This window comes from Pseudophryne corroboree, chromosome 7, assembly GCF_028390025.1.
Source record: "Pseudophryne corroboree isolate aPseCor3 chromosome 7, aPseCor3.hap2, whole genome shotgun sequence".
Lineage (NCBI taxonomy): Eukaryota > Metazoa > Chordata > Amphibia > Anura > Myobatrachidae > Pseudophryne > Pseudophryne corroboree.
Window position 1 is genome coordinate 128,128,717 of NC_086450.1, and position 72,089 is coordinate 128,200,805.

General features: G+C 47.7%; 2 pseudogenes; both read left to right on the plus strand.

Moving 5' to 3' along the window:
• Nucleotides 1–29,803: 29,803 nt before the first annotated feature.
• LOC134947030 (5S ribosomal RNA) lies at nucleotides 29,804–29,922 on the plus strand (annotated as a pseudogene).
• A 2,609-nt stretch (nucleotides 29,923–32,531) lies between these two features.
• Nucleotides 32,532–32,650, plus strand: LOC134947368 (5S ribosomal RNA; annotated as a pseudogene).
• The last annotated feature ends 39,439 nt before the right edge of the window (nucleotides 32,651–72,089 follow it).

A 72,089-nucleotide genomic window follows, 5' to 3' on the forward strand; every position in this document is an offset into this window, starting at 1 on the left:
GGTTACCTGAGACTATTATTTAGAAGCCATAACCAGCCTGCTACAGTTGTGCACCAGTTACCTGCTTACCTGCTACCTGTATTGCTAACGCTGGTTACCTGAGACTGTCGTTTAATAGCCATAACCAGCCTGCTTTAATCGTGCACAAGTTCCTGCTTACCTGCTACCTGTATTGCTGACGCTGGTTACCTGAGACTGTTGTTTAGTAGCCATAACCAGCCTGCTTTAATTGTGCACAAGTTACCTGCTTACCTGCTACTTGTATTGCTAACGCTGGTTACCTGAGACTGTCGTTTAATAGCCATAACCAGCCTGCTTTAATCGTGCACAAGTACCTGCTTACCTGCTACCTGTATTGCTGACGCTGGTTACCTGAGACTGTTGTTTAGTAGCCATAACCAGCCTGCTTTAATTGTGCACAAGTTACCTGCTTACCTGCTACTTGTATTGCTAACGTTGGTTACCTGAGACTCGTTTAATAGCCATAACCAGCCTGCTTTAATCGTGCACAAGTTCCTGCTTACCTGCTACCTGTATTGCTGACGCTGGTTACCTGAGACTGTTGTTTAGTAGCCATAACCAGCCTGCTTTAATTGTGCACAAGTTCCTGCTTACCTGCTACCTGTATTGCTAACGCTGGTTACCTGAGACTGTCGTTTAATAGCCATAACCAGCCTGCTTTAATCGTGCACAAGTTCCTGCTTACCTGCTACCTGTATTGCTGACGCTGGTTACCTGAGACTGTTGTTTAGTAGCCATAACCAGCCTGCTTTAATTGTGCACAAGTTACCTGCTTACCTGCTACTTGTATTGCTAACGCTGGTTACCTGAGACTGTCGTTTAATAGCCATAACCAGCCTGCTTTAATCGTGCACAAGTACCTGCTTACCTGCTACCTGTATTGCTGACGCTGGTTACCTGAGACTGTTGTTTAGTAGCCATAACCAGCCTGCTTTAATTGTGCACAAGTTACCTGCTTACCTGCTACTTGTATTGCTAACGTTGGTTACCTGAGACTGTCGTTTAATAGCCATAACCAGCCTGCTTTAATCGTGCACAAGTTCCTGCTTACCTGCTACCTGTATTGCTGACGCTGGTTACCTGAGACTGTTGTTTAGTAGCCATAACCAGCCTGCTTTAATTGTGCACAAGTTCCTGCTTACCTGCTACCTGTATTGCTAACGCTGGTTACCTGAGACTGTCGTTTAATAGCCATAACCAGCCTGCTTTAATCGTGCACAAGTTCCTGCTTACCTGCTACCTGTATTGCTGACGCTGGTTACCTGAGACTGTTGTTTAGTAGCCATAACCAGCCTGCTTTAATTGTGCACAAGTTACCTGCTTACCTGCTAGTTGTATTGCTAACGCTGGTTACCTGAGACTGTCGTTTAATAGCCATAACCAGCCTGCTTTAATCGTGCACAAGTTCCTGCTTACCTGCTACCTGTATTGCTGACGCTGGTTACCTGAGACTGTCGTTTAATAGCCATAACCAGCCTGCTTTAATCGTGCACAAGTTCCTGCTTACCTGCTACCTGTATTGCTGACGCTGGTTACCTGAGACTGTCGTTTAATAGCCATAACCAGCCTGCTTTAATCGTACACAAGTTCCTGCTTACCTGCTACCTGTATTGCTGACGCTGGTTACCTGAGACTATTATTTAGAAGCCATAACCAGCCTGCTTCAATTGTGCACCAGTTACTTGCTTACCTGCTACCTGTATTGCTAACGCTGGTTACCTGAGACTGTTATTTAGAAGCCATAACCAGCCTGCTTCAATTGTGCGCCAGTTTCCTGTTTAACTGCCACTTGTAAATTTTGTTAGGATAATAAAATGGAGTTGGATACTATATTATGTTTGTGTTGTCATTGTGTCTGAGAGGTAAAGCAGGTCTGCCGCTCTGATCACCCGAACCTGATTCACACTAGCACCCCACAATTTAGTTCAAGTTTTCGGCACCGTAAATGTCATGTGTTTGTTTGTGGGTGGACATTACATAAAATATGGGTTGGGTGTGAGGGGGGTCATTAAATATATGAGTGGGGATCAATAAATATATTATATAAGGGATGATGGGTGAGGTTGAGATGGGGATCATTAAATATATTTATTCTAGGGGCAAGGTGATGAGGTGCTGGGAGGTGGAGGACACACCCACCTTCCCGGGCTAAGCCAGGGCGCAGTCGTCACATGAGGAAGAGGGCCACGCTGTCTTAAGTGCCCTTGGCCCCCTGAAGGCTTAATCCAGCCATGCCCACCTGCAGTGCACATGATTTTGCCCATTAGAAGAAAATTGGTTAAAGGACTGCAGAACTGGACAATTGTCCGTCTTGAGGAAGTCTCCGGTTGCCTAGGAGACGAAACGCGTTGACGCCCACTCCATATCGGTCTCTGTTTGGTCTCATTCGTCCGTGGAACGGACCGACCGCTACAAACAGCCACAGCATTTATCCTCACGCTGTACACCGGGTGCTCTAGCTGACTGCCAGCCGCAGATCACAATCCGAAAGGCAGCAGTCCAGAGCTCGAAGTCGGCGGTGCCCTGCAGTACTTCACGTCAGTTTCTTACCATCACAAAAGCCTGCGAGTACCAGCTAATTACCGCATACGGCTGTCTGCAGCGGCTTCAATCTCATCCGTTTCTCCATTTGATTTCACCGGGTGTCTGCCTATGTCCTCCGCAGTGGGGTCAATTACCCGTGGTGTGGAAGTAATCACAGTAACTGCCTGACAAGGCCATCAATCAGTGAAGCTGTTTTGCGAATGGAACGGTAACTCTATTCTATCAATTATCCATATGTGCATTTTACTACAAAACGAACCCTGTATCCAAACAATCCAGGAATCAGCACATTGGTAATTATCTATTACAACTAATATATATTATTTACAGAGAGACTGCATTATCATATTTGCGGGACTTTTTATTATTATCCAGTTTTTTGACACTGGGACGCCAGTGCTTAATAATCCAATTTCTACCAAACAGAGCCAACAAGTTATTTTTAGAATATATAACATATTGTTTATATTGTCTATATAGAGAGCAATATTGCTACAAAGTTTATGTATGTATGTGTCTTATGCTGCTAATTTTTAAGATCAAATACAAAAGTGGATATTTATAATTGAAGTTGTACTGAGTCAATCATTATACATGACAGACTGCACACTGATATTACATAGTGTTTTTTGGCGCAGAGTAAACTTTTTCTTTGTTTGTTTCATTAGAAGAAAATGTTGTTTTGCCATCAACCTTGAATTAGGCCCAATCTTATGTAATCAGCCACAGAACCTGTATAATTGACATTACATCACTCTGGACACATACAGCCTAATCTGCCAGATTTATCAAACCGTCTAAAGAATACAAGTTAAATGTTGCCCATAACAACAATCAAATTCTACCTACTGAATGAGTTATCATCGAAGTCCACACAATGATTCGTCACACTTGTCTTACTGTCATTTCTAACCACTCAGTTTCCGTCTCCTGATTCCTTGATAAATGTCTACCAAGTATCCTTTGACATCTACTCCTCTACAAAGCAATTTCAGCCAAACCTTATTTTCCAGTGGACACTCTCTTGACCTTGACATTAGGTTGAGGGGATTTTGTGGACACAAAATTATGTAATGATAAACATGAGAGTTAAGGACATGAAATTTGTCTTGCAAGTGCTGAAAAGAAAAACATATAGCTGCCAGGCTCAAAGATGTCCAAATGGCTTGGATTCCTTACATTTCCATATTAACCACTTTACGGACAATACATTTGTGACCGGACAGTCCCGTACGAGAGCCCTCTCCGCTTCTAGTCCCGTCCCCAGTCACAGAATGGAATTTTAGGTCACACAGGACCTGGCCACATAGGAGATTCCCACTTACCGTCAGTGACCGCCTGTTACTGACTCCACCCACTGCGCAGTGGGTGGGTTCTATGCTGCCACCACCAGAATCCTAACCTGCCGTGGCGTCTGGAGCCACAGTTCTGCTCTGTATGCCTTACCACACCTGTGTGGTATTTGACGAATCCCCACTAGTCGCTTGACTAGGCCTCTACCCGGTAGCTGACTGGAGGCGGAGCTTTGAGGCGCTGGGTACACCCTGGACAGCCGGCGAACGGAGCTAGGTTTCGCTTAGCCCTGCAGGTCACAAGATGAAGTGGTCATAATGAGGCAGATGTTTATTTGCCAACAATAGTTCTGAAAAGAATACAGCAATACAGTAGATGTTTACAGCAGAGTGAAAATGGTATAATACACTTTTCATGGGGCAGCTGCCCTCCTTTTATCCTACTCCAATACACAATACTACAGTTGATAAGTCCGCCCTGTGGTTTACAACCAATCAATGTTTACCCATGGGCTGTGCATGCCTTGGTCACATGCACAGCTAGCATTGTCCTCTATGGACAGTTGGGAGTGGTCACTATCTCTTGACCGTCCCATCCTGGAGGATCTGGATCCGCCCCGGTGATGATCAGTCTGCGCTGGGGGAAGTTTTCCTGCCTAAACTTACTTCCATGAATCTGCCTGGGACCCAGCTCAGCATCTGCAGCCTGAATTCGGGCTCCGGAGTTGGGCAGCCTAGATCCCCGGTCAGGGTTTCCTGCTCACCAGAGATGATCTCTATGGACCTCCAGAAAACCACTCAGCTTGTTGCAAAACTGAGATTCTCCTCTCTCTCCCCATGGTACTTTTAAGTTTGAGGCTGAAGGAGAAGGCATTCCGTTTTGGGGGAAAAGGTCTGGATGAATCCAACAGCCCGCACAGCCATGGATTCCCCCATCCTGGGACACACAACCAAGTAAGTGCATTTTCCTTTAAAATACATTTAAATACACTGTACATGTCGCTTTAAATATACACTGAGCCTGTGCCCTGCACAGGCTCCACATACCTAGGCACTGCAGTGCCTCATCATACAATATATATTGTTTTACTACATTTAAATACATTTCTTTCTACTTCCCTCAGCCCTGCAGCCCAGGAAACTCATCCTGGCAGCACCGGCAACTTAACTGCTTAATGGCTGCACTGGGAGCCAGCTATTCCGGTTTCCCAGCATGCGGGCAGTCCGCCTCCATACCCCTTGCCGCATAGGAAGCCAGCTAGCCTGGTCTCCTGTGAGCGGCAGACTCTGAGTCCCACCCGGGAGCCGGCTAGCCCAGTCCCCTGTGAGCGGCGCTTAACTCTGTGGCCTCGCCACAGCATCCGGAGGTGATCCAGGCTGCGGCGCACCCCTCTCCTAAAGCCCAGCAGCTCGGGACACTGCCCCGGCTGCTGCGGCTTCCTGACCCCGGGCAGCGCTGATGTTGGGGCGCTGGGAGTGGAGCTCCCGGTCCCAGCCACCGACCCTCAGAGCCCTTCTTGCCGCCGGCGCAGCACACAGGAGCCGGTGGTTCCGGACTCCCAGCCACCACGCCTTGCGGCCAGCAACGTCCTTCACTTCCATAGTGATGAGGTGCCGGAAGCAGAGCTCCCGGCCCCCAGCGGCGGCACAATGAGCGCTGCAGCAGGAGCTGATCTCCCAGCTGCAGTGGCTCCCCCTTCTACCCCGGCGCACACACATAGCTCAGTGCGCCGGGGGCTGTACTCTCTGCCGCCGTCGCCGGAGAGGTCCGGGACCACAGCGCAACACACAGGTACATTTTTAACCCTTTGGCACCTAGCACCCGTTGTCCGCTGTAATGGCGCTGGGCACTGAGGTTAACCCCTTCAGTGCCACGGCCACCATTGTCCATGTGGCTACAAGGGTCTCCGGCCACAACATTTTTCTAAAAAAGTTCAGAATTTGTCAGGTGTTTTTTTATGAGTGAAATAGTTGAAGAACGTGTATTTAAACTTATCTAACATGATTTTATAAAAAAATTAAAATAAAATAAACTTAATTATTTGTAAAATGTCTTTGAAAAAGGTGATTTTGTTTATATGAGTGGGGATAGTAGCTCTGTGAAAATGGGGCAGTGCTGCTGGGGCGCATGGGCAAAGAGGGCATCATCTATTGAAATAACCATAAAGTTTTCGCAATTTAACAACCAATCTGCAACACAGCAGAAGAAAGACACCTGTTAAAAGGCTTGGATATTAGTAAGATCCAAGCCACCTTTTTTGTTTGGATCAGACAACAACAGGAAATCTTTGGTTTTTTAGATTGCCAAATGAATTTAATAAAGGCTTAGAAGCGTGCTACAATACCTGCTTTAGAAGTAGCTAGTGGTAGCTTTTGAATGCAATAGGAAGAGTTTGAGAAACATTATACTCTGAAGGTGCATACACATGGTGCAATTTTCTATGCAACATAGTGCATATCGCACCGTGTGTATAAGCTTGTGATGCCGATGCGCAGTACCGGAGAATCTGCATCGCAAGAAAATATAGTGGGTGCAGGCGGGGCAGATACGGACTACATGCCTCCGTGCATAATATAGGGGGTAATTCAGATCTGATCGTAGATTTGCTAAATTTAGCACATCTACGATCAGTTTCTCTGACATGCGGGGGGACGCCCAGCACAGGGCTAGTCCGCCCCACATGTCTAGCTCTGTCCCCCCCATCCCCTCCTTACAGGTGCAAAAAGCATTGCATGGCGGCGATGCTTTTGCACCCGCTGAGTAGCTCCCTGTCTGCGCAGATACTGCGCGCTGGCAAGTGGCTACCCGCCACGTCCCGAGTCGCAGCAGCTGCATGTAACGCAATTGTCCGGACACGCCTGCGTTGTCCGGACCGTGCCCCGCTAACGGCGTTCTAACGCTGTTGGCACACCCTCTCCCGCCTCTGCCTGTCAATCAGGCAGAGGCGACTGCAGCCCCGAGATGCTGGTAGCATCTCACTGGGCTCCCGGGGTGCGCATGTGCAAGGGCTTCAGCCTGAGATCACTGCTGCTGCTGTGATCCAGTCTGAATTAGGCCCATAGTCAGTATCAGCCATGACACCCCGTTGCACCGTGTGTATGCACCTTGAAGTAGTGCTGTATTCCCAAGCAATGAAAGGGGCAGGTGTAACCAAATGTCTAATTGGGTTAAGTATCTTTATGATGATAAGTGAGAAGTTAAAGTTCTAAAGCCTCTGGAATGTAAATACCAAGGTATTTTATGGACTGATAAGCGATATGGAATTAAGATAGAAGAGGCAGTGAAAGGAATGGTTGACAAGATGATAATGCAGATGTTCTCACGGCACCCAAATGGTCCAGGTTTTAAGTATATCCATGGCTCAGCACAGATGGTTAAATCAAATTGACCGATGTACTAATTAAGTCACCTGTGGCCAAGCATGGCTATACTTAAAAACTGGACTGTTGGGGCGCCTTGAGGACTGCGTTTAAGAACCTCTGTGATAATGGAAACCTGCAGAATCATGAATGTTGAGTAAATACAATGCAGCATCATCCCTATCCATCGTATCCAAATCCTCAATTAAGGCAGCCGACCACTTCACTATAGCTTTTGCAATCCATGCACTAGTAATAGTGGGACGGAATATGGCCCCTGAAGCAGTGTACATTGATTTCAGAGTATTATCAATTTTCCTATCTGCCGGCACCTTTAAGGCGGTAGATCCCAGTACAGGTAAAACCACCTTTTTTGAGAGTCTGGACACAGATGCGTCAACAATCGGCGGGTTTTCCCACCTTTTCCTATCCTCAGGGAAAGGAAAAGCTACCAGAATCCTCTTAGGGATCTGAAACATCTTTTCAGGGTTCACCCATGCTTTTTCAAATATAGCATTCAGCTCTTTTGACGCAGGGAAGGTTAGCGAGGCTTTCTTATTTTCAGTGAAAAAAGCCTCCTCAACCTGCTCAGGTGTGGTATCATTTACATTTAACACATCCCTGATAGCCTCTATCAACAATTGCACCCCCCTTGCAAGAGATGCGGACCCCCGCAACACATCCCCATCACCATCTTTAGTTTCAGAATCGGTATCCGTGTCGTCTTGTGTTACCTACACAAGCGCACGTTTGTGGGGGTATATAGCGGGGTGACCCAAGGTACCAGACAAAGGCCATATAGCCATAGAGGTCTGCAATACCTGGGTTGCAGATTCATTACTGGCAACCCTGTCAGAAATCTGAGAAATCCAAGTCTTGATAGAGGAAAACCACTCTGGTTCTCTTGCTGGAATCTGTGCCAAACCAGTGCTAACCTAATTACATGGAATGGGATCATCCTGGGAGGATAAATCCTCTGAAGCATATGACACTGTATCCCTGGACATTGCTACAGGTGACCACCAAACACTCCACACACACACAGGTGGGGGTAAGACAGAGTTTTCCCCCCAAGAATGGCAAGAGAGAGACAGAGATTGGAGCCCACACCAGCGCTTTTTAGTAAAGAGATACCCTTTATCAGCGCTCACTTGTGCTCCTTAATAGGACACACAGTCAATATAACAGCCTCCCCTCCCTTCTACAACCCCCTGGTACCGTTATACAGTAAGCTGGAGTTGCTGTGGAGGGACCAGTATCTTCCTTTCAGCTTTGCATGCAGGAAAATGGCGCTGGAACGCTGCAGGGTCCGCTCTGAGAAGCTCCGCCTCCTTAATGGCGCTGTCTTCCCGCTCTTCTGATGTTTAAACTGGCCTGAGGTGTTTTGCTGGCTGAGATCCCTAGACCCCGACAGGCTTGCTGACCAGTGTGTGGGGTAAGTGCTGGCCCAGGGCGCCCATCACAGCGCCGCACTATGTTCCTCTGGTACCGTCCAGGAGCACGGATAATATCGCGCTCCATCCCCATTTGCCGCCATCTTTACACCGGCCCCCCGCTTGCTAGGGGGGTCGGTGACTAACTAACCACTCACTTCAGCTCTGTAAGGGGTCGGCGGCATGCTGCTGGGGCGAGCGGTTCCCCTGTGGCGGAGACCAATCAGACACCTCTGGAGCTCAGTGTCCAGTCAGCGGAGTCAGTGGCTCAGACCCCACAGGGCAGACACTGCTCCCCCCTTAGTCCCACGCTGCAGGCAGGCTGTTGCCAACAACCTCCTGTAAAATAAAAAACTCTAAAATAAAACTTTACCAGGAAAGCTCCCCTAGCTGTGACCGGCTCCTCCGGCACATTTTCTAAACTGGTAGGAGGGGCATAGATGGAGGAGCCAGCCCACACTCTTAAACTCTTAAAGTGCCAATGGCTCCTGGTGGACCCATCTATACCCCATGGTACTAATGTGGACCCCAGCATCCTCTAGGACGTAAGAGAAATAAAAGAAATTCAAGTAATACACAGGTCAAATACTCAGATTGGTGCAGGATGGTCAGCGAGGGCAGTACATTACATACTCTCCTCTATTAAGAACTCCTGTACAATCAGCCAGGGTGGTGAAGTCCTTAAAGCATAGGATCTCAAACTCGGTCCTCAGGAGCCCACACAGTGCATGTTTTGCAGGTAATCCAGCAGGGGAACAGGTGTATTAATTACACACATTTTAAAAGGCCCACAGGTGCAGCTTATTATTTCACTTGTGATTCTGTGATGAGACCTGCAAAACATGCACTGTGTGGGCTCCTGAGGACCGAGTTTGAGAACCTGTGCCTTAAAGTCTTTGCCATCGTAAATACAGATGTGAGCCGGGAAGAAAAAATAGGATTTTAATACCTACCGGTAAATCCTTTTCTCTTAGTCCGTAGAGGATGCTGGGGATGCTTCAAGAACCATGGGGTATAGACGGGATCCGCAGGAGACATGGGCACTTTAATACTTTAAAAGGGGTGTGAACTGGCTCCTCCCTCTATGCCCCTCCTCCAGACTTCAGTTATAGGAACAGTGCCCAGGGAGACGGACATTTTGAGGAAAAGGATTTATTTAATTTTTAAAACTAAGGTGAGATACATACCAGCTCACACCTCAAACACGCCGTACAAAATGGCATTCAACAACAACGCATGCAACGGTATGACCAACATCAGCCACAGACTGACTGAACTTAACTCAACATGAGAGTAACCATAACCAAACTGCAGATACAGCCCGCACTGGGACGGGCGCCCAGCATCCTCTACGGACTAAGAGAAAAGGATTTACCGGTAGGTATTAAAATCCTATTTTCTCAACGTCCTAGAGGATGCTGGGGATGCTTCAAGAACCATGGGGTTTATACCAAAGCTCTAGAACGGGCGGGAGAGTTTGGATGACTCTGCAGCACCGATTGACCAAACAAGAGGTCCTCCTCAGCCAGGGTATCAAACTTGTAAAACTTTGCAAAGGTGTTTGATCCCGACCAAGTAGCAGCTCGGCAAAGCTGTAATGCCGAGACCCCTCGGGCAGCCGCCCAGGATGAGCCCACCTTTCTGGTAGAATGGGCCTTCACTGATTTCGGTAACGGCAATCCCGCCGTAGAATGAGCTTGCTGAATCGTATTACAGATCCAGCGTGCAATAGTCTGTTTGGAAGCAGGAGCCCCAATCTTGTTGGGAACCCACAGGACAAACAGAGCCTCTGTTTTCCTAAATTGAGCCATTCTGGCGACATAGATTTTCAATGCTCTGACCACATCGAGAGACTTTGATTCCGCCAAGGTGTCAGTAGCCACTGGCACCACAATAGGCTGGTTTACGTGAAACGATGAAACTACTTTTGGCAGAAATTGCTGACGAGTTCTCAAATACGTTCTATCAGCATGGAAGATTAAATAGGGGCTTTTGTGAGACAAAGCCGCCAATTCAGATACCCGCCTTGCGGATGCCAAGGCCAACAACATGACTTCTTTCCAAGTAAGGAATTTCAACTCAACCTTACGCAAAGGTTCAAACGAATGAGATTGCAGGAACTGCAACATCACATTAAGATCCCATGGTGCCACTGGGGGCACAAAGGGAGGTTGGATGCGTAGCACGCCTTTCACGAAGGTCTGAACTTCTGGAGGAAGGCCAATTCTTTCTGAAAGAAAATTGATAAGGCTGAAATTTGTACTTTAATTGAGCCCAACTTTAGGCCCGCATCCACACCTGCTTGCAAAAAATGGAGCAAACACCCCAGCTGAAATTCTTCCGTAGGAGCCTTCTTGTATTCACACCAAGACACATATTTTCTTCAAATACGGTGGTAATGCTTCGCCGTTACTGTTTTTCTAGCCTGAAGTAGCGTGGGAATGACTTCACTGGGAATACCCTTTCGGGCTAGGAATTGGCGTTCAACCGCCATGCCGTCAAATGCAGCCGCGGTAAGTCTTGATACACGCACGGTCCTTGCTGTAACAGGTCCTCTTGTAGAGGAAGAGGCCAGGGATCTTCTATGAGTAATTCTTGAAGATCGGGATACCAGGCCCTCCTTGGCCAGTCTGGAACAATGAGTATCGCCTGAACCCTTGTTCTTCTTATGATCCTTATCACCTTTGGAATGAGTGGAAGTGGAGGGAACACATAGACTGACTGAAACACCTACAGTGTCACCAGGGCGTCCACCGCTATTGCTTGAGGGTCCCTTGACCTGGAACAATATCTCTGAAGTTTTTTGTTGAGGCGAGATGCCATCATGTCTATTTGAGGAATTCCCCAACGACTTGTCACTTCTGCAAAGACCTCTTGAAGACCCCACTCTCCTGGATGGAGATCGTGTCTGCTGAGGAAGTCTGCTTCCCATTTGTCCACTTCTGGAATGAAGACTGCTGACAGAGCGCTTGCATGTTTCTCCGCCCAGCGAAAAACTTTAGTGGCCTCCACCATCGCCACTCTGCTCTTTGTTCTGCCCTGGTGGTTTATGTACGCCACTGCTATGTTGTCTGACTGAATCAAGACAGGTAGACCGCGAAGAAAATGTTCCACTTGCCGATGGCCATTGTAAATGGCCCTTAATTCCAGAATGTTTATGTGCAGACAAGCTTCCTGGCTTGACCATTTTCCCTGGAAATTTTTCCCCTGTGTGACTGCTCCCCAGCCTCGGAGACTTGCATCTGTGGTCACCAGGATCCAATCCTGAATCCCGAACCTGCGTCCCTCTAGGAGGTGAGAACTGTGCAGCCACCACAGGAGAGAGATTCTGGTCCTGGAAGATAGGATTATTCTCCGGTGCATGTACAGGTGAGACCCGGACCACTTGTCCAACAGGTCCCACTGAAACACTCTGGCGTGGAAGCTGCCAAACTGAATGGCCTCGTAGGCTGCCACCATCTTCCCCAGCAACCGAGTGCATTGAAGAATCGACACTTTTGGCGGTTTCAGAATCTGTTTTACCATGTTCTGTATTTCCAGAGCCTTTTCCACTGGAAGAAAAACTCTCTGTAATTCTGTATCCAGAATCATACCCAAGAACGACAGCCGTGTTGTCGGAACCAACTGTGGTTTTGGCAAGTTTAGGAGCCAACCATGTTGTTGCTGAATAGTCAGGGAGAGCGTAACATTTTTCAGTAATTGCTCCTTGGATCTCGCCTTTATCAGGAGATCGTCCAAGTACTGGATAATTGTGAGTCCCTGCTTGCGCAGGAGAACCATCATTTCCGCCATAACCTTGGTGAAAATCCTCGGAGCCGTGGACAGACCAAACGGCAACGTCTGAAATTGGTAATGACAATCCTGAACAGCAAACCTCAGATAAGCCTGATGTGGAGGAAATATGGGGATGTGTAAGTAGGCATCCTTTATGTTAACCGACACCATAAAATCCCCCTCCTCCAGACTGGAGATCACTGCTCGTAGAGATTCCATCTTGAATTTAAATTTTTTTAGATAGAAATTGAGGGATTTTAGGTTCAGAATCGGTCTGACTGAGCCATCCGGCTTCGGGACCACGAACAGGCTCGAATAAAAGCCTTCCCCCTGTTGTGACGGGGGTACCGTGACAATGGCTTGGTTTTTGACACAGCTTTAGTATTGCAGCGCATACTACCTCCCTTTCTGTAAGAGAAGCTGGCAAGGCCGATTTGAAAAATCGGTGAGGGGGCACATCTTGAAACTCCAATTTGTACCCTTGGGCTACTATTTCTAATACCCACGGATACAGGGACGAGCGAACCCAGACCTGACTGAAGAGTTGGAGACGTGTCCCCACCGGTGCGGACTCCCGCAGAGGAGCCCCAGCGTCATGCGGTGGATTTGGCAGAAGCCGGGGAGGACTTCTGCTCTTGGGAACTTGCCACAGCCTGTGACCTTTTTCCCCTTCCTCTTGTAGCAAGGAAGGAAGACCCTCGTCCTTTTTTGTATTTATTGGGCCGAAAGGACTGCATCTGATAGTGGGGCGTTTTCTTTTGTTGTGCAGGAACATAAGGTAGGAACGATGACTTACCCGCGGTAGCCGTAGATACCAGGTCAGTGAGGCCGTCACCAAACAAGACACTACTGTTTAACGGCAGAGACTCCATAGTCTTCTTAGAGTCAGCATCAGCATTCCATTGATGAATCCACAATGCTCTTCTAGCTGAGACTGCCATGGCATTGGCCCTTGATCCCAAAAGGCCAATATCCCTCGCAGCTTCCTTTAGATAGGCTGCAGCATCCCTGATATGACCCAGTGTCAAAAGCACGCTATCCCTGTCCAGGGAATCTATATCAGATGACAAGTTATCTGCCCACTTTTCAATAGCGCTACTCACCCATGCCGATGCAACGGCAGGCCTGAGCAGCGTACCAGTAGTGACATAAATGGACTTTAGTGTATTTTCCTGCTTACGATCCGCAGGATCCTTTAGGGCTGCCGTGTCAGGAGACGGAAGCGCCACCTTTTTGGACAGACGCGATAGAGCTTTGTCCACCGTGGGGGTTGACTCACACTTTTCCCTGTCCCCAGAGGGGAACGCATATGCCACCGGAATTCTCTTGGGAACCTGTAACTTCTTGTCAGGATTTTCCCAAGCTTTTTCAAAAAGAGCGTTCAGTTCATGAGAGGGAGGAAACGTCACCTCAGGTTTCTTACCCTTAAACATGCAGACCCTAGTATCAGGAACAGCAGGGTCTTCCGTGATATGTAATACGTCTTTTATCGCCACAATCATGTACTGAATGCTCTTAGCCAGTGTAGGATTCAATCTGGCATCACTATAGTCGACACTGGAATCAGAGTCCGTGTCGGTATCTGTATCCGCTATCCGGGTAAATGAACGCTTCAGTGACCCCAAGGGGGTCTGAACCTGCGACAATGCATTCTCCATGGATTTTCTCCATGTCTAGTTCTGAGACTCAGATTTATTTAATCTCTTATTCAACCTAGCCACATTTGCATTGAAAACACTCAACATATTTACCCAATCAGCCGTCGGCGGTGCCGACACGGTCACTCCCACAGCCTTTTCTATCCCCACTCCAGCCTCCTCCTGGGAAGAGCACTCAGCCTCAGACATGTCGACACATGCGTACTGACACCCACAACCACACTGGGGCTACAGGGGACAGACCCACAGCAAAACCTGTTAGAGAAACACAGAGGGAGATTTGCCAGCTCACAACCCAGCGCCTATCCCGGTACTGAAACGATAAAAGTAATGCCTCAGACCTGTTAGCGCTTTTATACTAATAAAACAGCACCAAAATACTGTGCCCCCCACACCGTTTTGCACCCTGTTACTTGTACAGCAGTGTAGGCGGTCAGGACCAGCATCTCTGCAGCTCTGTGAAGAGAAAATGGTGCTGATTAGAGCTGTGAGGGCTAAGCCATGCCCCCTTAATGGCGCGCTTCAGCCCAGCTATTTTTTAAATATTTATACTGGCGGGGTCCGGTTTTAGTGCCAAGGCACTGTAAGCCTCTTTTGCCAGTTTGTTTATTGAGGTTTCATGCTGCCCAGGGCGCCCCCCCTACGCCCTGCACCCTGCAGTGCCGCTGTGTGTGTGGGAGCATGGCGCGCAGCGCGGCCGCTGCGCGGTACCTCAAAGACACTGAAGTCTTCTGATCTTCTTTTACTCACCCGTCTTCTGACTTCTGGCTCTGCAAGGGGGGTGACGGCGCGGCTCCGGGAACGAGCAGCTAGGCGTACCTTGCGATCAGACCCTCTGGAGCTAATGGTGTCCAGTAGCCTAAGAAGCAGAGCCTTGAAACTCACAGAAGTAGGTCTGCTTCTCTCCCCTCAGTCCCACGATGCAGGGAGCCTGTTGCCAGCAGGTCTCCCTGAAAATAATAAACCTAACAAAGAGTCTTTTTCTGAGAGGCTCTGGATAGCTCCTCAGTGTGCATCCAGTCTCACTGTGCACAGAATCTAACTGGAGTCTGGAGGAGGGGCATAGAGGGAGGAGCCAGTTCACACCCCTTTTAAAGTCTTAAAGTGCCCATGTCTCCTGCGGATCCCGTCTATACCCCATGGTTCTTGAAGCATCCCCAGCATCCTCTAGGACGTATGAGAAAAAACAAGTTTACAGTAAGCTAGTTTAGTGCAACAGTCTCTGGCAATTTCCGCAGAATGGTCCTATGAGATTAGGGAGGGTAATCTTTTTACTTGATCCTACCAACCTGGTGCGATGGAGACCACAAAGTCATTTTATGATAGAAATTGCGGAAGATGTCAGCTCTGGAGTCCAAGCCATCCCGGAATGCGCCAAGGCAGTGAGCACATTCTATTTCAAAACTGAGCTCATCAGCAACTCCCAATACTTCAGGACGGTGGTATTCATGTGACCGACGGTCGGGAGACTGACGGTCACATGACCTCCTCCAGCATCCCGACCCCCACTATCCCGATGGTCGGCATGCCGACCAACAGGGACTATTTCCACTCGTGGGTGTCCACGACACCCATAGAGTGGGAATAGAACCCGTGGTGACCGTAGGTTGCCACCGAGCCCGCAAGGGGCTTGCTGCACTCGCCCCTCCCCGCCGGGATCCCGGCGTCTGTATGCTGCCGGGATTCCGGCGTCGGTAAGCTGACCGGCGGACAGGAGACCGCCGGTCAGCCATGCTACACCCCTTCAGGAAGGTCTTTCCGAGAGGAGAGCAGAGCTGGTCCTTTAATGGGTTCTGGAAGGCCAATCAGATCAAGATTGTTTTGACACGACAAACAGTATTTTCCAGATCATCTATTTTATTTCTCATTTGGAAGTTAGATTTTTGAAACTATGAAACCAGATCTTTGATCTCAGAGATAGCCTGTAAATTTTAATCGAAGCAATGTTCATTGGGGGTCACCTGTTTAGAAAATGCTTAAATGTTACCTTAAGATCTTGAATAGATGCCTGCGCTTGCATAGGGGGCTCCATGGTCTCAAGGATAGCCCACACATAAGAGAATGTACTCGTAAACAAAGGCTCCATTGTCATAACATGGGCACACGTGACAGGTAGTTATGTTGGAGAGGGGGCGGTAGTCATTGTAGCAACAGCTGCTGGAGAAGGAGGCAAACCTTGGACAGATTTGCTGTGACTTTGTTCTATCGGAGGAGCCAGAGTGGATATATTTTCACATCCCATAAGGTGTAGATGGAAATTGGATAGTATGAAGGAGAAGTCCACAACCTTAGTGAAATGAACAGCACACAGAAATTCTTGGAGTTTAGTGTCATGTGTAAGAATGGCCACTAGGTGGTGGTCTATAAGGGTCACAAAATGGAGGTTAGGACATTTGATTGAAGAAAGGATGTTATGGAGAAAGAAACATATGAGTGAACACTGTGTGGGATTCTTCTGTAGAAGGATGTCACAGTAAACTAAAATTCAATAATTCCCACACAGAGGTTCCAGGTTGTAGTGACACACAACTGATCAGTAGGTAGGGAATATTATAACTGCATATAGTCAAGAGTGGTAAGAAAAGTACTCCAACTGAAAAAATAAGATATAAAGGTGGTGGTATTAGGGAGAGTTCCAGGAATTAGCACTCACTCGACAGAACACCGCTGCATACAGAAAACTCAGCTAAGGTGATACAACAGACATTAAGGCAACAATAAACCTGTAGAGTAGAGTCTCCAAGAAGGCGCCCTTAGTATGTAGACCAAAGAACCAGGCACACTGCAAGAAAACCAGCAAAGGTGAGTTCGTGTGAGCTGTAAACGGGGTTCCGACCAGCGGTAACCCAGTGTGAACTGGGAGCTCACGTTGCGCTGAGGGAGCATCTCGCAGTTGCGGGACCCAGGCACCCACTACAGGTGTAATCTGGTCAATTCTCATATGTGATCTATATGTTAAGCTGTAAGTGTGGGAAACTGTATATAAGGCCGCACCACTTACACTTTCCACATTAGATATACTGTATGGAACATAGAAGAAATATACTGAGTGGAAATAAAACCCATCCCCTCTCCAAACATGGGGGTAATTCAGAGTTGATCGCAGCAGCAAATTTGTTAGCAGTTGAGCAAAACCATGGGCGTCATTCCGAGTTGATCGCTCGCTAGCAGTTTTTAGCAGCCGTGCAAACGCTATGCCGCCGCCCACTGGGAGTGTATTTTAGCTTAGCAAAAATGCGAACGGTTGTATCGCAGAGCGCCTGCAAAAAATTTTTGTGTAGTTTCAGAGTAGCTCAAAACCTACTCAGCGCTTGCGATCACTTCAGACTATTCAGTTCCGGATTTGACGTCACACACCCGCCCATCATTCGCCCAGCCACGCCTGCATTTTCCCTGGCACGCCTGCGTTTTCCAAACACTCCCTGAAAACAGTCAGTTGCCACCCAGAAACGCCCACTTCATGTCAATCACTCTGCGGCAACCAGTGCGACTGAAATGCATCGCTAGACCCTGTGCAAAACTGCATAGTTCGTTGTGCCCGTACATCGTTTTTTAGCCTGATCGCTGCGCTGTGAACAAATGCAGCTAGCGATCAACTCGGAATGACCCCCATGTGCACTGCAGGTGTGTCAGATATAACATTTGCAGAGAGAATTAGATTTGGGTGTTTCTGTGCAGGGTAAATACTGGCTGCTTTATTTTTACACTGCAATTTAGATTTCAGTTTGAACACACCCCACCCAAATCTTACTCTCTCTGTACATGTTATATCTGCCCCCCCCTGCAGTGCACATGGTTTTGCCCAACTGCTAACAAATTTGCTGTTTAGGGAGCAGGACCACACATGACAGCTCTGCGGATCTCAGATGGTATGGAGTGAAAAACAAAAAAGGAGATTTATGGTAGACTTAGCATGGTTAAATCTTTCTGCAAGGTACATTGGTTCCACAGGGAAACATCGCGTGTAGAGATGGATCTTGATCCAGGCACCAACAGGCTAAAGCTTTAGACTAGGCATGTCCAAACTGCGTCCCTCCAGCTGTTGTGAAACTACATATCCCAGGATGCCCTGACACAGTTTTGCTGTCAGAGAATGCTAAATCTGTGTCAGAGCATGCTGGGATGTGTAGTTTCTCAACAGCTGGAGGGCCGCAGTTTGGACATCCCTGCTTTAGACTGTCCCAAGATGCATTGGGGGCTTCTCTATAACCCTGCCACTAAGGCACTGTGAGCTCAGTTTCATTAACTATGGCTAATGCCATACAAACACATAGATGCTAGGTGCGTCAGGGTGGGTGCCCTGTGGAACCAATGTACCTCGCAGAAAGATTTAAGCATGGTAAATCTACCATAAATCTCCTTTTCTGCAGCGGGGTACATTGGTTTCAACAGGGAAACATCGGGGATGTCCTAAGCAGTTCCTCATGGGAGGGAACACGCTGTAGCGGGTACGAGAACCCGGCATCCAAAGGAAGCATCCTGGGAGGCGGAAGTATCGAAGGCATAGAACCTAATGAACGTGTTCACTGAGGACCATGTAGCCGCCTTGCACAATTGTTCAGCGATGTGCCTCGGTGGGCCGCCCAAGAAGGTCCAACAAACCGAGTAGAAAGGGCTTTGATAGCAGCAGGAGCTGGAAGTCCAGCCTGTGCATAGGCTTGTGCAATCACCATTCTAATCCATCTAGCCAAGGTTTTCTTATTCGCAGGCCAGCCACATTTGTGAAAACCAAAAAGTACAAAAAAGGTATCTGACCTCCTGATAGAGGCAGTCCTCTCCACATAAATACGGAGAGCCCTTACCACATCCAAAGACCGCTCTTTGGAGGACAAATCAGTAGAGATAAAGGCCGGAACCACAATGTCTTGGTTAAGGTGGAAAGATGACACCACCTTAGGCAAATAACCAGGACGAGTTCTAAGAACCGTTCGGTCACTGTGAAATATCAGAAAGGGTGGACGACAGGACAGAGCGCCTAGGTCTGACACCCTCCGAGCAGAGGCCATAGCCAGTAGGAAAAAGACCCTGAGCGTGAGCCATTTAAGGTCCACTGACTCAAGAGGTTCAAATAGAGACTCTTGCAGGGCATTCAGGACAACATACAGATCCCATGGAGCCACAGGAGGGACATAGGGAGGCTGTATCTGTAAAACACCCTAAATGAAAGTATGAACGTCAGGAATAGACGCAATTTTTCTCTGAAACCACACAGACAAGGCAGGAATATGAACCTTGAGGGAGGCCAGGCGAAGGCCTAAGTCCAGGCCTTGTTGCAGAAAAGCCAGAAGCCCGGAAGTTCTGAATTTGTATGCATCGTAATTCTTAGCAGCACACCAGGTGAAGTAAGAATTCCAGACCCTGTAATAAATCCGCACAGATGCTGGTTTGCGGACCTTCAGCATAGTTTGGATAACCGCCTCGGAGAATCCTTTGGCCTTCAGGAGTGATGCTTCAAGAGCCACGCCATCAAAGCAAGTCTGGCCACGTTCCAGGTAGACACAAGGGCCTTAACAAGGAGGTCAGGGCGCTGAGGAAGTAGAAGAGGATGCTCTACCGATACAGCCTGCAGGTCTGAGAACCAATGCCGTTTGGGCCACTCTGGAGCGACTAGAAGTAGTATTCTTCCTTCTTGTTTGAACTTCCGTAGCACCCTGGGCAGGAGAGACACTGGAGGGAACACGTAGGGCAGCCGAAAGTTCCATGGAATTGCTAGTACGTCCACGAACGCTGCTTGAGGCTATTTGGTCCTTGATCCGAAGACCGGAACTTTGTGATTGTGTCGAGTCGCCATCAGGTCTACATCTGGTAGGCCCCACTTGTCCACTAGGAGTTGAAAGAATTCCTGATGAAGACTCCACTCTCCGGCGTGCACGTCCTGACAACTGAGGAAATCCGCTTCCCAGTTGAGGACTCCCGGAATGAACACTGACGATATTGCTGGCAGATGGCGTTCCGCTCAACGAAGGATTTTTGACACTTACATCATTGCCATGCAGCTTCAAGTGCCTCCTTGATGGTTTATGTAAGCCACTGTGGTGACGTTGTCTGACCATACTTGAACAGGCCTGTTCTGTAGCAGAGGCAGGGCGAGAGACAAAGCATTGAACACTGCCCGCAATTCCAGAATGTTTATCAGGAGGAGTGATTCCTCCTTGGTCCACCGACCCTGGAAAGTGTTGCTCCAACACCGCGCCCCCAACCCCTCAGACTGGCATCCGTAGTCAGTAGGACCCAGTTGTGGATCCAAAAGGGACGGCCCCTGTTCAACTGCTGGTCCTGTAGTCACCAGGTCAGCGACAGACAAACCTCCAGAGTCAAGGAGATCATGTGAGACCTGATCCGATGAGGGAGGCCGTCCCACTTGGAAAAGGATTAACCTCTGCAGAGGGCAAGAATGAAATTGAGCATACTCTACCATATTGAAAGCCGACACCATTAGGCCTAGTACTTGCATCGACGAGTGTATCTGATCCTGTCCTGAAGCTTCAGGACCTTCTCTGGAGACAGAAACAGACGTTGACTGTCTGTGTCCAGCAGTGCCCCCAGATGCACCATGCTTTGAGCTGGGACCAGCGAGGACTTCTTACAGTTGATGAGCCACCCGTGGGCTTGTAGGAAGTTTACCGTCAGTTGCAGATGACTGAGGAGTACATCATGGGAGTTTGCCAGAATCAGCAAGTCGTCCAGATACGGCAGGATCCTGACTCCCTGGTGACGGAGATGAGCCGTCATCACGGCCAAAACCTTGGTGAAGATCCGAGGAGCCATGGCCAGTCCAAATGGCAAAGCCTGAAACTGATAGTGGAGGTCGCCAATATCAAACCGCAGATATTGCTGATGCGATATGGCAATAGGTATATGCAGGTAAGCATCTTGTATATCGAGGGATACCATATAGTCTCCGGGCTCCATGATCAGTACAATTAAGCGCAGTGTTTCCATATGGAACTTGGACACTCTCACAAACTTGTTCAGTGATTTGAGGTTGAGTATGGGCCGGAAAGATCCGTTGGGTTTCGGTACTAGAAACCGGGTCGAGTAGTATCCTCTGCCTCTCTGGGACAGAGTTACCGATACCACCACTCCTGTCTCCATGAGGGAACGCATAACCAATTGTAGAGCTTGCACCTTTAACGGATCCGAAGGGATAACCGTGGTGCAAAACTGCAGAGGGGGACGCCTCTTGAAAGAGACTGTGCACCCAAACGTCTGAAGTGGTCTTTAACCAGACCTGGATGAATTGCAGAAGTCGGCCTCCCACCCTGGGGTCCGCCAGGGGGAGCCCCACCCCGTCATGCGGCAGGCTTGTCGTGTTTAGAAGCAGGCTGACAGACTGCCCAAGATTGTTTTGCCTTGGGCTTGTGGTTTTCGAAGCACGAGATTGTCTCAGGTATAACTGACCTTTTGCTTTCCCTTGAGGTCGAAAGGAGCAAAAAGTGGTACCTTTTGCCTTCTGTGTCGAAGGAGTTGTATTAGGGAGAAAAGCAGTCTTAGCAGCCGCTAAGTCAGCCACAATTTTATTGAGGTCTTCCCCAAATAAGATGTCTCCCTTAAAAGGTAGTACCTCCAAGGTCTTTTTGGAGTCCAGGTCCACCTTCCATTACCTCAACCACAGAATATGGCGAGCCAGGATGGACGTAGTTGTTGCCTTGGCTGCCAATAGACCTGCCTCAGAGGATGCCTCCTGTATATAATGGGCGGTGGTGGTAATATGAGACAGGAATTGCCTGGCATTGTCAGATATATCTAGGGGCAACTCATCCTCTAATGCCTGAACCCATGCTTCAATACCTTTTGCAGCCCAGGAGGCTGTTATAGTGGGTCTATGTACAGCACCTGTAAGAGAGTAAATAGACTTCAGGCATCCCTCCACATGTTTGTCTTTTGGTTTCTTTAGTGAGGTGACAGTGGTGACAGCTAGAGTAGATGACACCACCAAACGGGTGACATGGGAATCCATCGGCTGTGAATTTTCCCACTTGTTACACATCTCTGCAGGGAGAGGTTAGTGTGTTACCATCCATTTAGACAGGGAGAATTTATTCCCTGGAGTAATCGTATGTCTCATCGTATGTCCACTAAATGGTCAGAATGTGGTAATAATGTTTTAGTTACCTTCCGACGTTTAAACTTATCAGGTTTCTTAAGACACCGTAGTGGAATCCTCATCATCACCTGAAATTTGCAGGATCTGCTTAATAGCAACCACTAGGTCAGGGACATCAACCTGTGTTGTAGATTCCTCATCAGAAGCAGCTGGATCAGTGTCTGACGGGACAGTATACTCCCCATCCTCATCAGAAGAATCTTCTGAGAGATTAGTGGATTGTGAGGCGAAAGTAGCCTCCTTAGATGACCCCGTGACACGAGATTGACTAGGGGCAGTCTTATGTCTAACCAAGGATTGATTCAATTGCTGCAACTGGGTAGACAAATTATCCACCCAAGGCGCATTTACCATAGGGACAATATGTGACTATAATGGCACAGAAGGTCCCATAGGGGGCATAAGGCGTGTCACAAGCGTATTTAGCATAGATGAGAATGCCGCCCAAGGTGGCTCCTGATTGGTTACAGGAGCTGCGGACTGACTGGGATATGTATGGCACATAGTACACAGATCTTCATACGAAACTTCACCCTCAGGCAAATCCTTGGCGCATGCGCTGCATGATGCAGGAGCGTTCTCGGAATTCCCACCCTTTTTGTTAGACATTTTCATATATGTAACAGCAGAGCGTATTAGTACGATACAGCCAGGCAGAGTATAATACCTGTGAATAAATCTCCTAGTATGTGACAGCGTACACAGTACACAACACCAGTGAATAAATACGGTATTATGAGACTGAGTACACAGTAGAGCACACTTAACGGTAAATACTGTGACGCACTATATATGTGACTCAGATGCACCTAGTCCCTTAGGATACAGAACACAGTGATAGTTAAAGCTGGGATATACTGAAAGTGAAATCCACACAGCAGAAACAGGCACACAGTCACAATGCATACAATTATTTTAGTAAGACAATAAACCGAAACGCCTTTGGGCGTGGTTTGCGACGTGAACAGGAAGCATACCGCAAGGGCAGAAAAGCACATAGACTACAAATCTCGAAGTGCACGTTAAGGGCCAATTAATATTAAACTTCTTCCCTGATTGGGCATGCACCACTGTGTCCCCAACCTGAAGGTACCCACAAGTAGTGCACCCCAAACACCTGAAGCAACCATTTTTTCTACTGAGAAAATGTTGTTTGGTGGATTTACCAAGACATGTAATATCAGTTTTTACTATAATGTCTCTGATATTGCATCCTCTAGTGTGACCATCCAGTAGTCTAGTGCCATGTAAGTAAGTGCTGGATCTGATGGCCATAAGGATCTAACCTTTTTGACAAAATTTTTACTGTGTGTGTAAGCCAGATGGATTTTCAAACCCGTGCTCAGACAGCTGGCGGGAGCTGGCAGAGGATCAGATCGGTGGTGGTATGTATATAATGTGTGTGTGTTTTTATTATGTACTGTATCCTGACGAAGGGGGAAACCCCGAAACGTTGATCCATTAAAGCTTCACAGCTTGTTCTGCTGCATTTGCCCAAAACTCTGAGTGACGCTACTTACCTCATCTCTGCATTTGTGGGAGGCAGTTCCCAGTGGTCTGAGACCGGATGTATATATCCGAATACTCATACAATATATTCTGGCACAGGTACACTTGCTCTTAACTAACACTGTTTAAATATATACACATGTAGAATACTTAAGTGTCTGTAAAATTACAGCGCTGATGTACAGGTGCATTTACAGGGGAGACCTTGCCCTGCAGTCCTGGAGACCAGTCGCAGCTATGCTTAGAAGATGGCGCCCAGCGTCTCAATCAGGGAGAGTGTGAGGCAGCTCCAGGGCAGGAACACCAGCAGTAGATGGCGCCCTGGGCCAGGGGAGGGGCTACAGGTCAAGCGCCGTCTCCCCTATGCTGGTCCTCACCACTATTAAAGTGGGCATTAGTACATTGAACCTGTACTCCTATGCCCTGGTGGATATAATGGGGTCCCTGCTCAGTGACAGTGTCCACGCCAGCATCAGGCCGTCTCTCTAGACTGCAATCAAAATGCAAATTTATGGCGGGTCCCACCTGGGGGACCCTCTTACCTCCTCCCCTTGTAGCAGCCACATGAACCAGGAGAGCGCTGCGACCATGTGCCCAATGCCGGAGCATCCCCACTGCAAGTACTTGGGAAATGAACCAGCGGGAGTATGAAACGCCGCTGTGTAAGTGACAGAGATTGCAGCACAGAATGTCACTCTGACATAAGTGCTGCGGCCCTTGAAGTCTTCTAATAAAAAACTTTTTCAGGGCTGCTCAGTGCAGCCCCCGTTAAGTGATCTGCTCTGCAGGGCACCAACTCGAAAATGAGCTCACAGTGCTTGAAGGCGGGGTTATGGAGGAGGCCCCAATGCATCCTGGGACAGTCTAAAGCTTTAGCCTGTTGGTGCCTGGATCAAGATCCATCTCTACACCCAATGTTTCCTTGTGGAAACCAATGTACCCCACTGGAAAAATAGGATTTTAATTACCTACCGGTAAATCCTTTTCTCGTAGCTCATAAGGGATATTGGGGAGACTTAGTACAATGAGTATAGACGGGGTCCAAAGGAGCCGGTGCACTTTAAATTTCTTCAATGGGTGTGCTGGCTCCTCCCCTTTATGCACCCTCCCACAGGCAGTTATAGGTAAAACAGTGCCCAAAGGAAAAAGGACATACATGAGAGAAGGAACATAACAGTGAGTGGTGAGATTTATACACCAGCACACCACTAACATAAAACAATCAGCAACAGCTGAACAGGTAACCATAGAAAAGACAACCTGCAGAAAAGTCAACGCACGGAGGCAGGTGCCCAATATCCCTTATGGACTACGAGAAAAGGATTTACCGGTAGGTAATTAAAATCCTATTTTCTCTAGCATCCATAAGGGATATTGGGGAGACTTTGTACAATGGGGAAGTTCCAGAACGGGCGGGAACGGGTGGAGACTGCCCAAACAGGGTATCCTTTTGGCCAGGGTATCAAACCTGTAGAACTTCACTAAGGTGTTCTTCCCCGACCAGGTAGCAGCTCGGCATAGTTGCAAAGCAGAGACTCCACGGGCAGCCACTCAGGAAAACCCCACCACTCTTATAGAGTGGGCCTTCAGAGAATGTGGAACAGGTAAGGCCGCTGACTCATAGGCCTGTTGGATAGTAAGCCTATGACAATGAGCAATAGACTACTTTGAAGTAGAGCAACACTTTGTCTGTGCATCCGTCTTTCTGACCCGAGCCGTTCTTTTGACATAGAACTTCAAGGCTCGCATCGCATCCAATGCCTCCGGAGGAGCAGAAGTGCCAGAACCTGATGGAATCACAATAGGTTGATTCAAGTAGAAGACAGAGACAACCTTCAGCAGGAACTGCTGCCTAGTCCTGAGCTCCACTCTCTCCTTTAAAAAGACCAAGTAGGGACTTTTACACGATAAGGCCCCCAATTCTGAGACAGGCCTAGCAGAAGCCAGGGTTAGTAACATCACAGTCTTCCACATGAGGTACTTGTCTTCTACCGTCATCAAAGGTTCAAACCAGGAGGACTGTAGAAATTCCAACACTACATTCAAATCCCAGGGTGCCACAGGCGGCACAAAAGGAGGTTGTATGTGAAGTACCCCTTGCAAGAAGGTCTGAACATCTGGCAACACTGCCAATTTCTTCTGGAAGAAGATGAGGAGAGCTGAAATCTGGACCTTAATGGAACCCAGACGTAAGCCCTTATCCACACCAGCCTGCAGGAAATGTTCCAAGTGGAACTCCGCAGGCAGATACATGCGTTCCTCGCACCAAGAGACATATCTTCTACAGATATGATAATAGTGTTTTGACGTCACAGGCTTCCTGGCATGCACCATGGTAGCAATGACCTTGCTGGAAAAGCCCTTGTGAGCTAGGATGTTCCGCTCAACCTCCATGCCGTCAAATAAAGTCGCCGTAAGTTCGGGTAGACGAACAGTCATTGTTGAAGATCTCTTCTTAGTGGTAGAGGCCAAGGGTCTTCGACGGACCTGTCCAGAAGACCCGCGTATCAAGCACTCCGAGGCCAATCTGGGACAATCAGAATTGCCTGGACTCGGATTCCTGATTCGCTTCAGCACTTGTGGGAGCAACGGAATTGGAAGAAACAAGTAGACCAGCCAGTAAGGCCACGGCGATGTCAGGGCATCTACTGCCCTCGCCTGAGAGTCCCTGGTTCGTGAGCAATACCAACAAAGTTTCTTGTTGAGTCGGGAAGCCATCATGTCTATTTGTGGGCAACCCCACCAGTTGATAATTAGCTGAAACACCTGATGGTGACGCCCCACTCTCCCAGGTGGAGATCATGACGACTCAGGAAGTCCGCTTCCCAGTTGTCCACTCCCGGAATGAAGATTGTGGACAGTGCTCTTGCATTTCTTTCCGCCCAGAGGAGTATCTTTGACACCTCTCGCATGCAGGCCCTGCTTTTTGTTCCTCCTTATCGATTGATGTATGCCACTGCTGTGGCGTTGTCCAACTGTACCTGGATCGAGTGATCCCCGAGTAGAGGCCTGAAGCAGAGCATTGTAGATCGCCCGAAGTTCCACAATGTTGATCGGAAAGAGGGCTTCGTGGGCTGTCCACCTGCCCTGGGATTGAGCCCCTTCGGTGACAGCTCCCCATCCTCTCAGACTCGCATCCTCTGTGTGGAGGATCTAATCCTGAATCCCTTTACTCCGGCCTTCCAGGAGATTGGAAGACTGCAGCCACCACAGGAGGGAAATCCTGGCCTGAAATGACAGCAGTTTCATCCAGTGCATCTGAAGATGTGATTCGGACCACTTGCTCAGGAGATCCAATTGAAATGTTCTGGCATGGAACCTCCCATATTGGATCGCCTCGTATGAGGCAACCATCTTCCCCAACAATCTTATGCAAAGATGGATGGATGGCTACTCGAGCAGGTCGGAGAACAATGCGGACCATCTCCTGAAGTGTTCTTGCCTTGTCCTCCTGGGAGGAACACCTTCTGGGCCACAGTATCCAGTAACATCCCCAGGAACAGGAGCTTCTGAGTTGGCTCCAGGTGGCACTTCTGTAAATTGAGAATCCACCCATGGTGTGACAGAAGTTGGATAGTGCAGTTGATATGGAGCAATAAAAGGTCCCTGGATCTTGCTTTTATCAGGATCGTCCAGGTAAGGGACAACATTGACCCGCTGGACCCGGAGCTGGAACATAATCTCCGCCATTACCTTTGTGAACACCCTCGGAGCCATGGATAGGCCGAAGGGTAGCGCCTGGAACTGGTATTGAACGTCCAGCAGGGCAAACCTCCGTTAAGTCTGATAAGGTGGCCAAATCGGAATATGGAGATAGGCGTCCTTGATATCCAGGAAGACCATGAATTCCTGTTCTTCCAGGACCGCAATCACTGCTCGCAAGGATTCCATTTTGAACTTGAAAACCTTTAGGTAAGGGTTCAAGGACTTTAGATTCAAAATTGGCCTTACCTAACCATCCGGCTTCGGTACCACAAACAGGTTGGAGACAAAACCCTTTCCTAGTTGTTGTATTGGTACTGGAACAATGACGTGGGACTGGACCAACTTTCGGATGGACTGTTGCAACGTAACTTGCATATCCTCCAAAGCTGGTAAGCTCGATTTGAAAAATCGTTGGGGAGGAGCACCGTCGAACTCCAGCTTGTAGCCCTGAGAAATTAGGTCCCTGACCAAAGTATCCTGGCAGGAACTTTCCCAGATGAGGCAGAAGTGACGCAGTCAAGCTCCCACCTCGAGATCTCCTCGGGGTGGGTGGGCACAGTCATGCTGAGGACTTAGTGGAAGCAGAACTTATGTTCTGTTCCTGAGAACCGGTGTTTGTAGGTCTTCTTGTTTTACCTCTGGTGTCTCCAGCCGCATTGGAGGCACCTCTGGTCCTAGATCGAAGTCTGTTAGACCGAAAGGACTGAACAGACGGTCCTAGGTAGAAGCGTGGCGGAGCCCCAGAGGGGAGAAAAGTGTATTTATCCGCAGTAACTTTAGAAATCCAGGTATACAACTCAACCCCGAAGAGCCATTCCCCTGAAAATAGGATTTTAATTACCTACCAGTAATTAAGTACTATGGGTATAGATGGGTCCACTAGAAGCCATTGGCACTTTAAGAATTTGATAGTGTGGGCTGGCTCCTCCCTCTATGCCCCTCCTACCAAACTCAGTCTAGGAAACTGTGCCTGAGGAGACAGACATACTTTGAGAGGATGTAAAAAAGTGAAAGTGGTGAGATTCCAAACCAGCACACATAAACAAGAGGAAAGCCATGCTAACCAAACTTGGAACAGGAACAGCTGAACCAAACAACAATACTTCCAAGTAACAGTGCAGGATGAACGAAGCACCGGGCGGGTGCCCAGTATCCTCTACGGATTACGAGAAAAAGGATTTACCGGTAGGTAATTAAAATCCTATTTTCTCTTACGTCCAAGAGGATACTGGGGATCCATTTAGTATCATGGGGAAGTACCAAAGCTCCCAAACCGGGTGAGAGAGTGCTGATGTTCCTGCAGAACTGACTGACCAAACTGAAGCAAAAAAATTATATATCAAGTATATAATAAACAGGCGCTGAAATGAGTAGTTCCTCCTAGCTGCTGTAGGAAGGAGAAAGTCAATCTCCGTAATGAAAGTCACAAAAAAATATAAAAATTACAGCGCTTATACAACTGATGCTAATACTGTATAAATTTATTAATTACAACATACTGATTTATCAAGCATATAAATAAAATTGATGATAAAATATAAAATTGCTCATAGACCAATTCGTGGACAAATACTGAGCTCCTCAGAAATAACCTTAATAAGGCAAAGGTCCATATATTAGTAATCGGACACAAAGTCTAATTTAAACCAAGACCAATGTGGTTTATTACCCATCAAGTGTTCCAATGCATGGATCCGGATCCAGGTCCTTAGTTATGGAATGGATTCTGGTTCACAGTTGGTTAAGATGACGCTATAATGTCCTACACACTGTGTTCCACTTTAGATGAATCCTGGTATTGTATGTGCCCATTTGGACTCCAGTTATTTAACTGATACTGATATATAATCAATATTGTTTTTTTTCCATGTTTGCTATTTTTGATCCTTAATTATTGTTCTAAACCATTTTCTGGTATTTCCTTTTTAAATGTAATACTTTTTTGCAGAATCCTTTCTGCATAAACAGGGTCTTATACCCATTTTGGTAAGCCTTTACCATGCAGCCTGTGTTTACTTTCCTTTTTCCAATTAATCGTTGATTTCATGATTGTTTTATTTCATAATTTACTTAATTTTTTGTTAATTTGTGATCTCACCACATTACCATTTCTTCTCCTTCTTCTAATTTTCCCACCACCCTTTTTTTCAATAGGTAAGCCTAACCCACCTCTCTCATCCACTGTCCGCTATATATCTATATAAGACAGTGGACAGCAGAAGGCAGGGTTTCCTCCCTATTCTGAGCATATCTCACTTCTATTTTTAGTACCCTCTCATCCAGATGCGAGACCACTCTCTGCAATGCTCACAGCAACAGAGAATCTGCGCTAGAAACTGGACAGCAGAAGTACCTTGTTGCTTACTACTCATTACACTCTCTCATTTGTGTCCTAGTGTTTATTACTGCCATATTTCAGCAGCAACGCCCAATCTCATCCGACCTTGGAAGCTAAGCGCTGATAAGCCTGATCAGGACCTAGTAGGGTGACCTCTTGGGAATATCAGGTGCAGTAAGATTGTGACCTCTGATCACAAACAGCAGAAGTGTTAGAGCAACTTCTGAAACTTACCTATTCCTTATCCAAGTTTCCCGCAAACCTTCTATTTATCTACAATTGGCTTTGCCTTTAGGCTTATTTATCAATGCTCTTTTGTATCTTTAATAATCATACTTTTATCTTAAATGCTTTGTTATCTATAAGGATCTAGCCTTTTAGCAAACAGAATCTCTACCAGGTGATTACCCTCAGTCATTTGACATTTCAATTATGAACCTTTGTGCCTCTCATCTATTCTCCTGAGGTTTTAGACTAGGTGCTTACCTACAATTATCACTGCGGTGATTATATGTACATATCATTTACCTCTACTCCAATTTTGAATTTTGATTAACTCAGGCACCTTAATAATATTAATTTTTTGTAATTTTTTATGTTTTTCAGTATATTTTTCACCACAGGTGCCCATAATTTTGTATCAGGCTTATCCTGATTTCTGTCAATATATATGTTTACTTTGTGTTCTTGAACAATTTTTTTGTATCAAACTCCTCATTACTTTTATTCGTTATTAATTAAATGTTAAGTTTTAATAAACTTATTTCAAATTTCTAAGCGTTCCCCAACACAGAGTCTTTCTTTTTTCTTCTCTTTGCTTAACCATTACTGACTCTAGGAGCACCACCAACTCAAATAATTATTTAGATGTCTTCATTAAGAATCTTTAAATTTAAACTTAGTATCGTTGGTCATTCCCTGAACAGTTTTCTACAATCTGTGTATTAATCTATGTTCATCATTACCACATTTTTCCTGTGCGGAACCAAACCAAATTTCTGTTGACTCCATGGGTATATCAGATGGTGTACGTGTTCCCTCCACTTCCGCTAATCCCAAGAATTCTGAAAAGCATAAAAAGGGAAAAAGTTAAACCAATCTTCATTGCTCCGGACTGGCCAAGAAGGGCCTGGTACGCGGACCTTCTTGAGATGCTCCTGGAAGATCCGTGGCCTCTACCTCTTTGCGATCTTCTGCAACAGGGCCCGTTCTTCTATCAAGATTTAACACTGCTACGTTTGACGGCATGGAAGTTGAACGGATGTTTCTAGCCAGGAGAGGCATCCCTTTCAAGGTCATCCCGACTATGATCCAAGCCAGGAAGGGGGTAACTTCTAAAAATTACCAACGTATTTGGAAGAAATACGTCTCTTAGTGTGAACAGAAAAAACTCTGCGGTGGAATTTCATCTGGGACTTTTCTTGCTTTTTCTGCAGTCAGGTGTGGATGTGGGCCTACGTCTGGGCTCCATAAAAGTCCAGATTTCGTCCTTGTACATTTTCTTTCAGAAAACAATTGGCTTCTCTCCCTGAGGTTCACACATTCTTGAAAGGGGTTCTGCACATCCAGCCTCCCTTTGTGCCTCCCACGGCACCTTGGGATCTCAATTTGGTGCTGCAGTTCCTCCAATCGGACTGGTTTGAACCGTTACAGGAGGTAGACGTAAAATACCTTACTTGGAAGACCGTCACACGGTTAGCCTTGGCTTCAGCAAGACGTGTTTCGGAGCTGGGGTCGTTGTCTCACAAGAGCCCCTATTTAATTTTCCATGAGGACAGAGCTGAACTCAGGACTCGTCAGCAATTTTTTCCTAAGGTGTTGTCTGCGTTTCACATCAACCAACCCTTTGTGGTTCCGGTAATCACCGACACCTCTAGTACTTCAAAGTATTTGGATGTTGTGAGGGCTTTGAAGGTGTATGTGAAGAGGACAGCTCATCACAGGAAGTCTGACTCGCTGTTTGGTCTTTACGATCCCAACAAGATTGGGTGTCCTGCTTCAAAGCAGTCAATTGCACGCTGGATCAGGTTCACTATCCAGCATGCTTATTCCATGGCAGGATTGCCGATTCCAAAATCTGTACAGGCCCACTCGGCTTGGTCAGTGCGTTCTTCTTGGGCGCTTGCCTGTGGTGTCTCGGCCTTACAGCTCTGCCGAGCAGCTACTTGGTCAGGTTCAAACACTTTGCAAAGTTCTATAAGTTCGATACTTTGGCCTCTGCGGACCTTCAGTTTTAGATGAATCCTGGGAAATTCATTCCTTTGGCCTCTGCGGACCTTAATTATTGTTCTAAACCATTTTCTGGTATTTCCTTTTTAAATGTAATACTTTTTTGCAGAATCCTTTCTGCATAAACAGGGTCTTATACCCATTTTGGTAAGCCTTTACCATGCAGCCTGTGTTTACTTTCCTTTTTCCAATTAATCGTTGATTTCATGATTGTTTTATTTCATAATTTACTTAATTTTTTGTTAATTTGTGATCTCACCACATTACCATTTCTTCTCCTTCTTCTAATTTTCCCACCACCCTTTTTTTCAATAGGTAAGCCTAACCCACCTCTCTCATCCACTGTCCGCTATATATCTATATAAGACAGTGGACAGCAGAAGGCAGGGTTTCCTCCCTATTCTGAGCATATCTCACTTCTATTTTTAGTACCCTCTCATCCAGATGCGAGACCACTCTCTGCAATGCTCACAGCAACAGAGAATCTGCGCTAGAAACTGGACAGCAGAAGTACCTTGTTGCTTACTACTCATTACACTCTCTCATTTGTGTCCTAGTGTTTATTACTGCCATATTTCAGCAGCAACGCCCAATCTCATCCGACCTTGGAAGCTAAGCGCTGATAAGCCTGATCAGTACCTAGTAGGGTGACCTCTTGGGAATATCAGGTGCAGTAAGATTGTGACCTCTGATCACAAACAGCAGAAGTGTTAGAGCAACTTCTGAAACTTACCTATTCCTTATCCAAGTTTCCCGCAAACCTTCTATTTATCTACAATTGGCTTTGCCTTTAGGCTTATTTATCAATGCTCTTTTGTATCTTTAATAATCATACTTTTATCTTAAATGCTTTGTTATCTATAAGGATCTAGCCTTTTAGCAAACAGAATCTCTACCAGGTGATTACCCTCAGTCATTTGACATTTCAATTATGAACCTTTGTGCCTCTCATCTATTCTCCTGAGGTTTTAGACTAGGTGCTTACCTACAATTATCACTGCGGTGATTATATGTACATATCATTTACCTCTACTCCAATTTTGAATTTTGATTAACTCAGGCACCTTAATAATATTAATTTTTTGTAATTTTTTATGTTTTTCAGTATATTTTTCATCACAGGTGCCCATAATTTTGTATCAGGCTTATCCTGATTTCTGTCAATATATATGTTTACTTTGTGTTCTTGAACAATTTTTTTGTATCAAACTCCTCATTACTTTTATTCGTTATTAATTAAATGTTAAGTTTTAATAAACTTATTTCAAATTTCTAAGCGTGCCCCAACACAGAGTCTTTCTTTTTTCTTCTCTTTGCATACCCATGGAGTCATCAGAGCGTCTACCGCCACTGCCTGTGGGTCTCTTGACCTGGAACAATACCGCTTGAGCTTCTTGTTGAGACGTGAGGCTATCATGTCGATTTGTGGACATCCCCATTGACATGTCAAGCACCTGAACACCTCCGGGTGAAGGCCCCACTCCTTCGTTACTGCCGTCACATTGTCTGACTGAACCTGAATGGCCCGATCCTGAAGACGAGGCTTGCAGAAATGCGTAGTATACAACCCCGAATTCCAGAATGTTGATTGCAAGGACAACTTAGTTTTTTGACCATCTTTCTTGAAACTGCACCACCTTGGTGACCGCTCCACAACCTCTGAGGCTTGCATCCGTAGTTAGCAGAATCCAATTCTAAATCCCGAACCGTCGGCCCTCGATTGAGAAGTTTGAAGCCAGCACAGAAGGGAGATCCTGGCCTTTGGCAACAGTCGGATCCTCTGGTGCATGTGAAGATGCGAGCCGGACAATTTGTCCAACAGTTCCAGCTGGAAGGGCCTCGCATGAAACCTTCCGTACTGAAGCACCTCATAAGAAGCCACCATTTTCCTCAGAAGGCGAATGCAAATGCACAGATATCCGGGTTGGCTTCAGGACATCCAGAACCATCGACTGGATTACCAATGCCTTTTCCAACGGAGGAAAAAGAGGGAAAAAAAACACACACACACACCTTTCTGCGACTCTGTCCAATATCATACCCAGAAATGGAAGCCTCCAAGTTGGCTCTAAGTGAGATTTCAGGAGATTTAGAATCCACCCGTGATCCAGGAGTAGTTTGGTTGTGAGACCACTGCTGTCCAACAACCTTTCCCTGGAAGGTGCCTTTAATCAGAAAATCGACCAGTACGGAATTATGTTCACTCCCTGCTTGCGAAAGAGAAACATCTCTGCCATCACCTTGGTGAACACCCTCTGTGCCGTGGAGAGAACAAATGGCAGGGCCTGGAACTGGTAATGACAGTCCTGCAGTGCAAAGCGTAGATAAGCCTGGTGAGGCGGACAGATCTGAATGTGATGGTACGCATCCTTGGATATCCAGAGACTAGGAATTGCCCCTCCTCCAGATCTGAGATCACCGCTCTCAGAGACTCAATCTTGAATTTGAACACTCGTAAGTACAGGTTCAACGATTTTAGATTCAATATCGGCCTTACCGAACCGTCCGTTTTCAGTACCACAAACAAGTTGGAATAATATCCCTTGTTTTGGAGATGGGTGGAACTGGAACAATGACCAGAGTCTGTACCAGTTTTTGAATGGCATCTTGTAAATTTATACTTGCCTCTTGTGAAACTTTTAAGCCTGATTTGAAGAATCTGTGAGGTGGGAGCTCCTGAAACGCCAATCCGTAGCCCTGGGAAATAAGATCTATGACCCAGGGATCCTGGCATGTTGTTGTCCAGATGCGACTGAAATTTTTTAGTCGGGCTCCCACCTGCCAGTCTTGCAGGCCTCACGGTCCAGTCATGCAGAAGGCTTTGAGGAAGCAGAACTGGAGCTCTGTTCCAGAGAACTGGCAGTTGCTGGATTGCGAGGTTTACCTCTAGCGCCTCTATTGGCAGTATTAGATCCTCTGACTTTTCCCTTAAACTTGGCAGTCCGAAAGGACTGTAGAGTAGGTCCTAAGTAGGTCTTCCTGGTTGGGGGAGCTGCAGAAGGAAGATATGTGGACTTACCTGCAGTAGCTTTGGAGATCCAAGTCTAGTTCATCTCCAAATAAGCCCTCTCCTGTGAAGGGTAGGCCTTCCACACCTTTCCTGGAGTCCGCAGTCCACTGGCGTAACCATAAGCCCCTGCGTGCTGACACTGCCATAGCAGTTGTGCGTGCATTAAGCAAAACTACTTATTTTATGGCTTCCACCATAATGTTCGCAGAGTGCTGTATATGTTGCGGGAGTAACACAATCTCCCCCCTAGATAAGGAATCCACCCCTTCAATAAGGTTACATGACCATTTAGCAATGACTTTAGTAATCCACGCACATGATATAGTGGGTCGCTGAGCCACCCCAGCAGCTGTGTACAAGGATTGGAGTGTAGTCTCAATCTTACGACCAGCTGTGTCTTTCAGGGAGGCTGCACCAGGGACGGGTAACACAATCTTCCATGACAACCTAGACACAGAGGCACCCACTACCGGTGGACTTTTCCTTTTCTTCCTGAGGATAGGAAAAAATGGGAGAGATAAGAGTAACCTTTTAGGGATTTGAAATGTCTTATGAGGATTAACCCACGGTTCTTCCAACAGAGTATTCAATTCCTTTGACACAGGAAAAGTGACTGAGGACTTTTTTACATCATAACATATCCTCCACAGATTTTTTCCACGCCTGGGTCTGAGACTCAGACTTATCTAATCTCTTACTGATAAGAACCATATTCGCACTCAAGACATTCACCCAGTCAGGAGTCGGCGGTGCCGACAGGGTCACCCCCACAGTCGTCTGTGTCCCTAATACAGCCTCCTCCTGGGAAGAGCACTCAGCCTCAGACATGTCGACACACGTGTACCAAACACCCACAGACACACCGGGCTTATAGGGGACAGAGCCACAGTAAAGTCCGCCAGAGGGACACAGAGAGGATTTGCCAGCTCACAACCCAGCGCCAAACTAACAACTCTGAAAACACTAAAAAATGCCTCAGACCTGTAGCGCTTTTAAATGTCAATATACTGCACCATTATGTACTGCGCCCCCTCCCCCCCCATTTTGCACCGATACTTGTCAGCAGTGTAAGGAAGGACCAGCGTCTCCTTGTGGAGAGGAAATGGCACCGAGCAGTGAGCTGTGAGGAAGAAGCTCCACCCCCATAATGGCGCGCTTCTGTCCCGCTCAAATTAAACAAATAGTTATACTGGCGGGGGTTAGGACAGTGGCCAGGCACTAATATCCCCTCTTGCCAGTTAACTTTTAATGAGGATTTATGCTGCCCAGGGCAATCTCCCCCATCACCCTCAGGAGGTAATGGTGTCCTGTCAGCCAGAAGCAGCGCCATTGAACTCACCAGAAGTTGGTCAGACTTCTCTCCCCTAAGTCCCACGAAGCAGGGAGATTGTTGCCAGCAGTCCTCCCTGAAATTAAAAAACCTAACATAAGTCTTTTCAGAGAAACTCAGTAGAGCTCCCCTAGAGTGCATCCAGTCTGCCTGGGCACAATTCTAAAACTGGAGTCTGGAGGAGGGGCATAGAGGGAGGAGCCAGTTCCCACCCTTTCAAAGTCTTAAAGTGCCCATGTCTCCTGCGGATCCAGTCTATACCCCATGGTTCTAATGTGACCCCAGCATCCTCTAGGACGTATGAGAAAAATAGGATTTTAATACATACCGCTAAATCCTTTGATCTTAGTCCGTAGAGGATGCTGGGGATGCTTCAAGAACCGTGGGGTATAGACAGGATCCGCAGGAGACATGGGCACACTATAAGACTTTGAATGGGTGTGAACTGGCTCCTCCAGACTCCAGTTATAGGAACTGAGCCCAGGGAGACAGACATTTCGAGGAAAAGGATTTATTTAATTATTCTAAACTAAGGTGAGATACATACCAGCTCACACTACTAACACGCCGTACAACATGGCATTCAACAACAACGCATGCAACGGCATGACCAACAACAGTCACAGATTGACTGAACTCAACGCAACATGAGCGTAACTATAACCAAACTGCAGACACAGCCCGCACTGGGACGGACGCCCAGCATCCTCTACGGACTAAGAGAAAAGGATTTACCGGTAGGTATTAAAATCCTATTATCTCATACGTCCTAGAGGATGCTTAGGATGCTTCAAGAACATATGGGGTTTATACCAAAGCTCCAGAACGGGCGGGAGAGTGTGGATGACTCTGCAGCACCGATTGACCAAACAAGAGGTACTACTCAACCAGAGTATCAAACTTGAAAACTTCGCAAAGGTGTTTGAACCCGACCAAGTAGCAGCTCGGCAAAGTTGTAACGCCGAGACTCCTCAGGCAGCCGCCCAGGATGAACCCACCTTCCTTGTAGAATGGGCTATTACCGATTTCGGCAACGGCAATCCTGCCATAGAATGAGCCTGCTGAATCGTATTACAAATCCAGCACGCAATAGTCTGCTTAGAAGCAGGAGCCCCAATCTTGTTGGGAGCCCACAGGACAAACAGAGCCTCTGTTTTCCTAATCTGCGCCGTTCTGGCGACATAGATCTTCAAAGCTCTGACCACATCTAGAGACTTTGACTCCGCCAAGGCGTCAGTGGCCACTGGCACCACAATTGGAAGGGAGGCCAATTATTTTTTTTAAAAAGACTCGAAAAGGCCGAAATTTGTACTTTAAAAGAGCCTAACTTTAGGCCCGCATCCACACCTGCTTGTAGGAAATGGAGCAAACGCCCCAGGTGAAATTCTTCCGTAGGAGCCTTCTTGGATTCACACCAAGACACATATTTTCTCCAAATACGGTGGTAATGCTTTGCCGTTACTTTTTTTCTAGCCTGAAGAAGTGTAGGAATGACTTCACTGGGAATACCCTTTCGGGCTAGGATTTGGCATTCAACCGCCACGCCGTCAAACACAGCCGCGGTAAGTCCTGATACACGCACGGCCCCTGTTGTAACAAATCCTCCCGAAGAGGAAGAGGCCAGAGATCTTCTACGAGCAACTCCTGAAGATCTGCATACCAGGCCCTTTTTGGCCAATCCAGAACAATGAGGATCGCCTGAACCCTTGTTCTTCTTATAATTTTTATCACCTTTGGAATTAGTGGAAGTGTAGGGAACATATAGACCGACTGAAACACCAACGGTGTCACTAGGGCGTCCACCGCTATCGCTTGAGGGTCCCTTGACCTGGAACAATATCTCTGAAGTTTCTTGTTGAGGCGGGACGCCATCAAGTCCACTTGAGGAATTCCCCAATGACTTGTCACTTCTGCAAAGACCTCTTGATGAAGACCCCTCTCTCCTGGATGGAGATCGTGTCTGCTGAGGAAGTCTGCTTCTCAGTTGTCCACTCCTGGAATGAAGACCGCTGACAGAGCGCTGGCATGTTTTTCCGCCCAGCGAAGAATCTTCGTGGCCTCGGCCATCGCCGCTCTGCTCTTTGTTCCACCCTGGCAGTTTATGTACACCACTGCTGTCACGTTGTCTGACTGAATCAAGATCGGCAGACCTCGAAGAAGATGTTCTGCTTGCAGTATGCAGTTGTAGATGGCTCTTAATTCCAGAATGTTTATGTGTAGACAAGCTTCCTGGCTCGACCACTTTCCCTGAAAGTTTCTTCCCTGTGTGACTGCTCCTAGCCTCGGAGGCTTGCATCTGTGGTCACCAGGATCCAATCCTGAATCCCGAACCTGCATCCCTCCAGAATGTGAGAACTGTGCAGCCACCACAAAAGGGAAATCCTGGTCCTGGGAGATAGAATTATTTTCCGGTGCATGTCCAGGTGAGACCCGGACCACTGGTCCAACAGGTTCCATTGAAACACCCTGGCATGGAACCTGCCATACGGAATGGCCACGTAGGCCGCCACCATCTTTCCCAGCAACCGAGTGCAGTGATGAACAGACACCTTTGCTGGTTTCAGAATCTGTTTTACCATGTTCTGTATTTCCAGAGCCTTTTCCACTGGAAGAGAAAATAAGATTTTAAACCTACTGGTAAATCTTTTTCTCCTACTCCGTAGAGGATGCTGGGGATTCCGTAAGGACCATGGGGATAGACGGGCTCCGCAGGAGACATGGGCACTAAGAAAGAACTTTAGGTATGGGTGTGCACTGGCTCCTCCCTCTATGCCCCTCCTCCAGACCTCAGTTAGAGAAACTGTGCCCAGAGGAGACGGACAGTACGAGGAAAGGATTTTCGTTAATCTAAGGGCAAGATTCATACCAGCCCACACCATCCACACTGTATAACTTGGGATATACGAACCAGTTAACAGTATGAAACAACACAGCATCAGTCCGAGACTGAGGAAAACTGTAACATAACCCTTATGTAAGCAAAAACTATATACAAGTCTTGCAGAAGTAGTTCGCACTTGGGACGGGCGCCCAGCATCCTCTACGGACTAGGAGAAAAAGATTTACCGGTAGGTTTAAAATCTTATTTTCTCTTACGTCCTAGAGGATGCTGGGGACTCCGTAAGGACCATGGGGATTATACCAAAGCTCCCAAACGGGCGGGAGAGTGCGGATGACTCTGCAGCACCGATTGAGCAAACATGAGGTCCTCCTCAGCCAGGGTATCAAACTTGTAAAATTTTGCAAAAGTGTTTGAACCCGACCAAGAAGCAGCTCGGCACAGCTGTAATGCCGAGACCCCTCGGGCAGCCGCCCAAGAAGAGCCCACTTTCCTGGTGGAATGGGCCTTTATTGATTTTGGTAACGGCAATCCAGCCGTAGAATGAGCCTGCTGAATCGTGTTACAGATCCAGCGAGCAATAGTCTGCTTGGAAGCAGGAGTGCCAACCTTGTCGGCTGCATACAGGATAAACAGTGCTTCTGTTTTCCTGACCCTAGCCGTTCTGGCCAAGTAAATTTTCAAAGCCCTGACCACATCAAGGGACTCGGAATCCTCCAAGTCTCGCGTAGCCACAGGCACCACAATAGGTTGGTTCATATGAAAAGACGAAACCACCTTTGGCAAGAATTGAGGACGGGTCCGCAATTCCGCTCTATCCATATATCCATAAATAGGGGCTTTTATGAGACAAAGCCGCCAACTCTGACACTCGCCTTGCCGAAGCCAAGGCTAACAACATGACCACTTTCCAAGTGAGATATTTTAACTCCACCGTTTTAAGTGGTTCAAACCAGTGCGACTTAAGGAAACTCAACACCACGTTCAGGTCCCAAGGTGCCACTGGAGGTACAAAAGGAGGCTGAATATGCAGCACTCCCTTGACAAAAGTCTGTACTTCTGGGAGAGAAGCCAATTCCTTCTGAAAGAAAATGGATATAAGGCCGAAATCTGAACCTTAATGGAGCCTAATTTTAGGCCCAAATTCACTCCAGTCTGTAGGAAGTGAAGGAAACGGCCCAGATAGAATTCTTCCGTAGGAGCATTCCTGGCCTCACACCAAAAAACATACTTCCGCCATATACGGTGATAATGTTTAGCTGTCACGTCCTTCCTAGCCTTTATCAGAGTAGGAATGACCTCATCCGGAATGCCCTTTTCCGCTAGGATCCGGCGTTCAACCGCCATGCCGTCAAACGCAGCCACGGTAAGTCTTGGAACAGACATGGCCCCTGTTGTAACAGGTCCTGTCTTAGAGGAAGAGGCCACGGATCTTCTGTGAGCATTTCCTGCAGATCCGGATACCAGGTCCTTCGTGGCCAATCTGGAACAATGAGAATTGTCTGTACTCCTCTTTTTCTTATTATTCTCAACACCTTGGGTATGAGAGGAAGAGGAGGAAACACATAGACCGACTGGAACACCCACGGTGTCACGAGGGCGTCCACTGCCACAGCCTGAGGGTCTCTTGACCTGGCGCAATACCTCTGTAGTTTTTTGTTGAGGCGGGACGCCATCATGTCTATCTGGGGCAGTTCCCACTGACTTGCAATCTGTGCGAAGACTTCCTGATGAAGTCCCCACTCTCCTGGATGTAGGTCGTGTCTGCTGAGGAAGTCTGCTTCCCAGTTGTCCACTCCCGGAATGAACACTGCTGACAGTGCGCTTACATGATTTTCCGCCCAGCGAAGAATCCTGGTGGCTTCCGCCATTGCCACTCTGCTACTTGTACCGCCTTGGCGGTTTACATGAGCCACTGCGTTAATGTTGTCTGACTGAATCAGAACCGGTAGGTCGCGAAGCACAGTCTCCGCTTGACGAAGGGCGTTGTATATGGCCCTCAGTTCCAGGACGTTGATGTGAAGACAAGTCTCCTGGCTTGACCAAAGACCTTGGAAGTTTCTTCCCTGTGTGACTGCTCCTCAACCTCGGAGGCTTGCGTCCGTTGTTACCAGAATCCAGTCCTGAATGGCGAATCTGCGACCCTCTAGAAGGTGAGCACTCTGTAGCCACCACAGGAGAGACACCCTTGCCCTGGGGGACAGGGTGATCAACTGATGAATCTGTAGATGTGACCCGGACCACTTGTCCAGTAGGTTCCATTGGAAGGTCCTCGTATGGAACCTGCCAAAGGGAATGGCCTCGTAAGATGCCACCATCTTTCCCAGGACTCGAGTGCAGCGATGCACTGACACCTGTTTTGGCTTCAATAGGTCCCTGCCCAGAGTCATGAGTTCCTGGGCCTTTTCCATTGGAAGATAAACCCTTTTCTGGTCTGTATCCAGAATCATGCCTAAGAAGGTCAAACGAGTCGTAGGAGCTAACTGTGACTTCGGGATATTGAGAATCCAGCCGTGTTGTTGTAACACCTTCAGTGAAAGTGACACGCTGATCAACAACTGCCGATCTCGCTTTTATGAGGAGATCGTCCAAGTATGGGATAATTGTGACACCCTGCTTGCGCAGGAGCACCATCATTTCCACCATTACCTTGGTGAAAATCCTCGGGGCCGTGGAAAGCCCAAACGGCAACGTCTGAAATTGGTAATGACAATCCTGTACTGCAAATCTCAGGTACGCCTGATGAGGTGGATATATGGGAACATGAAGGTACGCATCCTTTATGTCCAGGGAAACCATAAAATCCCCCCCCCCCCCTTCTAGGCTGGCGATGACCGCTCTGAGCGATTCCATCTTGAACTTGAACCTTTTCAAGTATAGGCTTAAGGATTTTAAATTTGAAATGGGTCTGACCGAACCGTCTGGTTTCGGGACTACAAATAGGGTTGAGTAATACCCCCCCCCCTTGTTGAAGCAGGGGAACTTTGACCACCACCTGTTGAAGACACAATTTGTGAATTGCATTTAAAACTATCTCCCTTTCTGGGGGAGAAGCTGGTAGGGCCGATTTGAAAAACCGGCGAGGAGGCACCTCTTCGAATTCCAGCTTGTAACCCTGGGAAACAATTTCTATTGCCAAGGGATCCACCTGTGAGTGAACCCAGATGTGGCTGAAAAGTCGAAGACGTGCCCCCACTGGGGCGGACTCCCTCAGCGGAGCCCCAGCGTCATGCGGTGGATTTTGTAGAGGCCGGGGAGGACTTCTGCTCCTGGGAACTAGCTGTGGTTGGCAGCTTTTTTCCTCTGCCCTTACCTCTGGCAAGAAAGGACGATCCTCGTAATCTCTTGTTTTTATTTGACCGAAAGGACTGCATTTGACAATGTGGCGCTTTCTTCGGCTGTGAGGGAATATAAGGCAAAAATAAGAATATACTCACCGGTAATTTTATTTCTCGTAGTCCGTAGTGGATGCTGGGAACTCCGTAAGGACCATGGGGAATAGCGGGCTCCGAAGGAGACTGGGCACTCTAAGAAAGAATTAGGACTACCTGGTGTGCACTGGCTCCTCCCTCTATGCCCCTCCTCCAGACCTCAGTTAGGGAAACTGTGCCCGGAAGAGCTGACACAATAAGGAAAGGATTTGGAATCCCGGGTTAGACTCATACCAGCCACACCAATCACACCGTACAACTCGTGATACTATACCCAGTGAACAGTATGAACAACAACTGAGCCTCTCGAATAGATGGCTCCAAACAATAACCCTTTAGTTAGGCAATAACTATATACAAGTATTGCAGAAAATCCGCACTTGGGATGGGCGCCCAGCATCCACTACGGACTACGAGAAATAGAATTACCGGTGAGTAAATTCTTATTTTCTCTGACGTCCTAGTGGATGCTGGGAACTCCGTAAGGACCATGGGGATTATACCAAAGCTCCCAAACGGGCGGGAGAGTGCGGATGACTCTGCAGCACCGAATGAGCAAACTCAAGGTCCTCCTCAGCCAGGGTATCAAACTTGTAGAATTTTGCAAACGTGTTTGAACCCGACCAAGTAGCAGCTCGGCAAAGTTGTAAAGCCGAGACCCCTCGGGCAGCCGCCCAAGAAGAGCCCACCTTCCTCGTGGAATGGGCTTTTACAGATTTAGGCTGCGGCAGTCCAGCCGCCGAATGTGCAAGTTGAATCGTGCTACAGATCCAGCGAGCAATAGTCTGCTTTGAAGCAGGAGCACCCAGCTTGTTGGGTGCATACAGGATAAATAGCGAGTCAGTTTTTCTGACTCTAGCCGTCCTGGAAACATATATTTTCAGGGCCCTGACTACGTCCAGCAACCTGGAATCCTCCAAGTCCCGAGTAGCCGCAGGCACCACAATAGGTTGGTTCACATGAAAAGCTGATACCACCTTAGGAAGGAATTGGGAACGAGTCCTCAATTCCGCCCTATCCATATGAAAATTCAGATAAGGGCTTTTACATGACAAAGCCGCCAATTCTGATACACGCCTGGCCGACGCCAAGGCCAACAGCATGACCACCTTCCACGTGAGGAACTTTATCTCCACGGTTTTAAGTGGCTCAAACCAATGCGACTTTAGGAAATCCAACACCACGTTGAGATCCCAAGGTGCCACTGGGGGCACAAAAAGGGGGCTGAATATGCAGCACTCCCTTTACAAAAGTCTGAACTTCAGGCAGTGAAGCCAGTTCTTTTTGGAAGAAAATCGACAGAGCCGAAATCTGGACCTTAATGGAACCCAATTTTAGGCCCATAGTCACCCCTGACTGTAGGAAGTGCAGAAATCGACCTAGCTGAAATTCCTCCGTTGGGGCCTTCCTGGCCTCACACCAAGCAACATATTTCCGCCATATGCGGTAATAATGTTTTGCGGTCACATCTTTCCTAGCTTTAATCAGTGTAGGAATTACTTCCTCCGGAATGCCCTTTTCTTTTAGGATCCGGTGTTCAACCGCCATGCCGTCAAACGCAGCCGCGGTAAGTCTTGGTACAGACAGGGCCCCTGCTGCAGCAGGTCCTGTCTGAGCGGCAGAGGCCATGGGTCCTCTGAGATCATTTCTTGAAGTTCTGGGTACCAAGCTCTTCTTGGCCAATCCGGAACCACGAGTATAGTTCTTACTCCTCTCCTTTCTATTATTCTCAGTACCTTGGGTATGAGAGGCAGAGGAGGGAACACATAAACCGACTGGTACACCCACGGTGTCACTAGAGCGTCCACAGCTATCGCCTGAGGGTCCCTTGACCTGGTGCAATATCTTTTTAGTTTTTTGTTGAGGCGGGACGCCATCATGTCCACCTGTGGCCTTTCCCAACGGTTTACAATCTTTTTGAAGACTTCTGGATGAAGTCCCCACTCTCCCGGGTGGAGGTCGTGTCTGCTGAGGAAGTCTGCTTCCCAGTTGTCCACTCCCGGAATGAACACTGCTGACAGTGCTATCACGTGATTTTCCGCCCATCGGAGAATCCTTGTGGCTTCTGCCATCGCCAACCTGCTTCTTGTGCCGCCCTGTCGGTTTACATGGGCTACCGCCGTGATCTTGTCTGACTGGATCAGCACCGGCTGGTGTTGGAGCAGGGGTCTTGCCTGACTTAGGGCATTGTAAATGGCCCTTAGTTCCAGAATATTTATGTGTAGGGAAGTCTCCTGGCTTGACCATAGTCCTTGGAAGTTTCTTCCCTGTGTGACTGCCCCCCAGCCTCGAAGGCTGGCATCCGTGGTCACCAGGACCCAGTCCTGTATGCCAAATCTGCGGCCCTCTAGAAGATGAGCACTCTGCAGCCACCACAGCAGAGACACCCTGGTCCTTGGAGACAGGGTTATCAACCGATGCATCTGAAGATGCTATCCGGACCACTTGTCCAACAGATCCCACTGAAAGATCCTTTCATGGAACATGCCAAATGGAATTGCTTCGTAGGAAGTTACCATCTTTCCCAGGACTCGCGTGCAGTGATGCACCGACACCTGTTTTGGTTTCAGGAGGTCTCTGACTAGAGATGACAACTCCTTGGCTTTCTCCTCCGGGAGAAACACTTTTTTCTGTTCTCTGTCCAGAACCATCCCCAGGAACAGTAGGCGCGTTGTAGGAACCAGCTGCGACTTTGGAATATTCAGAATCCAGCCGTGCTGTTGTAGCACTTCCCGAGATAGTGCTACGCCGACCAACAACTGCTCCCTGGACCTCGCCTTTATAAGGAGATCGTCCAAGTATGGGATAATTAAAACTCCCTTTTTCCGAAGGAGTATCATCATTTCGGCCATTACCTTGGTAAATACCCTCGGTGCCGTGGACAGACCAAACGGCAACGTCTGGAATTGGTAATGACAGTCCTGTACCACAAATCTGAGGTACTCCTGGTGAGGAGGGTAAATGGGGACATGCAGGTAAGCATCCTTGATGTCCAGTGATACCATGTAATCCCCTTCGTCCAGGCTTGCAATAACCGCCCTGAGCGATTCCATTTTGAACTTGAACCTTCTTATATAAGTGTTCAAGGATTTCAAATTTAAAATGGGTCTCACCGAACCGTCCGGTTTCGGTACCACAAACATTGTGGAATAGTAACCCCGTCCTTGTTGAAGGAGGGGTACCTTGATTATCACCTGCTGAGAATACAGCTTGTGAATCGCCTCCAGCACTGCTTCCCTGTCTGGGGGAGCTGTTGGCAAGGCTGATTTGAGGAAACGGCGAGGGGGAGACGTCTCGAATTCCAGCTTGTACCCCTGAGATACCACTTGTAGAATCCAGGGATCCACCCGTGAGCGAGCCCACTGGTCGCTGAAGTTCCGGAGACGGGCCCCCACCGCACCTGGCTCCGCCTGTGGAGCCCCAGCGTCATGCGGTGGACTTAGAGGAAGCGGGAGAGGACTTTTGTTCTTGGGAAGTGGCTGTATGGTGCAGCTTTTTCCCTCTATCTCTGCCTCTGGGCAGAAAGGACGCGCCTTTAACCCGCTTGCCTTTCTGGGGCTGAAAGGACTGTTCCTGATAATACGGTGCTTTCTTTGGCTGTGAGGGAACATGGGGTAAAAATGTCGACTTCCCAGCTGTTGCTGTGGAAACGAGGTCCGAGAGACCGTCCCCAAACAATTCCTCACCTTTGTAAGGCAAAACCTCCATGTGCCTTTTAGAATCTGCATCACCTGTCCACTGCCGAGTCCACAATCCTCTCCTGGCAGAAATGGACATTGCATTAATTCTAGATGCCAGCCGGCAAATATCCCTCTGTGCATCTCTCATGTATAAGACTGCGTCTTTAATATGCTCTATGGTTAGCAATATAGTGGCCCTGTCGAGGGTATCAGTGTTATCAGACAGGGAATCTGACCACGCAGCAGCAGCACTGCACATCCATGCTGAAGCAATAGCCGGTCTCAGTATAATACCTGAGTGTGTATATACAGACTTCAGGATAGCCTCCTGCTTTCTATCCGCAGGCTCCTTTAAGGCGGCCGTATCCTGAGACGGTAGTGCCACCTTCTTTGACAAGCGTGTGAGCGCTTTATCCACCCTAGGGGATGTCTCCCAACGTATCCTGTCCTCTGGCGGGAAAGGGTACGCCATTAGCAACTTTTTAGAAATCACTCATTTCTTATCGGGGGAAGCCCACGCTTCTTCACACACTTCATTCAACTCATCAGATGGGGAAAAAACTAGAGATGAGCGGGTTCGGTTTCTCTGAATCCGAACCCGCACGAACTTCATGTTTTTTTCACGGGTCCGAGCAGACTCGGATCCTCCCGCCTTGCTCGGTTAACCCGAGCGCGCCCGAACGTCATCATGACGCTGTCGGATTCTCGCGAGACTCGGATTCTATATAAGGAGCCGCGCGTCGCCGCCATTTTCACACGTGCATTGAGATTGATAGGGAGAGGACGTGGCTGGCGTCCTCTCCATTTAGATTAGGGTTGAGAGAGAGAGAGAGAGATTGACCTGAGGCTGTGATACTGTAGAAGAGAGTGCAGAGTTTAGTGACTGACGACCACAGTGACCACCAGACAGTGCAGTTGTTTGTTTTATTTAATATATCCGTTCTCTGCCTGAAAAAAACGATACACACAGTGACTCAGTCACATACCATATCTGTGTGCACTGCTCAGCCCAGTGTGCTGCATCAATGTATATATATATCTGACTGTGCTCAGCTCACACAGCTTATAATTGTGGGGGAGACTGGGGAGCACTGCAGTGCCAGTTATAGGTTATAGCAGGAGCCAGGAGTACATAATATTATATTAAAATTAAACAGTGCACACTTTTGCTGCAGGAGTGCCACTGCCAGTGTGACTAGTAACCAGTGACCTGACCACCAGTATATATAATATTAGTAGTATACTATCTCTTTATCAACCAGTCTATATTAGCAGCAGACACAGTACAGTGCGGTAGTTCACGGCTGTGGCTACCTCTGTGTCGGCACTCGGCAGCCCGTCCATAATTGTATATACCACCTAACCGTGGTTTTTTTTTCTTTCTTTATAGTCATACTAGTTACGAGTATACTATCTCTTTATCAACCAGTCTATATTAGCAGCAGACACAGTACAGTGCGGTAGTTCACGGCTGTGGCTACCTCTGTGTCGGCACTCGGCAGCCCGTCCATAATTGTATATACCACCTAACCGTGGTTTTTTTTTCTTTCTTTATACATACATACTAGTTACGAGTATACTATCTCTTTATCAACCAGTCTATATTAGCAGCAGACACAGTACAGTGCGGTAGTTCACGGCTGTGGCTACCTCTGTGTCGGCACTCGGCAGCCCGTCCATAATTGTATATACCACCTAACCGTGGTTTTTTTTTCTTTCTTTATACATACATACTAGTTACGAGTATACTATCTCTTTATCAACCAGTCTATATATTAGCAGCAGACACAGTACAGTGCGGTAGTTCACGGCTGTGGCTACCTCTGTGTCGGCACTCGGCAGCCCGTCCATAATTGTATATACCACCTAACCGTGGTTTTTTTTTCTTTCTTTATACATACATACTAGTTACGAGTATACTATCTCTTTATCAACCAGTCTATATATTAGCAGCAGACACAGTACAGTGCGGTAGTTCACGGCTGTGGCTACCTCTGTGTCGGCACTCGGCAGCCCGTCCATAATTGTATATACCACCTAACCGTGGTTTTTTTTTCTTTCTTTATACATACATACTAGTTACGAGTATACTATCTCTTTATCAACCAGTCTATATTAGCAGCAGACACAGTACAGTGCGGTAGTTCACGGCTGTGGCTACCTCTGTGTCGGCACTCGGCAGCCCGTCCATAATTGTATATACCACCTAACCGTGGTTTTTTTTTCTTTCTTTATACATACATACTAGTTAAGAGTATACTATCTCTTTATCAACCAGTCTATATATTAGCAGCAGACACAGTACAGTGCGGTAGTTCACGGCTGTGGCTACCTCTGTGTCGGCACTCGGCAGCCCGTCCATAATTGTATATACCACCTAACCGTGGTTTTTTTTTCTTTCTTTATACATACATACTAGTTACGAGTATACTATCTCTTTATCAACAAGTCTATATATTAGCAGCAGACACAGTACAGTGCGGCAGTTCACGGCTGTGGCTACCTCTGTGTCGGCACTCGGCAGCCCGTCCATAATTGTATATACCACCTAACCGTGGTTTTTTCTTCTTTCTTTATACATACATACTAGTTACGAGTATACTATCTCTTTATCAACCAGTCTATATTAGCAGCAGACACAGTACAGTGCGGTAGTTCACGGCTGTGGCTACCTCTGTGTCGGCACTCGGCAGCCCGTCCATAATTGTATATACCACCTAACCGTGGTTTTTTTTTCTTTCTTTATACATACATACTAGTTACGAGTATACTATCTCTTTATCAACCAGTCTATATATTAGCAGCAGACACAGTACAGTGCGGTAGTTCACGGCTGTGGCTACCTCTGTGTCGGCACTCGGCAGCCCGTCCATAATTGTATATACCACCTAACCGTGGTTTTTTTTTCTTTCTTTATAGTCATACTAGTTACGAGTATACTATCTCTTTATCAACCAGTCTATATTAGCAGCAGACACAGTACAGTGCGGTAGTTCACGGCTGTGGCTACCTCTGTGTCGGCACTCGGCAGCCCGTCCATAATTGTATATACCACCTAACCGTGGTTTTTTTTTCTTTCTTTATACATACATACTAGTTACGAGTATACTATCTCTTTATCAACCAGTCTATATTAGCAGCAGACACAGTACAGTGCGGTAGTTCACGGCTGTGGCTACCTCTGTGTCGGCACTCGGCAGCCCGTCCATAATTGTATATACCACCTAACCGTGTTTTTTTTTTCTTTCTTTATACATACATACTAGTTACGAGTATACTATCTCTTTATCAACCAGTCTATATATTAGCAGCAGACACAGTACAGTGCGGTAGTTCACGGCTGTGGCTACCTCTGTGTCGGCACTCGGCAGCCCGTCCATAATTGTATATACCACCTAACCGTGGTTTTTTTTTCTTCTTTATACATACATACTACTACGACATCTCTTTATCAACCAGTCTATATTAGCAGCAGACACAGTACAGTACGGTAGTTCACGGCTGTGGCTACCTCTGTGTCTGCACTCGGCAGGCAGTCCGTCCATAATTGTATACCACCTAACCGTGGTTTTTTTTTCTTTCTTCTTTATACATACATAGTTACATAGACATCTCTTTATCAACCAGTCTATATTAGCAGCAGACACAGTACAGTACGGTAGTTCACGGCTGTGGCTACCTCTGTGTCTGCACTCGGCAGGCAGTCCGTCCATAATTGTATACTACCTAACCGTGGTTTTTTTTTCTTTCTTCTTTATACATACATAGTTACATAGACATCTCTTTATCAACCAGTCTATATTAGCAACAGACACAGTACAGTACGGTAGTTCACGGCTGTGGCTACCTCTGTGTCTGCACTCGGCAGGCAGTCCATAATTGTATACTAGTATCCATCTCCATTGTTTACCTGAGGTGCCTTTTAGTTGTGCCTATTAAAATATGGAGAACAAAAATGTTGAGGTTCCAAAATTAGGGAAAGATCAAGATCCACTTCCACCTCGTGCTGAAGCTGCTGCCACTAGTCATGGCCGAGACGATGAAATGCCAGCAACGTCGTCTGCCAAGGCCGATGCCCAATGTCATAGTACAGAGCATGTCAAATCCAAAACACCAAATATCAGAAAAAAAAGGACTCCAAAACCTAAAATAAAATTGTCGGAGGAGAAGCGTAAACTTGCCAATATGCCATTTACGACACGGAGTGGCAAGGAACGGCTGAGGCCCTGGCCTATGTTCATGGCTAGTGGTTCAGCTTCACATGAGGATGGAAGCACTCAGCCTCTCGCTAGAAAAATGAAAAGACTCAAGCTGGCAAAAGCAGCACAGCAAAGAACTGTGCATTCTTCGAAATCCCAAATCCACAAGGAGAGTCCAATTGTGTCGGTTGCGATGCCTGACCTTCCCAACACTGGACGTGAAGAGCATGCGCCTTCCACCATTTGCACGCCCCCTGCAAGTGCTGGAAGGAGCACCCGCAGTCCAGTTCCTGATAGTCAGATTGAAGATGTCAGTGTTGAAGTACACCAGGATGAGGAGGATATGGGTGTTGCTGGCGCTGGGGAGGAAATTGACCAGGAGGATTCTGATGGTGAGGTGGTTTGTTTAAGTCAGGCACCCGGGGAGACACCTGTTGTCCGTGGGAGGAATATGGCCGTTGACATGCCAGGTGAAAATTAGAGATGAGCGCCTGAAATTTTTCGGGTTTTGTGTTTTGGTTTTGGGTTCGGATCCGCGGCCGTGTTTTGGGTTCGAACGCGTTTTGGCAAAACCTCACCGAATTTTTTTTGTCGGATTCGGGTGTGTTTCGGATTCGGGTGTTTTTTTCAAAAAACACTAAAAAACAGCTTAAATCATAGAATTTGGGGGTCATTTTGATCCCAAAGTATTATTAACCTCAAAAACCATAATTTACACTCATTTTCAGTCTATTCTGAATACCTCACACCTCACAATATTATTTTTAGTCCTAAAATTTGCACCGAGGTCGCTGTGTGAGTAAGATAAGCGACCCTAGTGGCCGACACAAACACCGGGCCCATCTAGGAGTGGCACTGCAGTGTCACGCAGGATGTCCCTTCCAAAAAACCCTCCCCAAACAGCACATGACGCAAAGAAAAAAAGAGGCGCAATGAGGTAGCTGTGTGAGTAAGATTAGCGACCCTAGTGGCCGACACAAACACCGGGCCCATCTAGGAGTGGCACTGCAGTGTCACGCAGGATGGCCCTTCCAAAAAACCCTCCCCAAACAGCACATGACGCAAAGAAAAAAAGAGGCGCAATGAGGTAGCTGTGTGAGTAAGATTAGCGACCCTAGTGGCCGACACAAACACCGGGCCCATCTAGGAGTGGCACTGCAGTGTCACGCAGGATGTCCCTTCCAAAAAACCCTCCCCAAACAGCACATGACGCAAAGAAAAAAAGAGGCGCAATGAGGTAGCTGACTGTGTGAGTAAGATTAGCGACCCTAGTGGCCGACACAAACACCGGGCCCATCTAGGAGTGGCACTGCAGTGTCACGCAGGATGTCCCTTCCAAAAAACCCTCCCCAATCAGCACATGATGCAAAGAAAAAGAAAAGAAAAAAGAGGTGCAAGATGGAATTGTCCTTGGGCCCTCCCACCCACCCTTATGTTGTATAAACAAAACAGGACATGCACACTTTAACCAACCCATCATTTCAGTGACAGGGTCTGCCACACGACTGTGACTGATATGACGGGTTGGTTTGGACCCCCCCCAAAAAAGAAGCAATTAATCTCTCCTTGCACAAACTGGCTCTACAGAGGCAAGATGTCCACCTCATCTTCACCCTCCGATATATCACCGTGTACATCCCCCTCCTCACAGATTATCAATTCGTCCCCACTGGAATCCACCATCTCAGCTCCCTGTGTACTTTGTGGAGGCAATTGCTGCTGGTCAATGTCTCCGCGGAGGAATTGATTATAATTCATTTTAATGAACATCATCTTCTCCACATTTTCTGGATGTAACCTCGTACGCCGATTGCTGACAAGGTGAGCGGCGGCACTAAACACTCTTTCGGAGTACACACTTGTGGGAGGGCAACTTAGGTAGAATAAAGCCAGTTTGTGCAAGGGCCTCCAAATTGCCTCTTTTTCCTGCCAGTATAAGTACGGACTGTGTGACGTGCCTACTTGGATGCGGTCACTCATATAATCCTCCACCATTCTATCAATGTTGAGAGAATCATATGCAGTGACAGTAGACGACATGTCCGTAATCGTTGTCAGGTCCTTCAGTCCGGACCAGATGTCAGCATCAGCAGTCGCTCCAGACTGCCCTGCATCACCGCCAGCGGGTGGGCTCGGAATTCTGAGCCTTTTCCTCGCACCCCCAGTTGCGGGAGAATGTGAAGGAGGAGATGTTGACAGGTCGCGTTCCGCTTGACTTGACAATTTTGTCACCAGCAGGTCTTTCAACCCCAGCAGACTTGTGTCTGCCGGAAAGAGAGATCCAAGGTAGGCTTTAAATCTAGGATCGAACACGGTGGCCAAAATGTAGTGCTCTGATTTCAACAGATTGACCACCCGTGAATCCTTGTTAAGCGAATTAAGGGCTGCATCCACAAGTCCCACATGCCTAGCGGAATCGCTCCCTTTTAGCTCCTTCTTCAATGCCTCCAGCTTCTTCTGCAAAAGCCTGATGAGGGGAATGACCTGACTCAGGCTGGCAGTGTCTGAACTGACTTCACGTGTGGCAAGTTCAAAGGGCATCAGAACCTTGCACAACGTTGAAATCATTCTCCACTGCACTTGAGACAGGTGCATTCCACCTCCTATATCGTGCTCAATTGTATAGGCTTGAATGGCCTTTTGCTGCTCCTCCAACCTCTGAAGCATATAGAGGGTTGAATTCCACCTCGTTACCACTTCTTGCTTCAGATGATGGCAGGGCAGGTTCAGTAGTTTTTGGTGGTGCTCCAGTCTTCTGTACGTGGTGCCTGTACGCCGAAAGTGTCCCGCAATTCTTCTGGCCACCGACAGCATCTCTTGCACGCCCCTGTCGTTTTTTAAAAAATTCTGCACCACCAAATTCAAGGTATGTGCAAAACATGGGACGTGCTGGAATTTGCCCATATTTAATGCACACACAATATTGCTGGCGTTGTCCGATGCCACAAATCCACAGGAGAGTCCAATTGGGGTAAGCCATTCCGCGATGATCTTCCTCAGTTGCCGTAAGAGGTTTTCAGCTGTGTGCGTATTCTGGAAAGCGGTGATACAAAGCGTAGCCTGCCTAGGAAAGAGTTGGCGTTTGCGAGATGCTGCTACTGGTGCCGCCGCTGCTGTTCTTGCGGCGGGAGTCCATACATCTACCCAGTGGGCTGTCACAGTCATATAGTCCTGACCCTGCCCTGCTCCACTTGTCCACATGTCCGTGGTTAAGTGGACATTGGGTACAACTGCATTTTTTAGGACACCGGTGAGTCTTTTTCTGACGTCCGTGTACATTCTCGGTATCGCCTGCCTAGAGAAGTGGAACCTAGATGGTATTTGGTAACGGGGGCACACTGCCTCAATAAATTGTCTAGTTCCCTGTGAACTAACGGCGGATACCGGACGCACGTCTAACACCAACATAGTTGTCAAGGCCTCAGTTATCCGCTTTGCAGTAGGATGACTGCTGTGATATTTCATCTTCCTCGCAAAGGACTGTTGAACAGTCAATTGCTTACTGGAAGTAGTACAAGTGGGCTTACGACTTCCCCTCTGGGATGACCATCGACTCCCAGCGGCAACAACAGCAGCGCCAGCAGCAGTAGGCGTTACACGCAAGGATGCATCGGAGGAATCCCAGGCAGGAGAGGACTCGTCAGAATTGCCAGTGACATGGCCTGCAGGACTATTGGCATTCCTGGGGAAGGAGGAAATTGACACTGAGGGAGTTGGTGGGGTGGTTTGCGTGAGCTTGGTTACAAGAGGAAGGGATTTACTGGTCAGTGGACTGCTTCCGCTGTCACCCAAAGTTTTTGAACTTGTCACTGACTTATTATGAATGCGCTGCAGGTGACGTATAAGGGAGGATGTTCCGAGGTGGTTAACGTCCTTACCCCTACTTATTACAGCTTGACAAAGGGAACACACGGCTTGACACCTGTTGTCCGCATTTCTGGTGAAATACCTCCACACCGAAGAGCTGATTTTTTTGGTATTTTCACCTGGCATGTCAACGGCCATATTCCTCCCACGGACAACAGGTGTCTCCCCGGGTGCCTGACTTAAACAAACCACCTCACCATCAGAATCCTCCTGGTCAATTTCCTCCCCAGCGCCAGCAACACCCATATCCTCCTCATCCTGGTGTACTTCAACACTGACATCTTCAATCTGACTATCAGGAACTGGACTGCGGGTGCTCCTTCCAGCACTTGCAGGGGGCGTGCAAATGGTGGAAGGCGCATGCTCTTCACGTCCAGTGTTGGGAAGGTCAGGCATCGCAACCGACACAATTGGACTCTCCTTGTGGATTTGGGATTTCGAAGAATGCACAGTTCTTTGCTGTGCTGCTTTTGCCAGCTTGAGTCTTTTCATTTTTCTAGCGAGAGGCTGAGTGCTTCCATCCTCATGTGAAGCTGAACCACTAGCCATGAACATAGGCCAGGGCCTCAGCCGTTCCTTGCCACTCCGTGTGGTAAATGGCATATTGGCAAGTTTACGCTTCTCCTCCGACAATTTTATTTTAGGTTTTGGAGTCCTTTTTTTTCTGATATTTGGTGTTTTGGATTTGACATGCTCTGTACTATGACATTGGGCATCGGCCTTGGCAGACGACGTTGCTGGCATTTCATCGTCTCGGCCATGACTAGTGGCAGCAGCTTCAGCACGAGGTGGAAGTGGATCTTGATCTTTCCCTAATTTTGGAACCTCAACATTTTTGTTCTCCATATTTTAATAGGCACAACTAAAAGGCACCTCAGGTAAACAATGGAGATGGATACTAGTATACAATTATGGACTGCCTGCCGACTGCAGACACAGAGGTAGCCACAGCCGTGAACTACCGTACTGTACTGTGTCTGCAGCTAATATAGACTGGTTGATAAAGAGAAGATGTCTATGTAACTATGTATGTATAAAGAAGACTGAAAAAAATCCACGGTTAGGTGGTATACAATTATGGACGGACTGCCTGCCGAGTGCAGACACAGAGGTAGCCACAGCCGTGAACTACCGTACTGTACTGTGTCTGCAGCTAATATAGACTGGTTGATAAAGAGAAGATGTCTATGTAACTATGTATGTATAAAGAAGACTGAAAAAAATCCACGGTTAGGTGGTATACAATTATGGACGGACTGCCTGCCGAGTGCAGACACAGAGGTAGCCACAGCCGTGAACTACCGTACTGTACTGTGTCTGCAGCTAATATAGACTGGTTGATAAAGAGAAGATGTCTATGTAACTATGTATGTATAAAGAAGAATGAAAAAAATCCACGGTTAGGTGGTATTACAATTATGGACGGACTGCCTGCCGAGTGCAGAGACACAGAGGTAGCCACAGCCGTGAACTACCGTACTGTGTCTGCTGCGACTGGATGATAAATGATATAAAAAATATATATATATCACTACTGCAGCCGGACAGGTATATATTATATATTATATAATGACGGACCTGCTGGACACTGTCTGTCAGCAGAATGAGTTTTATTTTTATAGAATAAAAAAAAAAAAAACACACAAGTGAAGTCACACGACGAGTGTTTAACTTTTTCAGGCAATCACAATATAAGTATACTACTAACTATACTGGTGGTCAGTGTGGTCAGGTCACTGGTCAGTCACACTGGCAGTGGCACTCCTGCAGCAAAAGTGTGCACTGTTTAATTTTAATATAATATGTACTCCTGGCTCCTGCTATAACCTATAACTGGCACTGCAGTAGTGCTCCCCAGTCTCCCCCACAATTATAAGCTGTGTGAGCTGAGCAGTCAGACAGATATATAATATATATAGATGATGCAGCACACTGGCCTGAGCCTGAGCAGTGCACACAGATATGGTATGTGACTGACTGAGTCACTGTGTGTATCGCTTTTTTCAGGCAGAGAACGGATATATTAAATAAACTGCACTGTGTGTCTGGTGGTCACTCACTATATAATATATTATGTACTCCTGGCTCCTGCTATAACCTATAACTGGCACTGCAGTAGTGCTCCCCAGTCTCCCCCACAATTATAAGCTGTGTGAGCTGAGCAGTCAGACAGATATATAATATATATAGATGATGCAGCACACTGGCCTGAGCCTGAGCAGTGCACACAGATATGGTATGTGACTGACTGAGTCACTGTGTGTATCGCTTTTTTCAGGCAGAGAACGGATATATTAAATAAACTGCACTGTGTGTCTGGTGGTCACTCACTATATAATATATTATGTACTCCTGGCTCCTGCTATAACCTATAACTGGCACTGCAGTAGTGCTCCCCAGTCTCCCCCACAATTATAAGCTGTGTGAGCTGAGCAGTCAGACAGATATATATATAATATTATATATAGATAATAGATGATGCAGCACACTGGCCTGAGCCTGAGCAGTGCACACAGATATGGTATGTGACTGACTGAGTCACTGTGTGTAACGCTTTTTTCAGGCAGAGAACGGATATATTAAATAAACTGCACTGTGTGTCTGGTGGTCACTCACTATATAATATATTATGTACTCCTGGCTCCTGCTATAACCTATAACTGGCACTGCAGTAGTGCTCCCCAGTCTCCCCCACAATTATAAGCTGTGTGAGCTGAGCAGTCAGACAGATATATATAATATTATATATAGATAATAGATGATGCAGCACACTGGCCTGAGCCTGAGCAGTGCACACAGATATGGTATGTGACTGACTGAGTCACTGTGTGTATCGCTTTTTTCAGGCAGAGAACGGATATATTAAATAAACTGCACTGTGTGTCTGGTGGTCACTCACTATATAATATATTATGTACTCCTGGCTCCTGCTATAACCTATAACTGGCACTGCAGTAGTGCTCCCCAGTCTCCCCCACAATTATAAGCTGTGTGAGCTGAGCAGTCAGACAGATATATATAATATTATATATAGATAATAGATGATGCAGCACACTGGCCTGAGCCTGAGCAGTGCACACAGATATGGTATGTGACTGAGTCACTGTGTGCTGTGTATCGCTTTTTTCAGGCAGAGAACGGATTATAAAGTAAACTGCACTGTCCTCACTAGTAAACTCTCTCCACTCAGTCTCTACACTTCTACAGTAACAGTACTCCTCCTAGTCAGCTCCAGTAAATCTCTCTCAGTCTCTTATAATCTAAATGGAGAGGACGCCAGCCACGTCCTCTCCCTATCAATCTCAATGCACGTGTGAAAATGGCGGCGACGCGCGGCTCCTTATATAGAATCCGAGTCTCGCGATAGAATCCGAGCCTCGCGAGAATCCGACAGCGTCATGATGACGTTCGGGCGCGCTCGGGTTAACCGAGCAAGGCGGGAAGATTCGAGTCGCTCGGACCCGTGAAAAAAAACATGAAGTTCTGGCGGGTTCGGATTCAGAGAAACCGAACCCGCTCATCTCTAGTGAAAATACCAAAAAAATCAGCTCTTCGGTGTGGAGGTATTTCACCAGAAATGCGGACAACAGGTGTCAAGCCGTGTGTTCCCTTTGTCAAGCTGTAATAAGTAGGGGTAAGGACGTTAACCACCTCGGAACATCCTCCCTTATACGTCACCTGCAGCGCATTCATAATAAGTCAGTGACAAGTTCAAAAACTTTGGGTGACAGCGGAAGCAGTCCACTGACCAGTAAATCCCTTCCTCTTGTAACCAAGCTCACGCAAACCACCCCACCAACTCCCTCAGTGTCAATTTCCTCCTTCCCCAGGAATGCCAATAGTCCTGCAGGCCATGTCACTGGCAATTCTGACGATTCCTCTCCTGCCTGGGATTCCTCCGATGCATCCTTGCGTGTAACGCCTGCTGCTGTTGTTGCTGCTGGGAGTCGATGGTCATCCCAGAGGGGAAGTCGTAAGCCCACTTGTACTACTTCCAGTAAGCAATTGACTGTTCAACAGTCCTTTGCGAGGAAGATGAAATATCACAGCAGTCATCCTGCTGCAAAGCGGATAACTGAGGTCTTGACAACTATGTTGGTGTTAGACGTGCGTCCGGTATCCGCCGTTAGTTCACAGGGAACTAGACAATTTATTGAGGCAGTGTGCCCCCGTTACCAAATACCATCTAGGTTCCACTTCTCTAGGCAGGCGATACCGAGAATGTACACGGACGTCAGAAAAAGACTCACCAGTGTCCTAAAAAATGCAGTTGTACCCAATGTCCACTTAACCACGGACATGTGGACAAGTGGAGCAGGGCAGGGTCAGGACTATATGACTGTGACAGCCCACTGGGTAGATGTATGGACTCCCGCCGCAAGAACAGCAGCGGCGGCACCAGTAGCAGCATCTCGCAAACGCCAACTCTTTCCTAGGCAGGCTACGCTTTGTATCACCGCTTTCCAGAATACGCACACAGCTGAAAACCTCTTACGGCAACTGAGGAAGATCATCGCGGAATGGCTTACCCCAATTGGACTCTCCTGTGGATTTGTGGCATCGGACAACGCCAGCAATATTGTGTGTGCATTAAATATGGGCAAATTCCAGCACGTCCCATGTTTTGCACATACCTTGAATTTGGTGGTGCAGAATTTTTTAAAAAACGACAGGGGCGTGCAAGAGATGCTGTCGGTGGCCAGAAGAATTGCGGGACACTTTCGGCGTACAGGCACCACGTACAGAAGACTGGAGCACCACCAAAAACTACTGAACCTGCCCTGCCATCATCTGAAGCAAGAAGTGGTAACGAGGTGGAATTCAACCCTCTATATGCTTCAGAGGTTGGAGGAGCAGCAAAAGGCCATTCAAGCCTATACAATTGAGCACGATATAGTAGGTGGAATGCACCTGTCTCAGGCGCAGTGGAGAATGATTTCAACGTTGTGCAAGGTTCTGATGCCCTTTGAACTTGCCACACGTGAAGTCAGTTCAGACACTGCCAGCCTGAGTCAGGTCATTCCCCTCATCAGGCTTTTGCAGAAGAAGCTGGAGACATTGAAGGAGGAGCTAACACGGAGCGATTCCGCTAGGCATGTGGGACTTGTGGATGGAGCCCTTAATTCGCTTAACAAGGATTCACGGGTGGTCAATCTGTTGAAATCAGAGCACTACATTTTGGCCACCGTGCTCGATCCTAGATTTAAAGCCTACCTTGGATCTCTCTTTCCGGCAGACACAAGTCTGCTGGGGTTGAAAGACCTGCTGGTGACAAAATTGTCAAGTCAAGCGGAACGCGACCTGTCAACATCTCCTCCTTCACATTCTCCCGCAACTGGGGGTGCGAGGAAAAGGCTCAGAATTCCGAGCCCACCCGCTGGCGGTGATGCAGGGCAGTCTGGAGCGACTGCTGATGCTGACATCTGGTCCGGACTGAAGGACCTGACAACGATTACGGACATGTCGTCTACTGTCACTGCATATGATTCTCTCAACATTGATAGAATGGTGGAGGATTATATGAGTGACCGCATCCAAGTAGGCACGTCACACAGTCCGTACTTATACTGGCAGGAAAAAGAGGCAATTTGGAGGCCCTTGCACAAACTGGCTTTATTCTACCTAAGTTGCCCTCCCACAAGTGTGTACTCCGAAAGAGTGTTTAGTGCCGCCGCTCACCTTGTCAGCAATCGGCGTACGAGGTTACATCCAGAAAATGTGGAGAAGATGATGTTCATTAAAATGAATTATAATCAATTCCTCCGCGGAGACATTGACCAGCAGCAATTGCCTCCACAAAGTACACAGGGAGCTGAGATGGTGGATTCCAGTGGGGACGAATTGATAATCTGTGAGGAGGGGGATGTACACGGTGATATATCGGAGGGTGATGATGAGGTGGACATCTTGCCTCTGTAGAGCCAGTTTGTGCAAGGAGAGATTAATTGCTTCTTTTTTGGGGGGGGTCCAAACCAACCCGTCATATCAGTCACAGTCGTGTGGCAGACCCTGTCACTGAAATGATGGGTTGGTTAAAGTGTGCATGTCCTGTTTTGTTTATACAACATAAGGGTGGGTGGGAGGGCCCAAGGACAATTCCATCTTGCACCTCTTTTTTCTTTTCTTTTTCTTTGCATCATGTGCTGATTGGGGAGGGTTTTTTGGAAGGGACATCCTGCGTGACACTGCAGTGCCACTCCTAAATGGGCCCGGTGTTTGTGTCGGCCACTAGGGTCGCTAATCTTACTCACACAGTCAGCTACCTCATTGCGCCTCTTTTTTTCTTTGCGTCATGTGCTGTTTGGGGAGGGTTTTTTGGAAGGGACATCCTGCGTGACACTGCAGTGCCACTCCTAGATGGGCCCGGTGTTTGTGTCGGCCACTAGGGTCGCTAATCTTACTCACACAGCTACCTCATTGCGCCTCTTTTTTTCTTTGCGTCATGTGCTGTTTGGGGAGGGTTTTTTGGAAGGGACATCCTGCGTGACACTGCAGTGCCGCTCCTAGATGGGCCCGGTGTTTGTGTCGGCCACTAGGGTCGCTAATCTTACTCACACAGCTACCTCATTGCGCCTCTTTTTTTCTTTGCGTCATGTGCTGTTTGGGGAGGGTTTTTTGGAAGGGCCATCCTGCGTGACACTGCAGTGCCACTCCTAGATGGGCCCGGTGTTTGTGTCGGCCACTAGGGTCGCTAATCTTACTCACACAGCTACCTCATTGCGCCTCTTTTTTTCTTTGCGTCATGTGCTGTTTGGGGAGGGTTTTTTGGAAGGGACATCCTGCGTGACACTGCAGTGCCACTCCTAGATGGGCCCGGTGTTTGTGTCGGCCACTAGGGTCGCTTATCTTACTCACACAGCGACCTCGGTGCAAATTTTAGGACTAAAAATAATATTGTGAGGTGTGAGGTATTCAGAATAGACTGAAAATGAGTGTAAATTATGGTTTTTGAGGTTAATAATACTCTGGGATCAAAATGACCCCCAAATTCTATGATTTAAGCTGTTTTTTAGTGTTTTTTGAAAAAAACACCCGAATCCAAAACACACCCGAATCCGACAAAAAAAATTCGGTGAGGTTTTGCCAAAACGCGTTCGAACCCAAAACACGGCCGCGGAACCGAACCCAAAACCAAAACACAAAACCCGAAAAATTTCAGGCGCTCATCTCTAGAAAAAACCACTGGTTGCTTTTTCTCCCCAAACATAATACCCTTTTTTGTGGTACCTGGGTTAATGTCAGAAATGTGCAACACATTTTTCATTGCCGTAATCATGTAACGGGTGGCTCTGTTGGAATGTACACTAGTCTCATCGTCGTCGACACTGGAGTCAGTATCCGTGTCGACATCTGTGTCAGCCATCTGAGGTAGTGGGCGTTTTTGAGCCCCTGATGGCTTTTGAGACGCCTGGGCAGGCACGGGCTGAGAAGCCGGCTGTCCCACATCTGCTATGTCGTCAAACCTTTTATGTAAGGAGTTGACACTGTCGCGTAATTCCTTCCACATATCCATCCACTCAGGTGTCGACCCCGCAGGGGGTGACATCACATTTATCTGCACTTGCTCCACATAAGCCTCCTTATCAAACATGTCGACACAGCCGTACCGACACACCGCACACACACAGGGAATGCTCTGACTGAGGACAGGACCCCACAAAGTCCTTTGGGGAGACAGAGAGAGAGTATGCCAGCACACACCACAGCGCTATATAATGCAGGGAGTTACACTACACAAGTGATTTACCCTATAGCCGCTATATATATAGTATTTGCGCCTAAATTTAGTGCTCCCCCTCTCTTTTTTACCCTATTGAGCCTGGAAACTGCAGGGGAGAGCCTGGGGAGCGTCCTTCCAGCGGAGCTGTGAGAGGAAATGGCGCCAGTGTGCTGAGGAAGATAGCCCCGCCCCTTTTTCGGCGGACTTCTCCCGCTTTTATAATAATAATGTGGCAGGGGTATTTTACACATATATAGCTTCTTAGGCTATATTATGTGTGATTAGCCACTTTAAGGTACTCTAATTGCTGCCCAGGGCGCCCCCCCCCAGCGCCCTGCACCCATCAGTGACCGGAGTACGTGGTGTGCACAGGGAGCAATGGCGCACAGCTGCAGTGCTGTGCGCTACCTTAATGAAGACCGGAGTCTTCAGCCGCCGATTTCCATGAAGATCTTCATGCTTCTGGCTCTGCAAGGGGGACGGCGGCGCGTCTCTGGGACCAGACGACCGAGGCTGGGCCTGTGTTCGATCCCTCTGGAGCTAATGGTGTCCAGTAGCCTAGAAGCCCAAGCTAGCTGCAAGCAGGTAGGTTCGCTTCTCTCCCCTAAGTCCCTCGTTGCAGTGAGTCTGTTGCCAGCAGATCTCACTGAAAATAAAAAACCTAATAAATACTTTCTTTACTAGAAGCTCAGGAGAGCCCCTAGTGTGCAACCAGCTCGAGCCGGGCACAGATTCTAACTGGGGTCTGGAGGAGGGGCATAGAGGGAGGAGCCAGTGCACACCAGGTAGTCCTAATTCTTTCTTAGAGTGCCCAGTCTCCTTCGGAGCCCGCTATTCCCCATGGTCCTTACGGAGTTCCCAGCATCCACTAGGACGTCAGAGAAAAATTTGATTTACCTGCCGTAGCTGTGGAGACCAGGTCCACGAGACCTTCCCCAAACAATTCCTCACCCTTGTAAGGTAAAACCTCCATATGCCTCTTTGAGTCGGCATCACCTGTCCATTGCCGGGTCCATAGGACTCGTCTAGCAGAAATCGACATAGCGTTGACTCTAGAACCCAGTAGGCCAATGTCTCTTTGAGCATCCCTCATATATAAGACAGCATCTTTAATATGACCCAGGGTCAATAAAATGGTATACTTATCCAGGGTATCCAATTCCGCCGATAAGGTATCTGTCCACGCTGCTACAGCGATACAAACCCAAGCCGACGCCATCGCCGGTCTGAGTAAGGTACCAGAGTGTGTGTAAATGGACTTTAAGGTAGCCTCCTGCTTGCGATCAGCAGGATCTCTGAGGGTAGCCGTATCTTGGGATGGCAGTGCTACCTTTTTGGATAAGCGTGTCAACGCTTTGTCCACCCTTGGGGAGGATTCCCACCGTATCCTGTCCTTAGCCAGGAAAGGATACGCCATAAGAATTCTTTTGGGAATCTGCAGTTTCCTGTCTGGAGATTCCCACGCCTTTTCAAATAACTCGTTCAGCTCATGAGAAGGGGTAAAGGTTACCTCAGGTTTCTTTTCCTTATACATATGTACCCTCGTGTCAGGGACAGGGGGTTCCTCTGTGATATGCAAAACATCCTTTATTGCAATAATCATATACTGAATACTTGTAGCCAATTTTGGCTGTAACTTTGCATCATCGTAGTCGACACTGGAGTCAGAATCCGTGTCGGTATTAGTGTCTACTATTTGGGATAGTGGGCGCTTTTGAGACCCCGAGGGTCCCTGCGACATAGGGGCAGGCAGGGCCTGACTCTCTGCATAATTTCTGGACTCAGCTTTGTCCAACCTTTTGTGCAATAAATTCACATTAGCACTTAAAACATTCCACATATCCACCCAGTCAGTTGTCGGTGTTGCCGACAGACACACCACATTCATTTGCTCCACCTCCTCACCAGGAAAGCCTTCTACCTCAGACATGCCGACATACACGTACCGACACACCACACACTCAGGGAATCCTCTTATCTGAAGACAGTTCCCCCACAAGGCCCTTTGGAGAGACAGAGAGAGAGTATGCCAGCACACACCCAGCGCTAATGACCCAGGAAAAAAAACACAATATGTTTACCCAGATAGCGCTGTTATAATGTATTTGCACCAAATTATGTGCCCCCCCCCCCCCCCTTCTTTAAAACCCTCTTTCACCGTGGTAAGCAGGGGAGAGTCCAGGGAGCTTCCTCTCAGCGGTGTGCGGTGGAGAAAATGGAGCTGGTGAGTGCTGAGGAACAAGCTCCGCCCCCTCTGCGGCGGACTTCGGTCCCGCTGAAAAATTAAAAAACTGGCGGGGGATCTCTTTTATATACAGTGCCCAGCCTGTATATATATTTATTGCCAGATCTGGAGGTCCTTATTGCTGCCCAGGGCGCCCCCCCTGCACCCTTACAGTGACTGCCGTGTGTGTGCTGTGTGGGAGCAATGGCGCACAGCGTTACAGCTGTGCGTTACCTCTATGAAGATCTGAAGTCTTCTGCCGCCTCTGAAATCTTCTTTCTTCACATACTCACCCGGCTTCTATCTTCCGGCTCTGCGAGGAGGACGGCGGCGCGGCTCTGGGACGAACGGCGAGGGTGAGACCTGCGTTCCATTCCCTCTGGAGCTAATGGTGTCCAGTAGCCTAAGAAACAGAGCCTAACATTAAAGTTAGTGATGTGCGCCGGACATTTTTCGGGTTTTGTGTTTTGGTTTTGGATTCGGTTCCACGGCCGTGGTTTGGATTCGGCCGCGTTTTGGCAAAACCTCCCTGAAAATTTTTTGTCGGATTTGGTTGTGTTTTGGATTCGGGTGTTTTTTTTACAAAAAACCCTCAAAAACAGCTTAAATCATAGAATTTGGGGGTCATTTTGATCCCATAGTATTATTAACCTCAATAACCATAATTTCCACTCATTTCCAGTCTATTCTGAACACCTCACAATATTATTTTTAGTCCTAAAATTTGCACAGAGGTCGCTGGATGACTAAGCTAAGCGACCGACACAAACACCTGGCCCATCTAGGAGTGGCACTGCAGTGTCAGACAGGATGGCACTTCAAAAAATAGTCCCCAAACAGCACATGATGCAAAGAAAAAAAGAGGCGCAATGAGGTAGCTGTGTGACTAAGCTAAGCGACCCAAGTGGCCGACACAAACACCTGGCCTATCTAGGAGTGGCACTGCAGTGTCAGACAGGATAGCACTTCAAAAAATAGTCCCCAAACAGCACATGATGCAAAGAAAAAAAGAGGCGCAATGAGGTAGCTGTGTGACTAAGCTAAGCGACCCAAGTGGCCAACACAAACACCTGGCCCATCTAGGAGTGGCACTGCAGTGTCAGACAGGATGGCAGATTCAAAAAATAGTCCCCAAACAGCACATGATGTAAGGAAAAAAAGAGGCGCAATGAGGTAGCTGCGTGACTAAGCTAAGCGACCCAAGTGGCCGACACAAACACCTGGCCCATCTAGGAGTGGCACTGCAGTGTCAGACAGGATGGCACTTCAAAAAATAGTCCCCAAACACCACATGATGCAAAGAAAAAAAGAGGCGCAATGAGGTAGCTGTGTGACTAAGCTAAGCGACCCAAGTGGCCGACACAAACACCTGGCCTATCTAGGAGTGGCACTGCAGTGTCAGACAGGATGGCACTTCAAAAAATAGTCCCCAAACAGCACATGATGCAAAGAAAAAAAGAGGCGCAATGAGGTAGCTGTGTGACTAAGCTAAGCGACCCAAGTGGCCAACACAAACACCTGGCCCAACTAGGAGTGGCACTGCAGTGTCAGACAGGATGGCACTTCAAAAAATAGTCCCCAAACAGCACATGATGCAAAGAAAAATGAAAGAAAAAAGAGGTGCAAGATGGAATTGTACTTGGGCCCTCCCACCCACCCTTATGTTGTATAAACAGGACATACACACTTTAACAAACCCATTTTTTCAGCGACAGGGTCTGCCACACGACTGTGACTGAAATGACTGGTTGGTTTGGGCCCCCACCAAAAAAAAAGCAATCAATCTCTCCTTGCACAAACTGGCTCTACAGAGGCAAGATGTCCACCTCCTCCTCATCCTCCGATTCCTCACCCCTTTCACTGTGTACATCCCCCTCCTCACAGATTATTAATTCGTCCCCACTGGAATCCACCATCTCAGGTCCCTGTGTACTTTCTGGAGGCAATTGCTGGTGAATGTCTCCACGGAGGAATTGATTATAATTCATTTTGATGAACATCATCTTCTCCACATTTTCTGGAAGTAACCTCGTACGCCGATTGCTGACAAGGTGAGCGGCTGCACTAAACACTCTTTCGGAGTACACACTGGAGGGAGGGCAACTTAGGTAAAATAAAGCCAGTTTGTGCAAGGGCCTCCAAATTGCCTCTTTTTCCTGCCAGTATACGTACTGACGTGCCTACTTGGATGCGGTCACTCATATAATCCTCCACCATTCTTTCAATGGTGACAGAATCATATGCAGTGACAGTAGACGACATGTCAGTAATCGTTGGCAGGTCCTTCAGTCCAGACCAGTGTCAGCACTCGCTCCAGACTGCCCTGAATCACCGCCAGCGGGTGGGCTCGGAATTCTTAGCCTTTTCCTCGCAGCACCAGTTGTGGGAGAATGTGAAGGAGCTGTTGACGGGTCACGTTCCGCTTGACTTGACAATTTTCTCACCAGCAGGTCTTTGAACCTCTGCAGACTTGTGTCTGCCGGAAAGAGAGATACAACGTAGGTTTTAAATATAGGATCGAGCACGGTGGCCAAAATGTAGTGCTCTGATTTCAACAGATTGACCACCCGTGAATCCTGGTTAAGCGAATTAAGAGCCCAACCACAAGTCCCACATGCCTAGCGGAATCGCTCTGTATTAGCTCCTCCTTCAATCTCTCCAGCTTCTTCTGCAAAAGCCTGATGAGGGGAATGACCTGACTCAGGCTGGCAGTGTCTGAACTGACTTCACGTGTGGCAAGTTCAAAGGGTTGCAGAACCTTGCACAACGTTGAAATCATTCTCCACTGCGCTTGAGTCAGGTGCATTCCCCCTCCTTTGCCTATATCGTAGGTAGATGTATAGGCTTGAATGGCCTTTTGCTGCTCCTCCATCCTCTGAAGCATATAGAGGGTTGAATTCCACCTCGTTACCACCTCTTGCTTCAGATGATGGCAGGGCAGGTTCAGGAGTGTTTGCTGGTGCTCCAGTCTTCGGCACGCGGTGGCTGAATGCCGAAAGTGGCCCGCAATTCTTCGGGCCACAGACAGCATCTCTTGCACGCCCCTGTCATTTTTCAAATAATTCTGCACCACCAAATTCAATGTATGTGCAAAACATGGGACGTGCTGGAATTTGCCCAGATGTAATGCACGCACAATATTGGTGGCGTTGTCCGATGTCACAAATCCCCAGGAGAGTCCAATTGGGGTAAGCCATTCTGCGATGATGTTCCTCAGTTTCCGTAAGAGGTTGTCAGCTGTGTGCCTCTTATGGAAAGCGGTGATACAAAGCGTAGCCTGCCTAGAAACGAGTTGGCGTTTGCGAGATGCTGCTACTGGTGCCGCCGCTGCTGTTCTTGCTGCGGAAGGCAATACATCTACCCAGTGGGCTGTCACAGTCATATAGTCCTGAGTCTGCCCTGCTCCACTTGTCCACATGTCCGTGGTTAAGTGGACATTGGGTACAACTGCATTTTTTAGGACACTGGTGACTCTTTTTCTGACGTCTGTGTACATTTTCGGTATCGCCTGCCTAGAGAAGTGGAACCTAGATGGTATTTGGTACCGGGGACACAGTACCTCAAGCAATTCTCTAGTTCCCTGTGAATTAACGGTGGATACCGGAAACACGTTTTTCACCACCCAGGCTGCCAAGGCCTGAGTTATCCGCTTTGCAGCAGGATGACTGCTGTGATATTTCATCTTCCTCGCAAAGGACTGTTGGACAGTCAATTGCTTACTGGAAGTAGTACAAGTGGTCTTCAGACTTCCCCTCTGGGATGACGATCGACTCCCAGCAGCAACAACAGCAGGGCCAGCAGCAGTAGGCATTACACTCAAGGATGCATCGGAGGAATCCCAGGCAGGAGAGGACTCGTCAGACTTGACAGTGACATGGCCTGCAGGACTATTGGCTTTCCTGTGTAAGGAGGAAATTGACACTGAGGGAGTTGGTGGTGTGGTTTGCAGGAGCTTGGTTACAAGAGGAAGGGATTTAGTTGGCAGTGGACTGCTTCCACTGTCACCCAAAGTTTTTGAACTTGTCAATGACTTGTGATGAATGCGCTCCACGTGACGTATAAGGGAGGATGTTCCTAGGTGGCTAACGTCCTTACCCCTACTTATTACAGCTTGACAAAGGCAACACACGGCTTAACACCAGTTGTCCGCATTTCTGTTGAAATAATTCCACACCGAAGAGGTGATTTTTTTTGTAATTTGACCAGGCATGTCAATGGCCATATTCGTCCCACGGACAACAGGTGTCTCCCCGGGTGCCTGATTTAAACAAACCACCTCACCATCAGAATCCTCCTTGTCAATTTCCTCCCCAGAGCCAGCAACACCCATATCCTCATCCTGGTGTACTTCAACAGTGACATCTTCAATTTGACTATCAGGAACTGGACTGCGGGTGCTCCTTCCAGCACTTGCAGGGGGCGTGCAAATGGTGTAAGGCGCCACCTCTTCCCGTCCAGTGTTGGGAAGGTCAGGCATCGCAACCGACACAATTGGACTCTCCTTGGGGATTTGTGATTTAGAAGAACGCACAGTTCTTTGCTGTGCTTTTGCCATCTTAACTGTTTTAAGTTTTCTAGCAGGAGGATGAGTGCTTCCATCCTCATGTGAAGCTGAACCACTAGCCATGAACATAGGACAGTGCCTCAGCTGTTCCTTGCCACTCCGTGTTGTAAATGGCATATTGGCAAGTTTACGCTTCTCATCAGACGCTTTTAATTTTGATTTGTGGGTCAATTTACTGAAATTTTGTTTTTTGTATTTTACATGCTCTCTAGTATGACATTGGGAATCGGCCTTGGCAGACGACGTTGATGGCATTTTATCGTCTCGGCCATGACTAGTGGCAGCAGCTTCGGCACGAGGTGGAAGTGGATCTTGATCTTTCCCTATTTTACCCTCCACATTTTTGTTCTCCATTTTTTAATGTGTGGAATTATATGCCAGTAATATATCAATAGCAATGGCCTACTACTATATATACTGCGCACGACAACTAAAATGCACCACAGTTATGGAAGGATAGTATACTTGACGACACAGAGGTGGGTAGAGCAGTGGCCTACTGTACCGTACTGCTATATATTATATACTGGCGGTCAGCAAAATTATGCACTGCCCTCCTACTATATATATACACAGTACCACAGGGATGGATGGATAGTATACTTGACGACACAGAGGTAGGTATAGCAGTGGCCTACTGTACCGTACTGCTATATATTATATACTGGTGGTCAGCAAATTATGCACTGTCCTCCTACTATATATACACTGCACCACTTAAATGCACTACAGGGATGGATGGATAGTATACTTGACGACACAGAGGTAGGTAGAGCAGTGGCCTACTGTACCATACTGCTATATATTATATACTGGCGGTCAGCAAAATTATGCACTGTCCTCCTACTATACATACACCGCACCACTTAAATGCCCCACAGGGATGGATGGATAGTATACTTGACGACACAGAGGTAGGTAGAGCAGTGGCCTACTGTACCGTACTGCTATATATTATATACTGGTGGTCAGCAAAATTATGCACTGTCCTCCTACTATATATACACCGCACCACTTAAATGCACCACAGGTATGGATGGATAGTATACTTGACGACACAGAGGTAGGTAGAGCAGTGGACTACTGTGCCATACTGCTATACTGGTGGTCACTGGTCAGCAAAATTCTGCACTGTCCTGTCCTCCTATACTACAATGCAGCACAGATATGGAGCGTTTTTCAGTATGTAGATATTTTCAGCACACTCAGCACAGATATTTGCAAGCACACTGAGCACAGATACTTGCAGCACACTGAACACAACTGAGAGGAGCTGCACGTCCTCTCCCTATCATCTCCAATGCACGAGTGAAAATGGCGGCGACGCGCAGCTCCTTATATAGGATACGAATCTCGCGAGAATCCGAGAGCGGGATGATGACATTCGGGCGCGCTCGGGTTAACCGAGCAAGGCGGGAGGATCCGAGTCTGCCTCGGACCCGTGTAAAATGGGTGAAGTTCGGGGGGGGGTTCGGATTCCGAGGAACCGAACCCGCTCATCACTAATTAAAGTAGGTCTGTTTCTCTCCCCTCAGTCCCTCGATGCAGGGAGTCTGTTGCCAGCAGGCTCCCTGAAAATAAAAAACCTAACTAAAATACTTTCTTTCCAGGAAACTCAGGAGAGCGCCCTGTAATGCACCCAATCTCCTCTGGGCACAGTAATTAACTGAGGTCTGGAGGAGGGGCATAGAGGGAGGAGCCAGTGTACACCCATACCTAAAGTTTTTTCTTAGTGCCCATGTCTCCTGCGGAGCCCGTCTATCCCCATGGTCCTTACGGAGTCCCCAGCATCCTCTAGGACGTAAGAGAAACTGCAATTCTGTATCCGGAATCATACCCAGGAACGACAGCCGTGTCGTTGGATCCAACTCCGATTTTGGCAAATTTAGGAGCCAACAGTGTTGTTGCAGAATAGTCAGTCAAAGGGCAACATTCTTCAACAATTGTTCCTTGGACCTCGCCTTTATGAGGAGATCGTCCAAGTACGGGATAATTGTGCTTCCCTGCTTGCACAGGAGAACTATCATTTCCGCCATTACTTTGGTGAAAATCCTCGGAGCCGTGGACAGCCCAAAAGGCAACGTCTGAAATTTGTAATGACAATCCTGCTCAGCAAATCTCAGGTAAGCCTGATGTGGAGGATATATGGGGACATGTAAGTAGGCATCTTTTATGTCGACCGACATCCATAAAATCCCCCTCCTCCAGACTGGAGATCACTGCTCGTAGAGATTCCATTTTGAATTTTTTGAGAAAGAAATTGAGGGATTTTAGGTTTAGAATCAGTCTGGCTCAAACAGGCTTGAAAAAAAGCCTTCCCCCTGTTGAGCCGGGGGTATCGTGACAATCACTTGATTTTGACACAACTTTAGTATCGCAGCGCTTACTATCTCCCTTTCTGGAAGAGAAGCTGGCAAGGCCGATTTGAAAAATCGGTGAGGGGGCACGTCTTGAAACTAACTTGTACCCTTGGGTTATTATTTCCAATATCCAAGGATCCAGGTACGAGTGCACCCAGACCTGACTGAAGAGTCGGAGATGTGCCCCCACCAGTGCGGACTCCCGCAGAGGAGCCCCAGCGTCATGCGGTGGATTTGGTAGAAGCTGGAGAGGACTTCTGCTCTTGGGAACTTGCCACAGCTTGTGACCTTTTTCCCCTTCCTCTCGCAGCAAGGAAGGAGGACCCTCGTCCTTTCTTGAATTTATTGGGCCGAAAGGACTGCATCGGATAGTGGGGTGTTTTCTTCTGTTGTGCCGGAACATAAGGTAAAAATGACGACTTACCCGCGGTAGCCGTAGACACCAGGTCAGTGAGGCCGTCGCCAAACAAGACCCTACTATTAAACGGTTGAGACTCCATCGCCTTCTTAGAGTCAGCATTACATTGATGAATCCACAACGTTCTTTTCGCTGAGACTGCCATGGCATTGGCCCTTGATCCCAGAACGCCAATATCCCTCACAGCTTCTATGCTGCAGCATCCCTGATGTGACCCAGAGTGAAAAGCACACTATCCCCGTCTAAGGTATCCACCTCAGATGATAAGTTATCTGCCCTCCTTTCAATAGCGCTACTCACCCATGCCGCAGCAACAGCAGGCCTGAGTAGTGCCCCCGTAGTGACATAAATGGATTTTAGAGTATTTTCCTGCTTACGATCCGCAGGATCTTTTAGGGCTGCTGTGTCAGGGGACGGGAGAGCCACCTTTTTGGAAAGACACGATAAAGCTTTGTCTACCGTGGGGATTGACTCCCA